This window comes from Suricata suricatta, chromosome 7 (assembly GCF_006229205.1).
Source record: "Suricata suricatta isolate VVHF042 chromosome 7, meerkat_22Aug2017_6uvM2_HiC, whole genome shotgun sequence".
Lineage (NCBI taxonomy): Eukaryota > Metazoa > Chordata > Mammalia > Carnivora > Herpestidae > Suricata > Suricata suricatta.
Window position 1 is genome coordinate 116,887,596 of NC_043706.1, and position 72,089 is coordinate 116,959,684.

Genomic DNA, 72,089 nt, shown 5'->3' on the forward strand with positions numbered 1-72,089 from the left:
CACAGTCCCGCCCAGCTGACCCCACAATTTTCTGCTGCTAAGGACGCTCCTGGAAGCAGCATCTTAACACTCAGTAGGACCTTGCTTCATCACTTCTTAGCTGGCTGGCCTTGAGGATGTTGCCTAAATTCTCTCTTCCTTTAAAACTGGCCAGTCTGTAAAACAGGTGCACTGATTCCCACCTGTGCCCCTGGTAGTTTGTGTAAGAATTAAATGAGATAAAACCTGTGAAAGCATGGGTGGCACTTGCTAAATGTCGCACTTAACCCACTGTATCTCTTTCGGCCTCACAGTCCCTCCCACAAGCCATGTACAGATTGCAGCTTCCTGGGTCTTTGGTGTTACTTCTCCACCCCGGCACACTCCTTTCTCACTGGTCCGTCTAAATCCATCCCATCCTGGGATGCCTGGGTGGCTCAGTTGGTTAAGCGTCTGACTCTTGATCAGAGCTCAGGTTGTGATCTCATGGTTCCTGGGACCAAGCCCATCACCAGGCTCTGAGCCGACAGCACGGAGTCTGCTTGGGGTTCTCTCTTTCCCTCTCTCCCTGTCCCTCCCCAGCTGGTGTTCTCTCTCTCTCTCCCTCTCAAATTAAATAAATAAACTTTAAAAATGAATACATGAATCTGCCTTTTCTTGCAGTTTCCCAGGCAGCTCCTCTTCACCAGGGCACGGCAGCACCAGCATCTCACCCTGTCTTTTCTGACTCCTCCCATTTCACATCTGTTCACTCTGTCCCCTAAAGGACACGAGTGAGAGAGAGAGAGAGAGAGAGAGAGAGCGCAGAGGCCTTTCCTGTCTTCTTTTGTCCCATGGAAGAATTGGTCTTAGATGTCAATTCCAGGAGTAGTTGCGCTTTTACTAAACATCAGGTTTAGTTTTGAGCTTGGGGACCCCAAATCTCACATCTGCTTATGTTTCTGTTTCTCTCTGCGTTGACTGCTCGATAGCTCAGAGCCCAGCTCGAGGCTGACAGCCAGCTGTACTTCATGACAAGTGTTCTATGTCCAAATCTCACCCAAATCACCATGATATTTATTTCCTGTGACCCTGCCTTTCCCACTATATAAACCCCATTATAATTATATTGTAGTTAGTATAAATCCTTTTGGGAACTGAGTACAGCATACATAGTTCATGTGTCGGTGGGAAGTGATATAGAGGGAAGGCAGGAGGCAGGGCTGTGCAGAAGACAAACCTGGGTTCAGAGCCACGCCAGGCCTCACCTCAGAGAGGCTTTGGATGGGTTATCTCCACTCTCTGGGTCTCCATTTCCTGCTTGCCTGAAGACAGAATGTGCCTCCCCCTCAGCGGGGTGGTGCTGTGTAAATGAAATCATGACTGTGAAGTGTCAAACGCTGACTGCCTGTTAGATACTAGTTCTGTCTGTATCTTCCAGTGTGAACAGATATTTCTAAATTAATTGATACCAGAAAGTAGATACTGTGTTTAGCAGGTGTTAATGGATTCCAGCACCTCCGGGAGTGTCTTCACTCAGAGGACTGAAGCACTCACCAGTTTGCTTAATGAGACCCATTAGGTATCTGGGGGAATTATGCTCTTTTCTGTCTCCCACTTTGTGAAACCGCCCACTAGACAAAAGGGGGAAGTGTGCTTCCTTAGCTTATGCTACTGTTTGAAGTGGAGTTTTATCTCTTAGCAATAAATGATTTCTGACACTCAATAGCACCTCCGAATGCTAGAGTTTTGTGGGGGGCGGGGAGGGGCAGGGAGGAGGCAGAGTGTTCAGATTTTTCTGACAAAGGCTCCCTCGTATCTGCCCTTGCCATCTGGAGGTCAGAGGTCTCTATGCTGGTTCTGCGAGGATCGGGAATCCTTTCTGGCCTCAAGTATGGGCTTCCTGTCTGAACTTGCCATTGTCTTCTTTCCCCCATTAGCCTTGTAGTGGTACCTGGGAGACCGCATCCTGTGGAAAGACAGAAGATCAGATGACGGCGTCTGGTCAGGCTCGTAAATATGTGAATGCCTTCTCAACCCGGACTCTGGTCATGTGAGACGTTTCCAGACAAGCATTATGGTTTTCAGAACACTTCGAAAGTTGACTTGGGATATATCATTCCTCCACATGAAACTTTTCATGAATGGGAGAAGAACCTATTTTTGTTGTGGTACAACAGTTGAGAGCAGCACCAAGTGCATTTAGGTGGATGAAATCTTATGAGATTTCACCCAACTAAAAAGATTTTTTAAAATAAATAAATAAATAAATTACAGTTTACCTAAATTATTAGGTAATGAATTATAGTCAGTTGTCAATATCTTAATGCAGATTTTTTAAAACATAAAATGATTTATCTGTATTTTAGAGGTTCCAACGACCAGTATTTTTTCCTGTGATGGGTTTTTTGAAATTTTTACACACAAGAAAGGTACTCCAATATTTCACTTTTCTCAATCACTAAACACAATGCATTACTATAAATGTTGACTTAATACCGTGGGATTATTAATCAAGATTGTAAGTGCTCATTTATGGTTAACAACATTGGAGGTACATTTATTGTACTAAACCATTTTATGAGGGTTTTTTTTGTTAGCTTGCTTTAAAAATTATTACTGTGTGAAATAGTTTTATAAAAAATTATATTTTTATTCAGTAATTTAATTTTGTAAATGCCAAATGAAAAATGTGTTTTGCTGCTATGGTCTTAGCCTGTAGACATGCTGCTAGTATCAGAGGGGCAGTAGAGCTTTGGACTGAAAGAAAAGAAACCTGGTGTTAGGTAATTTACTATGCACTAGTAATTCAGACTTCTAAAATTTTTTATATTATACATATATATATATACATATATATATATATGGACTTTTTTTTTCCTTTTGTAATACCCTGGAAAACTGGTTTGGGAGATTTTGCATTTGTTGATGTTGTTGTTGTCGGTTTTTTGTTTTTTTTTTTTTTTGATTACTGTTGGTTTATAAGAACTTGCATTGCACTTCTTTACTTTTTTGGGAGATCTGTGTTGTTGATGTTCTGTGTTTTGTTTTGAGTTCAGCCTAGCTGTTCTTTAATTCAGGGGTTGTGTGTTGGATCAGCGGCCCCCATGGTTTCTAAGTGTAAGGTCTCAGAACTGCCGCACACAGCCTGTGGCGGCAGCTGGGGTGGAGAGCCTGGGGGCCAGAAGCCATTTGCTGCCTTAAGAACATTTGGTGCAAGATGGCCGGCACTGAACTTTGATATGACAGTGTACTTACTGCCTTGTAGAGAAATAAAGCTGTGCCCGTATTTTACTTACTTTTGGCTTCTTAGTTGTGATTGTGGATGATAGTTACACTTTTAAGAAAATGAGGTGAACCCGGAGCCCTTTCTTGTGTTAATCATTAGTGCACCGTCTGAATCTCATGTGAAGAAGCCAAGAAAGAAGAACAAACAAACCAAGTTCAGTAGTTTACAAAATCATCACGTGCAGAGTGACAACTGGGAGGAGTCTTGCAGAATGTATAGTCAGGGTTCCAGCCACTTTTGGACTGGGATAATGTGGACTGACACCACGGATGTGGGTGGGGATAGGAGGACCACAGCACTGATGCATGCCCATGCGTATAGGCCCGAAGGACACAGTCACATGGAGAGGGACAGTCGTGGAAAGCAGGAGCCCCAGAGAAGAGCTTCGAAGACCTCACAGGGAGAGTGGCCAGGGCAAGGCCTGACTTTACTTCCATGCCTTCCTTCTCTGTCAAGGGTCCTCATTTACAGAACCAATCAGAAGCTAGAAAGCAAGGGAGCACTTGGATGTAAGGTCGGTCAGCCTCCGAGGACAGAGCCCAAGGACATTGACCTGCTGGGGCCAGGGTAGGGCAGTCCAGCCAAGTCACCCATTCGTTTCACCTCCCTGTGTTACGTATGAACCTCTGCTGGCCCCTCTGTGCTCACCCTTCTTCTCCCTGTGCTACCATAGCCCTTTCACGTGGATTTCTCACAGTTTCTGCTAGTCACTCTTGTCCAACTTAGACTTCGCATTCTCATGTGCACGATGTACTTGGTGTTCTACAGTCAAGGATTTATTACTCCAGTCACCAGTCTTTAGGACTATTTAGGGGAAAAAAGGAAGAAAGAATAAAAAGATTGTTTAGTATTCTCCAATTGTCTTTATTTTTAATGTTTATTCTGGTGGGGGGGAGTGCCTGGGTCGCTAAGTCGGTGGAGCATCCAACTTCATCTCGGGTCATGATCTAGCGGTCCATGAGTTCAAGCCCTGCATCAGGGTTTGTGACAGCTTGGAGCCTGGAGCCTGCTTCACATTCTGTGTCTCCCTCTCTCTCTGTCCCTCCCTCACATTTTCTCTCTCTCAGAAATGAATAAACATGAAAAAAACATTTTTAATTAAGATATTTTTAGAAACAAATGTTTATTTTTGAGAGAAAGTGTGTGCAAATGAAGGAGGGGCAGAGAGAGTGGGGGACATGCTGACAGCAGCAAGCCAGCTGCGGAGCTCGAACTCAAGAATGTGAGATCATGACCTGGGTCGAAGTCAGGTGATTATGCCTAACCATCTCACCTGACTTGGAGTCAGGTGCTTATGCTAACCAGCTGAGCCGCCCAGGCACCCACTTTAATTGTCTCTATGATGGGTAATAATGTGTCATCCCTAACACGGTATTTTTGTATTCATAAGCTCTCAGAGTATGCCCTAGGTGCTGACTCTCCCCCTAACTAGCAATTCAAACTTGGACAGGTCACTGACCTTTCTGAGACTCTGTTCTTCATCTGTGAGATGAGTTCATTCCGACAACAAAATCTTATTGAGTAACACACTGTACAAAGGTTAACTATTATGTATGCCAGATAGTATGTTAAATGTCCATCTGACTGGTGATGTGCATTGCTGATTAGAGTTAAATATAGAGGTCATATTATAACTATTAAAATAAATGGCAAGAGTGAATTCAGCATTATTCAGAACTGAAATAAATATTTACTTTTCCAACAAGTACGTGACCTAGTAACTAGAAACTAAAAACCTGAACTAATGAAAAATAGTGTAGATTTAGGTTTTATGTACAAATACTCACACTCATGAACACCCACTTCATAAGCATCTCTAAGACATTTATTTGTCCTGGTTTTTTGTTTTTAATCTTCCTCCTCTCTAAAAAAATTTTTTTAAATTATTTATTTATTTCAGAGTGACAAAGTGTGAGTGGGGAAGGGGCAGAGGGAGACATAGAATCTGAAGCAAGCTCCAGGCTCTGAGCTGTCAGCACAGAGTCCAATGTGGGGCTCGAACTCACAAACCATGAGATCATGATCTGATCCGAAGTTAGATGCTCAACTGACTGAGCCACCCAGGTGCCCCAGTCATCCTCTTTTCTAAAGCAGAGATTCAGGTAGTAAAATACATGGGAACAGCATTTCTTACTACTCAAAGGAAAGGTGGTTCTTTTGAGTTCCTGTGTGTAAAGCTTATGTCCACATGTGCACATCTGCAGAACAGGAGAGACGCCAAGAAAATTCTCCCAACTGATAATGGGATTAATCATTCAAGATGAGACTGAAGTGCAAGGAAAATGTTCTTTGTTTCTTTAGAAATAATAAAATACTAGAACTGGAAGAGACTTTAGACCTCATAAGGGGCTTCCCCTGTTTATCATACTTAGCGCCCAACCAACTGATCAAATTGAATTCAGACCCTGCCTTTTGCCAGCTCTATCACTTTATAAAAGTTTTACTTTATCATCCCAAGCGTCATATTACTCATGGTATGTTTTAATTATATAGGACATAAGATGCAGCTCAATGTTGTTGGGTATTATGAAGATGATTACATGACAGTAAACGCATTCTTGCATCTTTGTAAAATGTTGCAGGGCCTAATGATTGGGTAAGTCACTCTAATGACTTATGATCAATCAGAGAAAAAACCATGTCTATTACCTAGCAGTGGAGAAGAGAATACCACTGAGGTCCATGTCTCTGATTGTGTTAAATCTATGTTCATATTAAAACTAACTTTAAGTCTAAGTTATATCCTCTCAAAATATTCCTAACCATTCTGAGATGACACTAAAAATAATTTCACCTTCCTGTACAAATGTTTGTGGGAAATATGGGAGCATCTTTTTTCTCAAACTTATTGGTTTCTAATCTGAAAAAGAAAACCAATAGATGAAATATGTGCAGGTCTCTTACACTACACTAAAAATACTTACAAATTTGCTGCTTATTTTTCTTCTGTAACCTTTGCTATTATAAATTTTTTCTCCTTATTCTCCATTTTTTAGAGAGCTGAGTTAAGAGGAAGTCAGCTAAAATGCAAACCTCTTTTCAGGGGTACCTGGCTGCCTCAGTCAGTAGCGCATACAACTCTTCATCTCCGAACTCTTTGAGTTCAAGCCCCATGTTGGGTATATGGATTACTTAAAAATAAAATCTTTAAAAAATAAAATGGAAACCTCTTTTTAAAAATAAAGTTGCCTTGTATATAATTATAGGTAGTAACTTTGAGAACTGCAGCAAAATGAAACTGAACTATATATCTTAAGGAAACTGTTAATATTTTGGTAATAAATAAGCAAGAATTCTTTTTAATTAACATTTAATGTAAATACTGTTATGCTAATGTGGAAATTGGGGAGATTAGTATTTGCCATATGGACCGTATTTATCCAGTTGGCACCCATTGTGCATTTGAGGTCAGGGTTAGAGTTCAGAACATGGCTGAAAATCCCTGCCCAATGGGAGCTTACATTCTGGAGGGAGGTAGAGCAGAGTCAGTGGATAATTTCAACAGGGTCCTAAGAGGGGTGAGAGAGACAAGAGAGTGCTAGATCTAGACTTGGAGGAGCAGCACAGCTCCCCACAGAGTTGGCATTGAGCAGGACTGATAAAACCAAGCTAAAGCGGGGTAGAAATTGGAGGGAGCATCAAAGTGAAGGTAGTGTCTGAAATTTCTTGGAGGAAAAGTACCAACATATAATGACTTGTCTTACTTTAAATTCATGATGACAAACTGCAAAAGGACGCTCAGGCAACTCTACTATCTGAGCATATTTCCTGGTAAATTCTTTTTCCCTGCCCAGAACATCAGTGAGAAAAGAGAAGCATCCATCTGCCCACATCATAGTCGTCCACAGACCAGCACATGGGCCGAAGTCCTTGCCTTCCGCCTTAACACGGAGGAGCACTCCCGCTGCAGTCAGGGGCGAGTGCTGCCATTTGGCCTCTGCAAGCTCGTACTCTCACACTCTTGTACCCTGCAGGGCCCCATCCTGCAGATAGGATCTTCCTCCTGTATCATAATGTCTTCCTCTCTCCTGAATCATTCTTATCACATGAACATGGTCTACAGCTCCCAGCAGTAATATCACCATGATACAGCCCCATTTATCTGCTCTGCTTCTCAGCAGAACTACTTCAGGGACCTTCTATGGTCACGGGCACTGCTTCCTCATATTGTCGTCTCCGGCAGTCCACACGGTATAAACTTGTATTCTCTATTCCCCTATTCCACCATGCTTGCCCTTTGTCAGCGTCACCAATGGCCTCTATGGTTCCAAATCCGACGGCCACTTACAGGCCTCATTTTACTTCAGCTATTGGCAGCCTTCTATAGAATTGACACTCCCACTTTCCTTTCTTGGCTTCAGGGCACCATTCTCCCGGTTTCCCTCCTTCCTCATTGGTTTCCTCTAGTTAAAGACCAAAAAGTCAACTGAGTAAGTTTAAAAATCTAATTGGCTTTATTCAAACAAATAGAAGGGAGCTCCAAGGAGCTGTGCAAAATAGCTTCTCTAGGCAGAAATGGGTGCAGGGGGCAGCAGTGGGGGGCAGTGGCAGGACAAGGATATTATTAGGAAACATTGCTTCAAGCAGGCTCCTTCCCTTAGAGGGAGAGGCGGGAGGTCTCCTCGTGCAGATGATGTGGATGACCTCACTGGTGCAGATCAATAAATTCCATACTGAATGGTTTAAAATTCCACTTGTGGGAGAGATTGAAACTGCAATTGGGGGAACTATTAAGTCTTGTTGGAGCTTAGCATGAGTGACTCCATTTTAGCATATCATTTCTTTCCTTTCCTTTTCATGTCTATTTATTTTTGAGAGAGAGACAGAGAGACAGAGCATGAACAGGGGAGGTGCAGAGAGAGAGAGGGAGACACAGAATATGAAGCAGGCTCCAGGCCCTGAGCTGTCAGCACAGAGCCTGATGTGGGGCTCGAACTCACAAACTGGGAGATCATGACCTGACCTGAAGTCAGATGCTTAACCGACTGAGTCACCCAGGTGCCCCAAGCCTATTGTTTCTTTTTAACATAGGCTGATACTCTCCTCTTGGCCTCCAAGTGGTACTTTACTCTTTATTCTCCATCATTCTTCCCAAGGGACTTTATTACCACTGTTGCTCTAAGTATCACCATTATCTTTAGCCCTGACCCCCTTTCAGATTTCCAGATTTCTGTACTCTATTCCATATTAACATCCTTTCCACATAAACTTCTTAAATTTAGTATGAACAAAATAAAGCTCCTAATCACTCAATGCTTCTATTTTTCTTTTATAATCATTCTCATTTATATTAATTAGCCCTCATGTCTTCCATTTCTCAAGGCAAAATATTTTTTTTAATATTTATTTATTTTTGAGAGACAGAGAGCAAAAAAGTGCAAGCAGGGGAGGGGCAGAGAAAGAAAATCCCAAGCAGGCTCCACCTTGCAAGGCCCAACATGGGACTCAAACTCATGAGCTGTGAGATCATGACCTGAGCCAAAATCAAGCATTAGACGCTTAACCAACTGAGCCATCCAGGTACCCCTCAAGCTAAAAATTTAAATGTCATCCTTGATTTCTACCTATATCACCCCTCCTTACACCCAATTGCTCAGAGTAACCTGAGTTCTATACCTTGAAAATATGCCACCTTAAATATGCAACATTTTTTCATTGTCAGTAATGATATTAATAATGACAATGTGTGTGAAGTGCTCATGATAAAAGGGAGATGGAGGGAAGGGTTCTAGCAGAGGGAAGAATAGTGATGTCTGAGAGGTCAGAGTGAGGAAAAATGAAAGGGAAACCTGGGGGACCAGAAAAGATATGGGGCCAGAGAGAGAAGCCTGTAACCACTCTGAAGGAGTTTGAGTTGTGTCCTCAGAGATAAAGGGAATCATTGAATGTTGAATGCCTTTAGGCAGGGAAATAAAATGATTAATTTACACCTGACTTACATAAATAATTCTACTCAAATCCCTTTTTTACAGATAGTATAAAGTGAAACCTCAGTTTAGCAGAGTCAAATGATTGCACGGCCTGGATTTTATACTCAGTTAATTGGGTTTTATATAGTACATTTCCTACTGTGTCTTAATTTCAAAGGATCCCAGAAAATCAAATTGAGAAATACTTTTTGCTCTGAAGTTCACAGAGGCTATTTTCTTTTCTTCATTTTCATAAAGGCTATTTTCAAATGTTATAGTATATAATGAATACAGAAAAATTTGCATAAAACGCCTTTCTCCTTTAAGAGCAGTATACTTTCAACCAATAACCAATAATTTATCTAAAACTTTCCTTGTCACTTTTAAAAGAAAATCTTCATTGAATTTTTAAAATATGGTATAATTCTTGCCCATTAAGGAGCCCTGACAATATTTGTTCTGGAAGATGTCCTCAGCTTACTTGTATATTTATTGTATTTTACTCTGTAATCTAGAATATATTCATGTAGTCCAATGACTTTCAGACTTTTTAGGCATCAGAAACACACTGGGAACCTGTTTAAAATGGAGATTCTTGACCTTACTCTCAGGAATTCTGATTCACAAGTCAGGTGTTGACCTAGTAATATTTTCACAAGCTTCTAGGTGATTCTAATGCAGGTGGTCTGAGAGGACCACACTAAAAACCCTGTCTTGGGACAGACCTTTTAGTCCCCCAAACCCTGTGCTTTCTTTATTACAGTCCCCATAGATGTCAATTCCTGTGGAGCACATAATTCTTCATTACAATGTCCATTGGTCTATAGAATATTAGAAAAATATTAAGCCCATAACTATAAATGGAGTTTCTTAAATCCAGAGAATCATTGTGTTATAGATATTGACAATTAGGGCTAAACTTGGCTGTCAGATCCATCTTTTGTGTCATTTTCACAACAAATGGCAAAGCATAAGTTTACTTACAGTATATCTGAATCTCTTTAATAACATGGCTCTGTTGCATATGATCTATCAAAAGGGAATTTATAACTCAAAAAGTTTAGTTCATAAACAAAATACAAACACACCATTTCCATTCAGAAGTCCCTTGTTCTAAACCAGTCTCTAATCAACTTGCCAAACACTTGTTCAAGTCACTTTACACCTCTGTACTTTGGGATTTCTATTTATATAGAGGAAGTATTTAATCCTGTATATAGTTACAAAGCACACAGAAGTTCTCAGATCAAAGACAAAAAAAAATTCAAAGAAAGTTTCAGTAACTCAAAGACACCGGAATACATAGAATAGTGAGGTTTTCCTGCTGGAAAGCATCCTCTGAAATGAATTTGTAAATTAACCAATTATCCTCAGCCTGTGTTTGGGCGCAGATGTTCAGGACATAACTAGGTTTGGTTTTCAGTCAGTCACTTCTCTAAAGAATGTAAATGTATCCACCTATAATTTAGTGGTCCCAAATATGTAATTATGGGCAGACTCCTCACCTTCCCTTCTCTGGTTAGTTTCCAAGTTGGTGGAGCAGTGACCAAGTGTACAGCCTGCCACACACTGGGATGATGTGCACTGGCTAGGGTAGTAGCCACATGACTTCACTTCGATCATACCAAATCCATTTCCCTCCCCAGTTGCAAATCTGCCAAAATGATAAGACGTTAAAAACATGTATCCTGGTTAAATGTAGTACATGGAAGACATGAATTAATGCCACTCCATTGGGAAATCCCACCAAATGACCACGAAGGGGAAGTAAGGAGCACAAATATAAAAGTCAAAAAGAATAGAAAAGAACAGGTATTCTTGCTTTTTATTAAGAACCTAAATTACTCACTTATTCTACAAATATTTATTGTGCACTTCCCATGTAAGGTAGAATTAAAAATTCTACAAATCTGATAAATATAGTTGTCAAATTACTTGCAGAGAAGTATTGTCTTGGATGCTCCCCCAAAAGTACCAAGAGAATGGTCTGTTTCAGATTTGCTATTTTATTAGCCATATTTCTTTAAGACTAAATGTTCTTATTCGTGTTTTTTAATATTTCTGACATCAGGTGTGTCTTTAACAGAGTCTGATTTTTCTTTCTTTGAAAATTGTTAAGTCCATAGAGCCTTGTACTTGGTGACACCATAAAATAAAGGAAGAGCTTGGAACTTAAAAGCAGAAATATCTGAAAAGAGTCCCTAATATTTTAGGGGCACTGGGTTGCTTAAGTCAGTGGAGCATATGACTTTTGAATTTGTAGGTAGTGAATTCAAGCCCCATGTTGGGCATAGAGCTTACTTGAAAAAAAGGACTCCCTAACTTTTTAGTTATGAATTTTTATAATGAAATCCACAGGGTTCAGCCTCCTCAAATTTTGACCACTTTTCCCAGGCAGATCAGGGCCACATGGTTAACTGTGGCTCATGGCTTGATGCATGTCTAAACCACTCGAGGGTATGAATACCCTTTCACCTTCAGTCTCTAACCCAGTGCCCAACATGTGGAAGGTGCTTAATATTTGGAAAATCCATGAAAGAATATGAGTTAGTATCCCTGCATGGTCATTCATGATCTACCTGTGATAATGGTCAAACACTTCATCTCTCTGGGTCTGTGTTTGCTTAGCTATAAAGTGAGTTTGGATGGGGCACACAGGTGGCTCAGTTGGATGAGCATCCAACTCTTGATTTTGACTCCTGTCATGATCCCAGGATTGTGGAATCGAGCCCCGCATTAGGCTCAATGCTGAGTGTGGAGTCTGCTTAAGATTCTCTCTCTCTCTTTCTCTGTGTGTGTGTGTGTGTGTGTGTGTGTGTGTGTGTCTCCCCCTCTCCCCAAACTTACACACACTTGCTAAAATAAAATATTAAAAAAATAATATGAGTTTGGATAAGCTCAGCTATAGACTCGTTCCTGCTCTACCCATCTCCGAGTAAGTAAAGTCATTAAGCTGCTGCACATGGGAAACTACTGTGGTTTTGGAGGATTTATTTGACAAGGGTATTGTTCATGAAAGCAATGCATTTGATCATTGCTGGCTGGGTTATGTCTCCTCCTAAATGCATATGTTGAAGTCCTAACCCTCAGTACTTCAGAATGTGACTATATATGGAATAAGGACCTATAAATGGGGACAATTAATGTAAAATGAGGCCATATATATAACTGTGATGTCCTTGTATCCTTTTAAGAAGGGGAGATTAGGCCACAGACTCACAAAGCAATCATGTCAAGACACAGGAAGAAGATGGCCATCTACAAATCAAGGACAGAGGTCTTAAAAGCAATCAATCCTGTGCCAACAAGTGGATCTCAGGCTTCTAGCCTCCAGAGTTATGAGAAGATAAATTGTTGTTGGATAAGACACCCAGTCTGTTACTTTGATAACATAGCCTTAGCAAACTGTACAATAACATTTGCTAATCACCAATTGTATAAGAAGAGAAAAAAGGAGTTTCTACACTTTGGGGCTCCTCCCATCTCTGTTCCCAAGCCTCCCAACTGCTGCTTAAATGGGAATCCTTCTATTGCAAGGAACTCAGCAATACTCTGTTGTGTCACCTAAAAGCTGCTTGATATATGGGAGCTCTCTGTGTGTTTTATAGCTAATTGGAATAACTTTCTAGAGTCAACTAACCAGCTGTTTCATCATGCAAAAAATTTTAAATCTACTAATATTCTTATGAAAAATCCATATCGTAGAGCAGGGGGTGGCAAATTATGACCCCTGGCCAAATCTGGCCCACTGTTTTAATACATACAATTTTATTGGGACACAGCCGTGCCTTTTCATTTGCACATTGTCTGTGGCTGATTCCCAATGACTGTGGCAGAGCTGAACAGTTACAAGAGAGGCCACATGGCTTGAAAAGTCTAGAATATCTCTTATCAGGCCCTTTACAGGAAAAGTCTGTGATTCTAGTCCTTGAAGAAAAGAAATCGAAAATCACAATAGCAATTCTATAACTATTGGTGAAGATAATGGATTCTGCTTCAGTTAGACTAACTGAGTTTCTGATTTCTCCATTTCCTGGGCCCTTCTGTTGGCTACATGCCATGACTGTTTTTCTTTGGGAGTTGAGAACATCTAGCTTAAACTGTATACACCTGCTGATATTTGACAGATTTTGACCTACAAATATGGCAGCTTCCTGTGACTCAGCCTGACTTCAGCCTCCTGCATTCTCACTTTCCATTTCCCATTCCCTTCGTAGATTTCCAGCTCGCTCAGTGATTCTCAACCTTGGCTACATATTCAATTCACTTGGAGAGCATTTAAAATTTTTTTAATGTTTTATTTATTTTTGATACAGAGAGATAGAGCATGAGAGGGGGAGGGGCAGAGAGAGAAGGAGACACAGAACCGGAAGCAGGCTCCAGGCTCTGAGCTAGCTGTCTGCACAGAGCCTGACGCAGGGCTCGAACCCACGAACATGAGATCTGACCTGAGCCGAAGCCGGGGACCCAACCGACTGAGCCACCCAGGTGCCCCACTTGGAGAGCATTTAAAACATTAATGCCTAGGGGCACCTGGGTGGCTTAGTTGGTTAAGCGTCTGACTTCAGCTCAGGTCATGATCTCACAGTCCATGGGTTCGAGCCCCGTGTCGGGCTCAGAGCCTGGAGCCTGCTTCAGAGTGTGTGTGTGTGTGTGTGTGTGTGTGTGTGTGTGTGTGTGTGTGTGTGTGTGTCTTTCTCTTTGCACCGCCCCTGCTCACTCTCTGTCTCTCTCTCTCAAAATAAAATAAAGACATAAAAAATTAAAACAAAAACATGAATGCCTAGGCCACACATCAAACCAGTTGAAGCAGGCTCTCTGGGGGTATTTTGGATAGGCCCCAGGTGATTCTAATGAGCAGTCAGGCTTGAGCATCACTGAGCTACAAAGAGCTTTGACAACACCTTGGTGCTGCGTGTCATGGACTCCTTCTACCTTGATAGAAGAATATGGGCAATTGTCATAAATGATTGGGATAACCACTACTGCAAACCTAAGTCTGCATCAATCACCTGAAGGCTTGTGAAATCACAGATTGAGGGACTCAACTCCAGAGTTTCTGATTCTGTAGGCCTGGGGTAGGGCCCAAAAATTTGCATTTCTAACAGGGTCCTAGGTGATGTTGATATTTTCACTTTGAGAACCACCGTTCTATTAGTATCTTCCATGGGCACAGTGCCTCGCTGAAAGGAAGGCTTTCATGAATGTTTGTTGAATAGAAATGAGAGAATTGTTGCAGAAGGAAAATCTAGTGACTCCTCTGTGTTAGATGCTAAGGATATGGCAGTGACCAAGACAAGCACCCTCTGTCCTCATAAGACTTATGTTCTAGGTAAAAACACAAAACTTCAGGAGTGACAAAGAATATGAAAACAGTAATTTGAAGAGATACATCAGTCCTATGTTTATTGCATTATTTACAGTAGCCAAATTGTGGAAGCCAACTCAAGTGCTAAAGACGTGGTTATATGTAAAATGGAATATTATTCAGCGATATAAAGAATGAAATCTTGCCATTTGCAACAACATGGAAAGATCTAGAGAGTAAAATGCTAAACAAAATAAGTCAGAGAAAGACAAATACCATATATACTATTATTCACTCATATGTGGAATTTAAGAAACAAAACAGGGGCCTGGGTGGCTCAGTCGGTTAAGCCTCCGACTTCGGCTCAGGTCAAATCTCATGTTCATGGGTTTGAGCCCCGCATCAGGCTCTGTGCTGACAGCTAGCTCAGAGCCTGGAGCCTGCTTCCAGTTCTGTGTCTCCTTCTCTCTCTGCCCCTCCCCCTCTCATGCTCTTTCTCTCTCTGTATCAAAAATAAATAAAACACTTAAAAAAAAAGAAAAGTTTTAAGAAACAAAACAAATGAACAAAGGGGAAAAAAAGGAGACAAGTGAAAAAACAGACTATTAAATATAGAGAACAAATTGGTGGTTACGACAGGAGAGATGGGTGTAGGATGAGTGAAATAGATGAAAAAAAATACCTCAAAAAAACCCCACAACAAAACAGCTTCAGAGGTAAATATATATATTACAAAAGAAAAACATGGAATACTACTGCAACACATAGAACTCCCCTAGTCTAAAGATTCCTGACCCTCTGAGAAGCCCCGTTTAAATACCATGTTGCTAAACTTTATCATCACTAGGTCATCTGAATCTAAGAATAGAATATGCATTTGGGAAAAATACATAGATGATGGGGAAGGAGAGAGAGAGAAAGAGAGAGGAAGAGAGAGAGGGAGAGAAAGAAGAATGAAGAAAAGATGGAGAGAGAGAGAGAGAGAGAGAAGGAAGGGGAAGGGAGGGGGAAAGGAGAGACAGAGACATAGAGAAAGAATTAGAATGGAAGAAAGCAGGTTGATAGACAAAAAGAAGAGCAAAAAGTGTGTCTGAAGGCATAACTGTTCCTCCTTTGGTCATATTACCACCTGAATTAGTCAGCTTGGGCTTCCATAACAAAATACCACAAACTGAACAACTTCACAGAAATTCATTTTCTCACAGTCTGGAGATGAGAAGTCTGAGATTAGGGTGACACCATGGTCAGGCTTTGATGAACATTCTCTTCCTAGCCTGTAAATGGCCACCTTCTCACTGTGTCCTCACATGGCCTTTCTGTGATGGCAAGTAATTCGTCTTCCTCTGCCTCTTCTCAAAAGTCCACCAATTCTGTCAGATTAGGACCCCATCCTTATGACCTCTTAAATTTAACCTTCGTTATCTCCTAAAAACTCTGTCTCCAAATACAGTCACGCTGGGGGTTAGGAAATTTGAGGGGAGGCAATTCAGTTCATGGAAACTACTGACTATAATTTTAATCAACTAAAAATTACATTGCTGCTAATATATCTAAGATTCTAATACTTACCAGCAGGAAAGACATAGAGGAGTGATTGAAGATTATGTAGCTCATTCCTCTGCTCCTCTCACACACATCTGGCTTTTGGAATGCTGAGATACTGTAGAATGAGGGAAGGTCTCCATTTTCAGGTATTTGAGCTGTGAAGACTGCAAAGACCAAGGGTGCATTTAAATTCTGGCCCTGTGGAAAACTAGACAGCTGTCTGGAATAGCATGGCAGCTGTGACAGCCCGACTGCTCCTCATAGTCTTCCATTCAATGGCTCAGTTGCTATTCTCCTCCACCCTTTCTGGTTCTTCAGTGCCTCCCATGACATGGGTTCAAGCCCTGCTCACCTCGCCTACAATGGGTATAGCCTTATATTTTCTCCATAACCCAGTTAGGATGACATGATTGTTTTCATCCTGGGCTTAACTTTTTAATCCTTTTCTACAGACTATTATCAGAGACCAACATTTTTCAAGCCAAAATCCAAATAATCTTAAGGAAATCCATGAATAATGTACTACACCGGTGCACCTGGCTCTTGATTTCGGGGTTGTGAGTTTGAATCCCACATGGCAGGGGGCTGGGGTGGGTAGAGTTTACTTTTAAAAAAGGATGTGTTACACTAATAAGAGACTTAGGTGGAGTAGAATTTTTCCTTACAAGTCATAGAGCAAGACAGTTGCCTAAATTACTGCAAAATTCCCTCTTTCCACTCCTCTAATTTCTCCCCTTTTAGTGCTCTCTGGGTAAGTGGTAACATTGTGTAAACATCTAATCCCCAAACAGAGTGGTAGTGGTTTTAGCAATGAGAGGAAGAGTCACTGGGCTTTTACTTACTGGAGAAACTCCCAGTAGCCAGATTCAAGCAGCCATAGAATTTCCCCCACCCAATTTACAAAAGCTAGCAGCATACGTTGGAGTCTGCAGGGTTGCCAACACCATAAATCCCAAATGCATTTGCAAGACTGTTTTCCTTTGGTTCAATACTTGGATTAGGTGAGTGGAATAAGGTATGAAGTACCATGTTCCAGGGACCGAAAATTAGTTAGTGGCCTCTGTGGGCATTATGGTTTTGAAACAATAGAAGAGAATTTCCAGGGCCTCTTTTCCAGGCGCCCAAAGCTCAGACTGACTTCTCTTCCTCCTAATATCTAGCTGCATCACTCTTTTGGGGCTACCTTGTCTCTTCTTTACATCACTGTACATATTTCTCAGTTTTCTATGCTCAGGAGGCTTTACCCTTCATCTGGACATCTGGGCTCTTTGACAGAGTCACAAGGCAGTCTTCTATCCCTCTACATCCCATGATTCCATGATTCCCTGACATGTCTTTTATTTTTGTTTATATCACTATTGAGAGGAAAGTCTCAGGACAAAAACAAGAAAGAAAGAAGGCTCAAATCCTGACTCAGAATTAGAGCTGCAGTAAAGAACATTCCCTGGGCCAGCAGGCCGGACTTGCATTCTTGCCAACCCTTCCTCGCAGTAGGCAAGCAATGCCTCCATTCAGACCATGCAAGTCATTTTGAAACTGATTGCAGTTGGTGCTTTTATTGGCATCTCTCCTTTGAAGTTGACTTTCAGATCATCAGTGGTTTTGTCTGTAGACCCCGGTGCCAAGGTGAAGTGACAAACTTTGCTCACAAAGTGATATTCTTAACAGCGTTTTACTCTGGGCTACCAAACTGCCCTGTTAAAAGTGAACACAGAAGGGTTGGTTGTGGTTGGCTAGGCATAGGTGGACGAATATGATCGAGCAGGTGTTATAAAATATGAATTGCAGGATCTGGGCAGTGAGTGTATGGGTATTACTATAAAATTCTTTCAACTTTCCTGGATGTTTCAATATTCACCAAAAAAAAAGTTCGGGGGAAAGGAGTACTACAAAGTCAGCAGTAAGGTTAGTAGTAGATTATAAACATTTGAAACATTTGAAAGCATGCAAGTAAGACTAGAGCTTTATATGCTTTTTTAAAAAATTAAATGACTTATCGGTAGTTAATTATTCTGTCCTCCACATTTTTCAAATTAAAGACATAGATGTCATACAAGAAAGAAGGAATTAACATTTTGAATACCTTACATGTAACATGCTATCAAATTCCAGACTACTAATCATTTATTAAGCCATGGATAAAGGTATGGGTTTTGATGTCAGATGATAAGGGGAACATACACCAAGTTATTTCATCTTTCTGAGCCTCAGTTTTCTCAAGCATAATTTGGGCCATGGGTGGTAGTGGTGGTGATGAGGATATTCACATCTTAAAGTCATAAGATTCAAATGCTCTGTAAAGAATTAACTGCTCTGTAAAGGATAAAATACCTTGTAAATGTTACTTAAAAAAAAGAAACCAACTATGAGAATTAAAAAGAGTATGTTATCCCAATGTTTCAGCCCTCCCACCCCCCAAATTTGGCCAATGTTATGTGAATAGTATATACTGGATAGTATACATACACTGGAGCATTTTGAAAGATTGGAGGGCCAGGAGACTCTCAACCAAACTCACCATTTTTCTTCAGAAGCACCTGAACCTCAGCATACATTTAATGGGTTTTTTTTTCACTCTTAGAGGGAAAATATATGGAAATAAAATATTGTGACCTTTACCTATAGTTCTTAAGCAAATTACACAAAATCTGTATGTACCTACCACAGAGATATACTTGGCACATTATTGAAATCAATGAAATATATCATCCTTGCAAAATTCCTATGAGAAATCCTGGTCCCAGGTCACTGTTTAACATTGCTACCAAAAATCAGAGTGGGACAGGCCCTTCTAGCCTGCCTCAATGAGAAATGGAACTAGGATGATACAACAAAGCAACACAAAACTTGGTGTTGTAAAATAACAGCCAACAATTATTTGTGAACCTACACTTCTGCTGATCTAAGCTAGGTTTCCTCAAGCACCTGAAATCCAGGTCTGCTTCGGGATTTGGCCCCATGGGCTGCTGGGCTTGTTCACCTGTAGGCTCAGCTGAGTTCCAAAAGAGCCTGCAGGTGGGCACCATCTCTGGAGACCAGGGCTCAGAACAGGTGTGATGTCACCTCTTTCACATTCTATTGGTCAGAGCAATTTACAAGCTCAGCCTAGAGTCAGCAGAAGGGAAATAGGCTCCGCCTCTTGATGGAAAGAGCTACTAAGTCACATTGCAAAGGGAGAAAAATGATTGTAGCCTTGCCGGGGAATTGTCTATCAAAACAATCACCGCCTAGATCACTCTCACTCTGGAAGATGCTACTAAAAAGGTCAGCACATCTTTCCCTTGATGGCAGATGTGTAGCTGTGGACCAAATCCTCTGTTTCAGGAATTCCCATTAAAAGGTGAGAGGCCAGAAACAAAGAGATCTTGTGAGCTGTAAAAAAAAAAAAAAAAAAAAAAAAAACCAGATTCAATAAGATCTGAATATTTTATACTTTTATTTTGGACAGAGGATCAAATAGCAATAATCTGTTGGTTAGTCTCTGAGTCTCTTGATATCATGAGACTGATGTCTTGATGTCACGGTTTATCTTTTATCAAAATTACATCTAGCCCAGAAAACAGTTATACCTCCATTAGACACGAAAGCATCTTCCACAGTTCTGCACACGGTAACGGGCAGAATATGGAGGGCACTCCAACTGAATCTGGATAAATGGCTTTTCTCTAGGTGAAATTTTGAAAGACTTGGCATAGTTGGTTTCCAAAGACGTGCCTCATGAGCTGTATTGCCATAGAATCTTCCAGATTCCTTAGCTGGACCTCAGATTTCTCCCCTCTGACCTCACAAAGCATTTTGTTTTGGTCTCTCTTTTGACACCTTTAAATGTATTAGCATTACATTGCATACATAGCTCATCTTCCTCACAAGATTTTTCTTGTCACATCTTATTTTTGTAGTCATCTTTTTGTCTCCTTTCGCCATTATAAAGCACCTCATGGTTGGTGTCCATTCTGCTTAGTAGCTATGCTGTGTCATTGGTAAACACACACAAGAATCAGTGGACATTAAATCCATTATTGTAGAGGTTTATTTACTCCAAAATATTCTCCTATTATTATAACTAGATTTTATACATATTTCAAAACATGATTTTTTTTAGAGTTTATTTATTTTGAGAAAGAGAGTGCGAGCAGAGGAAAGGCAGAGAGAGGAAGAGAGACAATCCCAGTCTCTATCAGCACAGAGCCTGACATGGGGCTTGATCTCACAATCAGGAGATCATGACCTGACCCAAAATCAAGAGTCAGACGCTTAACTGACTGACCTACCCATGCGCCCCTCAAAACATACTTTTTAAAGAATTTTTTAAAATCACAGAAAAGTAGAAGGAATCCCTATGTCCCCCACTCAGCTCAAAGAAGACAATGATGAAGAAGCATAGCAGATGAAATCCAAACAATAAGCAGCAAATAACTCCAAAAGTTGAAGTTGTCATAGCAAAAATACTCATATCATCTGTAACATGTGGCGGCTTCTACATTAATCCAAGACCCTGGAAGGGGACTCAAGTGCTTCTAAGCTGGTAGTCATGAAGGGCAGAATTCAAAAGATGACACCCACCGCCAAGATTCCTATGCCCTGGGTATTCTGTCAATCATTAATGTAGGAGCTGCCATGAAAGAATTTTCCAGATGTAAGTAAAGTCCCAAGTCAATGGTCTTATTAAATATTCTATTGCAGGCTTCATCCAGGCAGATACACCCTTTTAAAAGCAGAGAGATTTCCCCAGAAAGTAGCAGAAGAAGGAGTCAGAGAGATTTAAAGTGTGACAGGAATTCAGATCATTGTCAGCTTTGAAAATGTAGGGGAGCCTCTCACAAGGATGAGAGAAAAGCCTCTAGAAGCAGAGAATTTTCCCCATCTGATGGCCAGCAAGGAAATGAGGACCTCAGTCCTAACCAACTGTAGGGATTGGAATTCTGCCTACAGCCTAGGTGAGCTTGTAAGCAGATTCTTCCCCAGACCCTCCAGGTAAGAACTCGGGCCAGCCGACGACTGGACTTCAGCCTGCGGGCCCTAAGCAGAGGACGCAGTCAAGCTCTCCTGGACTTCTGGCCGCCTCACTGTGAGCTCATAAATGGGAGCTGTTTGAAGTGTCTGTGATTGTGCGACTGTGTTATGCAGCAGTGTTAAGATTATGCAGTTTAAAGGTGTGATGTTTTAAAGAAGGGAGGAAATATGAGCAGTCTATTCTTGAGACCTGGCTAGAAGGAAAACTGTCAGGCAAAATCAAGTTTTGATTAAGGCATTAACTGAAATGGAGGCAGCGTTCAAGTTTAACGTGTGCTTGTCAAAATGAGAAGATGATAGGAATCAGAGAAAGATGCTGACGAATACCTTTATCCAGGTAGGGGCTATTTCTTTTCCTTTCCTTCCTTCCTTCCTTCCTTCCTTCCTTCCTTCCTTCCTTCCTTCCTTCCTTTTTTTCCTTCTTCCCTTTTTGTTTCTTCCCTTCCACCCTTCTTTCTTTCCTTTTTTTCCTTCCATCTCTTTCTTTCTTTCTATTTTCTTTCTCTTTCTTTCTTTCTTTCTCTCTTTCTTTCTTTCTTTCTTTCCTTCCTTCCTTCTTTCTTTCCCTTCCACCCTTCTTTCTTTCCTTTTTTTCCTTCCATCTCTTTCTTTCTTTCTATTTTCTGTCTTTCTTTCTTTCTTTCTCTTTCTTTCTTTCTTTCTTTCTTTCTTTCTTTCTTTCTTTCTTTCTTTCTTTCCTTCCTTCCTTCCTTCCTTCTTTCTTTCCCTTCCATCCTTCCTTCTTTCTTTCATTTTTCTTTCTTTCTTTCAGATTTCAGAAAATCAAGGGATATGTAAATATGTTTACATTTCATAAATACAATTTTCATAAAGCAAAAGATAACAACACAGTCAGAGGGAGGCAAAGCTTCCCAGGCCCCCAAAAGTCCCCCAAAGGGACATACAGCTACAACGTGGAAGCTACTGCCGTTTGGAGTGAGGATTGTGCCAGGCATGAAGAACTCCTCTCTCTTCCCTCCTGGCAGCCTCTCCAGCCTGACACTCTGGAAACCCTGCCTTCCCGCCTGTTTACTAGGAGCGAGGAGCTGGTGCAGCAGAGTCCCAGAGCATCCCGGGGTGTCTGCTGAGATAGGGAGGGATGTGAAGGCAGGTCCTCTAAGCACCTCTCAGCAGGTCCGAGGCCTGCGCACACAGGGGTGCCTCGATGGCAGTGGGGCGTGTCGGGGGCTCAGAGAAAAGTGGACACAAGTGGGATTCGAACAGTAAGTGTGGGCTCTGTACACGGTGCTGCCACTATGAGTCTGCTGGAATTAGGCCACTCCATCTTCTCCACATAAGGTACTGTGTGGAGGGGGGCGCCTAGGGCAGTGAGAAGTCGGGAACTCTCCCAGGCGTCCTGAGAGAAATGTTTTTGTTTTTGTTTTCCATTTGGACACACATTCAGTCGGAAGAGAACTGACTAAAAATACACAAAATCGGGCAGCTGAGTTGTGGAACCTGTGTCATGATTCTATCGTTCCCACGACAGTATAAATATTTCCCCCTAGTCAAGGAAACACTACAGCCACTCAGGTATTTCTCACTGTAAGATGATACTGAGTGATACCATCTCTCCCTGTTCTGTCCGCTTGTTTTCATGAACTTTCTGTCCATGCGAACATTTGCACAGCTTTAGGTATGTACTCTGCTTGGCACGTACATTTTTTTTTACTTCCTTATTTATTGACTTGATCTGCTGTGATTTCTATATTGGTAACTGTGTTTATCTGGTGGAAAAAGTCCAAAACAGAAGTCCTACTTACTGTTTTTCTCAAATATTACCCAGAGATTAGCCAGCGCAGCCGGCACTGTTGCCAGGAGGAGTAACAGACAAGCGGTGAGCGTTTCCGCCCCATACAGTCAGAAGTGGGATGTTCCTGTGGCTGGAGCCAGACCAGAAAGGATCCCTGAATGTGGATTTCTGAAATACGTATACAGTTTTCAGGAACTGTGCTCTTTTCCACAGACAGGGGCTTCAGGGTTTGAGACCGCTCCAGCCTCAGCAATGTTAGTTGGGAAGTTTTTGGATGCAAATGACAGGAACTGAATTTAACTATCAAAACCCACATTTTGTATCTCCAGCACACCCAGTGGGGGTCCTGAGAGTCCCCTCCCCCGGACAGCTGAAGGTAGGAATGCAACACGGAGTGGTCTCCTCAGCTTTCTGGTGGGTCATTCTCTCCAGCCAAGGGCAGCTGCAGACTCAGCTTTTTTTTTTTTTTTTTTTAAGTTTATTTATTTTGAGAGAGAGAGTGAGTTAGGGAAGGGCAGAGAGAGAGAGTGGGAGAGAGAGAATCCCAAGCAGGCTCTGCACTCTCAGAGCAGAGCCTGATGTGGGCCTGAACCCAGGAACCCCGAGATCAGGACCCAACCTGAAATCAAGAAAAATACCGGGAGGAAGAACTAAGAGTTTGGTTACGTGTCAATGGCCATATAATGTTTCTTTTCTGATTTATTATTGTTCACATTTCAGAAAACATTTATAAAGAAAATGTATTTGAACTCCTAGCAATGTTAGAGTAAAGATAGATTTATGGGGACCCTATCTGGCATCTGTTATCTTCATCTAAATTTTAGGAAATAGACTTTACCTGAAATTTTTAATTTTGATAAGTTTAAAAAATTTTTTAATTAAAAATTTATCTATATTTATTTTGAGAGACAGAGTGTGAGCAGGGGAGGAGCAGAGAGAAGGAGACAGAATCTGAAGCAGGTTCAAGGCTCTGAGCTGTCAGCACAGGGCCCGACACGGGGCTCAAACTCACAAACCATGAGTTCATGACTTGAGTTGAAGTCAGACGCTGAAGCCACTGAGCCACCCAGGCACCCCTACTTGAATTTGTTACTGAAAGTATTTTGTTTCCCAAAAAGCAGTGTTTATACTTAAAAGGGAATCATAGGTCTTTCTGATGAAAAAATTTTAGGGCTGCCTGGGTGACTTGATTTCAGCAAGGGCATGATCTCATGGTCCATGAGATCAAGCCCTGCATCAGGCTCCATGCTAGCTAAGCCTGGAGTCTGCTTTAAATTCTCTCTTTCTCTCTCTCTCTCCCCCACCTCTTTCCCCCATTTGTGCTGTCTCACTAAAATAAAAAACAAATTTAAAAATGTTTTTAAGTTGGAAAACAGTTAAAGGTAAGTATTATGACTTATTGTGATTCCAAGAATACACATTCTAAAACAAAATATTGCATGATATCACAAAGTAAATGTTTCTTCAACTTACTCAAAAATCTGTAATAAGGCCATTGTGATGCAACCTGACAGTTTGTGGAAGCTTCCTGTAGAACACCTCAGACACTATGGAAATCTGGCAGATGCTTGGATTTCATTCACACAGGTTTCCCAGGGTTATAAAAAGCCTCTTTCTAGTTTATAAAATGAATGGCCAGCCACAGATGACACTGTGAACATAAAGGAAAATGCAACGCATTTACAGAAAACCAAGAGTTTGGTTTTACATCAGAGGCCATATAATGTTTCTTTTATGATTTAGTATTGCTTTCCTGAATTTTTTTTTAATGTTTATTTTTGAGAGAGAGAGAGAGTGAGTGAGTGAGTGGGGCGGGACAGAGAGAGAGGGACACACAGGCTCTGAAGCGGGCTCTGTGCTGACAGCAGACAGCCCCACGCAGGGCCCGAACTCATGAAACATGAGATCATGACCTGAGCTGAAGTCAGACGCTTAATTGATTGAGCCACACACGTGCCCGGGTCCTTGATGTCTCAATACTCTTTCTGCCTTTCAAGACTAACTCTCTCCCTGTGGACCTGACTCTTGACATTTTCCCCAAATACGGATCTGGAATCCTTTCCTTGGCTATAATTTATGTTGGCAGGCTGCTTTGAGAAAAAGCCATGTAACCTGGTTTGGCCCAGACAACTGTTGTTAAAATATGCCAGTCACCATATGTCACCTTATCCCAAGTAATAGAAGAAATAATTTCTCAGGTTTAAAGAAATACCATCAAATCCCAACATGATGTATTTAAATCTGATAATACCATTTTAAATTTTACTTCAAAGAAGGAATAAGTTAAAAAAAATGTCAAAGAATATTCTGGAAAGGAATAAGAGTAGGAAGGAGAGCCAGCAACAAGCATGTGGCACTGAGGTTGAGATAGCTTCATAGTAATAAGAACTTAATCTATCACAAAGGAGGCCTCATGGAATGACCAGGAAGGAAAGCGACCGTGGTTAGTGGTTAGTGATTGGAGCAGAAAATCCATTTATCCCTGTGTCACACACTGTATAATAGAATTAAGAAAACCAAATATTTTATAGAGTAAGAATTGAATATCCAATATCTAAATTCTGGATTGTTTTATTAACCTCTGAAGTAAAATATTGACTCACAAAACCAAAAATCAACAGATTTAGCTAAAGTCTTTGAAAACATTTACATCTCTGAAAAGAAAAGTCTTCTTTAACTAAAATAGAAAGACGTACAAAGGCTGTGAAAAGATGTATACAGCAAATACGATAAATACAACACATTCTTTTTTTTAAAAGCAATCTTCACGTCCAATGTGGGGTTCAAACTCACAACCCTGAGACCAAGAGTCACATAATCCACCAACTGAGCCAGCCAGGTGCCTCAAATATAGCAAATATTATTATTTAAAGAATTACTTTAAAAATTCAGTGGATAAATGAATGATTTGAATAACAGGAAACTTAGTTAATGAACAAACAGGTTTAAAATTAGCAACCTTGCTAAAATTCAGGGCACTTGAGTGGCTCAGTCGGTTAAGAGTCTTGACTTTGACCCCGGTCATGATCTCACAGTTCGTGGGTTTGAGCCCTACTTTAGGCTCTGTGCTGACAGCTCAGAGCCTGGAGCCTGCTTCCGATTCTGTGTCTCCCTCTCTCTCTGCCCCTCCCCTGCTTTCACTCTGTCTCTCTCTGTCTCTTAAAAATAAATAAACATTAAAAAAATTTTTTTAATAAAAAATATATAAAAATAGCAATAAGGATTTTTTTGGGGCAATTCAGACATCCTTCACACTGTTAGAAGAGGTTTAGGGGACTGTATGTACTCATCTACCCTTGCTGATTGCAAATATTTTGGAAAACAAGTTAGCATTACATATAAAGAATAATTAAAATCATTGTTTTCCTTGATATAGTAATCCAGGTCTGATAACTTGGTCTTAAAAAAGCCAAAATAAATAAGAAGCTGTAGGATTTATGATAGGAAGAAAGGAAAGAAGGAGGTGAGTAGGAAGTTAAGAAATCAGAATGAAGAAAGGAAGAAAAAATAGGCATTAATTAAATTATGGCACAATGCAGCCATTTGAAACAAAGTGTACCCTAACAAAAGCAAGGAAATCACTTACTATGTAATTAATGTTCAGTGCAGAAAGCAGGATATGTCCTTTTGCACATAGTAAATTAGTTACCAAGCAAAAATGAGCATGTACATACACCATTAGGATTAGAGGAGAAATTTCAAGGGGCGACTAAGCGTCTGACCTTGGCTCAGGTCATGATCTCACAGTTCGTGAATTCTAGCCTCGCATAGGTCTGTGCTGATAGCTGGGAGCCTGAAGCTTGCTTCCAATTCTGGGCCTCCCTCTCTCTCTGCTCCTCCCCAACTCATGTGCTCTCTCTTTCTCTCTCTCTCAAAAATAAATAAACACTAAAAAAAATTTTAAAAAGAGATTTCAAAAGTGAACATAGTTGGGATTTTGTTTCCATCTTCCACATGTTCTTATGTTACTTCATATCCTTAACACTAGTAATAAGCATAGCTAATGCTCAGAGGAAACATGATGCTTTCAGTCATGAATGCTTCCAGATTGGCAGGTAGCCGCATTCTTCATTGTTCATAGAGAGGAGAGAGCAGCTCTGAATTGACCCTGGAGGTTTCTGGAATAGAAATAACAAAGAAAAGAATAGGAAAAAGTGAATTAGACTGCTTTATTTGCCTATTTTTTTAAGCCAGGGGTACCCAACAGCATCCACTTTCCGTATACTCACGGGGAAAGATTATTCAGGTAAATGATTGTATGTTCATGCAAGCTTCAAGAAAAGCCCTTGATAAAATCTCCTTAATTGGCACTTTGTTGTATTAATCATCGCCATCAAATAATCAACTATTTATTAGTCACTCCATTGTACCTTCTGCTACACTAGCCTTTATCTGACAGCAGTGCACTCCAGCCTAGTCACAAAGATACTTTTTCTAAGAAAATGGGAAAATCTGGCCTTTGGACTGGCTTTCTCCCCCCTTCACATCCATCTTACACTTGTCTGATTGCTTTGGTTCTTGGGTTTGGTCAGAGGGGAGGGAAGTGAAAGGATTGACTCCCGGCTTTGGTATTTACTACGAGTATCAGGGAACAGGCTTTCCTTTTTAATGATTAATAACAACATGGTGGAATTTTTCTATTGTTTGGTTGTCATGTGTAGGCTTTCCATTGCTGTCAGCCTGGCAGCCAAAAAACCTCTCTAACAACCCAAGAAACCACTGCTCTGCCCTGGGATCAATGGGCAGCAGTGTTTCTGAGCTGACAACGTCAGAAGGAAGAGATGTCAGATTTACAGCTATACCCGCTTTGGCCTCGTCAGCTGTGAAAGGCTACAAGAGCCTGTTTCCTTTCAACACTTAAGCCTCCAACTATAACATGAGAAAAAGATTTCTATTTCCTGCCTCCTACTCCTATAGTTGCAAAACTATCTTTTTGACAGGTTATTAAAATCTTTAAAGTTGAGGGTGGGGTTGGGTTTTTTTTTAAGCACTCACATTGGTGGTTTTAGAATATCTTGAAAGGCAAGGTGTGATTTAGCTTTCTGGGATGGCATTCGATTGCCATAGCTGGGCCTTGGACTCCCAGAATGCAATGCCACCGGCCCTTGGAAGGGAGCCCTGGAGAAAGCAGTGGTTTGTTGGTTAGCAAGGTGTTTAGCAAGGTGTTACTACAATAAGAGTTTTGTATAACTAACTATGGGCCTTAAAAACACTTTTAGTGCAGGTCTGGTTCATTTGCTATTCTGTAGTGTGCATTGAATAGTTATTCTCTATTGTACAGCTGATATGATTTGGTTCTTGGTAAAGAATTCACTCTCTTATAGAAACTGATAGGAACAAAATACTGGAACAGGGCAAGAATCCTGACCATCAGGACAGTTTTGTGGCCAGGATTGTTAAAAATCCATGTATATAATTGTCAAAAAGATGAAAAATTGTGTTTTATATATAAAATATTGGGTGTAGTTCCTTGCCTGCAGACTGAGGCTGTCTCTTGGGTAAAAGTAGGTTTTTCACTCTTTTATTTTTCTTATCCCACATGTAAACATTTCACAACACACCATGTGCCTCTAGGGGTGACTACAGGAAGCAGGCGGAACATGATGTCTTGGTAGCTTTCACTGGTGGCTTTTTTAGCAAGGGCTGATGAGTATCCATCTTCACTTAGAATCCTGACAATTGATATTTTGGCTTCCCAGGCTACAAACTCCTGGGGCTGTAGTCACCGCAGCCAACCTCTCTCCATGAGGGAGAACCAGAGAAGAGGCCATGAACTGCAGGCATCCCCCGGGATCTGCTCCTCTTTAGGGACTGTCTCTGATGGATTTATTTCCTTGTTGAGAAATGAAATATTATTCATTAATAATTTATGATAATTAAACTAATGTTCTTATTTCATTGAGCGAAGTCTCAAAAGTAAACAGGTTAGTTTGAGTTTGTGTTCCCTCAACATTTATGCGGGACTCACTTGCAGGCAGAGTTCTACTTTTGTGAATGTGGGAAATTACCAAAAATGTGGAAAAAATGACCCCTGCACACGAAGTGACTCATGTAAATTTAAGGGTGGGGACTTTCAAGAGATCTTTTTGTCCAGGTTCCCTATTTCTAGGTATGTCTGTAAGTCATGTTAATAAATAAGCAATAATAGGGGGGGCCTAAGTGGCTCAGTGAGTTAAGCATCTGAGTTTGGCTCAAGTCATGACCTCAGGGTTCTGGGTTCGAGCCCCACATGGGCTCTGTGCTGGCAGCTCTGAGCCTGGAGCCTGCTTCGGATCCTTTGTCTGTCTCTCTCTGCCCTTCCCCTACCAGCACTGTTTTTCTCTCTCTCTCAAAAATAAATGTGTTAAAAAATTTTACCAAAAAAAGCAATAATATATAGCTCAGTTTGCTCATGTCTGTGGATTGTGGATGCTAGTGTCCTAAAGTGAATGAAGAGTAACAGTGTGTGCGTGCGTGTGTGTGTGTGTGTGTGTGTACATGTGCACGTGCGCACGTGTGTCACTTGACCATGGGTCTATATAACTTGCATCACATTTAGCAAAGGGCCTTATCCTACCTTTCTCGCCACTGGCATTAGAATTACCTCTGTGCAGACCAACAGCACTTTATGGAATTAAAGGTATGTTTTTCAATGTTTGACACATGTGGAGAAATGTGTCAGGCGGTGGAAAAGATTTGGTCTTCTGGAGAGCTCCTTAGAGGGTCCAGCAAGCCGTCGGGGGCAGCATCTCTCTCTGGCCATCAGGCCTGAGAGGGTGGGGAGGACACTCCCAGCACACAAGCAGGGCCTCCCCTAATGAAAAGTGACAGTGTTCCCAGTGGTGGGAGGCCATCACAGGGGTGAGGCCAAGAGAGCGAGGGTGGTTGGGGAGGGGGGAGGGATTTGCATAATTACATTCACCTGAGGGACTCCATTTACCCAACAATGAGCCTCATTGTGGTAAAGCCAGCTGCTGGCCATACTGTTAGAACAATGTGAGCTGTGGCCTTGTTCTCCCGAACAAATGCTTGGACTCTGCAAATGACAATTAGCATTTTGAATGCTTATTATTAATAGGACATATGTTAGCATGATGTGTCACCCTGGTATAATGAGGCGTGTATTTATATGTAATACGTGTATTACTACCTACTGTGGCAGAAGGATTAGATACTATGAACAACATCACATTTCTATATGCCCTACCTCTCTGGGATACAGCTTCCTATCATGACGTGAGATGACCCTTTACGTACAAGTTTTCTGCTGATGTTGAAGAAAGAATGAGGTACTAGAGGCTTCGCTTGGGTAAATGCACTTACTGTGTTGAGTTCCAGTACAGGGTCTTTTGTTCTTGGACTCCGAAAGCTTACGATGGATTTGAGAGATGCAAATCAGAATTTACAGAGGAGGTGCTTTGGTGGAAGAGGCTGCAGCGCTCACACGTGGCCATGCTCCGTGGCTGGGGGCATGTTTACCTAAGACTCCAAATAGACAGAGTGGAGATGCCAAGACAGCGCAAATACAGCGCACCAGGCTCAGTTCCTGGCATTGCCCACATTTATATTCAACAGGGAGGTGCAGAGGATGGAGGCTGCAAGGGTCTGGAAGACAATTCCTTGTCTTATGCTCATTAACTGCTACATTTTGTCCCTTAAATTTAGAGCACAAGACACCTTTTTAAGGGGAGAAACCCCCCCCTTCTCAGCTTTAATTAAGGATGCATTTTAAATGTCATTGTGTTAGCATAGTTGCATCCCTAATTGTTCTCAGCATTTTACTGGAAAGTGGGGAAATACTATAGCTCCTTTCTGGGGAAGGAGTCATGCTCCTCTTTTGAAAGTCAAGCTGGGTCCAGCCTAATGCAAAATGGGGGTGTTTGCTTTAGCAATTTCCTGACTAAGATATAAAAGCTAGAAGCTACCAGGATTCCAAAGCCAGGAGTCAAATACTAGGCCCACGTGGCCTTGGCTCTGTCCCTGTCTTCCAGAGGAGGCATGCTAATGAAAGACAAACATGCTGGTTTTTATTTTCCTTCCACAACAATCAATGGGAATTACAAATGAAAGACACTTTGGTGTCAAGGAGAGGGCACACTCTAGGAAAGTGGTAACAACATGGCAGGGTGCACAACAGGTGCCCTGAGAGTGTGTGTGGCACAGGAAGCCTGGGGAGGCCCAGAGTCAGGCGATCAGCTGCTTTCCTGATAGAACCAAGCTCTGCCCCATCTTCCCCCCTTTACCCTCATCTTGCCACCAAGATGAATTTTCTAAAGCAAACCCATCTCCTTGAAACTCTGCTGCCAATGGCAGTGGCCCCGGGGGCCTTAGTGACTCATCAGAGCCATCTGGGCACCTAACCCTATGACAAACCTTGGGAATCTGAATTCTCTAGAGCAGACGGACACAGAAAGGAAATCTGTATTCATATTTCACTTTTCAAGTCCTCCAGCTTTTCAGATTCCTAGAAATAACTACAATCACATGAACGAACTCAAGCTTCCATGATCTATTATCTCCAAAGGAATTTAAATGCCTCTGAGGGTTCCTGGGTTGAAGGGCAGGAGATTCTGAGATTTTCCTTTTCTTACTGAGGAACTCAGAGCTCCTGTTTTAGACCTTTCCCTCCATCTGTTTGATGTCTCCACTTCCTTCTTTGTTCCGATTGACCCTCCTCCTCCTTTCTCCAGGTCATCACCGCCAACAGCCGATGCTTCATTAGCACTTAATAAACCTTAACTAACAACAAGACTAACAACAGGGCAAAATATGAAGTGAAGTACTGTGTAATATCAGACACCACTGCTCCTAAAATGACGTGGCCCTTCTCGCCATTAGAGAAGTGACTGGATGGTTATCACCGTCCTTATTCCCTGATCTTATCCATGCCCCGACCTTATCTGTATCCTGCCCCAGAGAGCCTTCTTCCCATCTTCTGTGGCCTTTTCTTCCTCGGTTTCAAGCCCCTTCCTGCCATCAATGAGACGTTTGTGTTCCCCTCAAATTCTTACGGAGAAGCCCTAACCCCTAATGTGGTGAATATGTATTTGGGGATTGGGTCTCCGGAGTTGACTAGGTTTAGACAAGGTCATGAGGATGGAGCCCTTGATGGGATTAGTGCCCTTACAAGTGCCGTGTGAGCAAGCACAGAGCAAGAAGGCACCTCTCTACACACAAGAAGCAGGCCCTTGCCAGGACCCGAATCCACTGGCAACCTTTTAGACTTGCTCTTAGACTTGCCAACCTCCAGAACTGTGAGAGAGAAATGTTTGTTGTTTAAGCCACCCACTCTGTACTATTTGTTACAGCAGCCCAAGCTAGTAAGACACTTTCCCTCCTGTCCACCTCTCCAAAGTCATCTTCTACTGAAGGTCTTTCTCTGGGCACAATCCAGAAGGTGCAAAAATGGAAGGCATCTTCCTCTGCACCCCCTTTCATCTTGCAGGGCAGCTTAGCCCTTTTGCATTAGTCTCTCCCTCCAGCTAAGCTCCTGGGCCTTGTACTTCAAAAATAATATTAGTGAATGTCCCCAAGAGAAAGAGTGGTATTCTCCAAGGATAAATTCTGTAACTTTCCTTACCTTGTCAGATTTTCTTGAACTGCAAAGATTCCTCTTATTGGGATCCTAAGAAGCCTTGCAGATGGTTCTAATGGAGCCAATTCCCTGGTTGTATCTAGCAACCACAGGCTTCCTCTCAGTGGAAGGTCCTTCTGGGAAGCCTGTCCATCTTGGAGATTCCTGCTTACCCCAGAAAAAAATCTTGCTGTTTGCTCCCTGAAGCTTTCTGTAACCCCACCCAAAGTATCTTTTATTTTTGTCACACTGCTCTACTTTGTACCTATCGGCACAGAAGCATTCATCTTGTGGTAATGGAATTTGGGGGTTGTCACCTCAGACTTCTCTGCTGGTCTAAGCGTATCTTGAGGGCAACTCTGGCTCACTATGGTCTCTGACATCCAATGTGCTTGTCGTGGAGTGGAATGGAGTGCTGTGAGTTCACTGAGTGAGGTAAGATGTGGAATGACAAATATTTGTTAGATTTGGCAATTAGGAGGTCATTGGTGATCATGGTCACTCCACAGGAAATACTCATTAGGGACAGGCTGCCTTTGGGGTTTTTCCAGTAAACAGGCAGACTGGGACCTGCACTCAAGTTCTTACTGATGAGGGTGGCACAGTGGAATCTTACCCACAGTCCATTGTCCTTGCCATGCCTTCTGGCATGTGTGCCTCAGCCTACTGGAAGGATATCATGTACCTACTGATCTACCCAGAGGGCCACATGTTTGCATTGTGTCAGCTAGAGGAAGCCCTTTGTGAATTCCCTCAGAGGCACTGAATGTGCTAGAAGAGTCCCTGCTGTGGTTCAGCCTCCACCTCCTGAGACTGGAGTCTTGCTTGGAACCCTACTGAGTCATTTCATTCCTCTCTCTCTGTAAAGGGGGAAAACCTATCACAGAGTTAAATGAAGTACTTCAGGAGGGCCATCATTGCCACGTATTTGGAAAATGTTCAAAAAGCCCAAGATGTTTCCACAGGCCCCTCAAACCCAACGTGTGCAAAACTGAAGCCATCACTCTCCTGGGCAGACTTGCCTCCCTGTGTTTCCTTCCATCGGTACATCTGACTGCCCAAGCTAAAAGCCCCCTGCACTGCCATGCCTCAGTCTACCCACAGTCCTACTGGGTTCGCCTCAGAGAGCTAATTCCCATCCTCTCCCCTCTATTCTCTGGCCACTGCCCTGCCTCAGACAATCACCCTTCTTGACTAGATTATGTCAATTGCTTTTTAAAAAAAATTTTTTTAAGTTAGTTTATTTATTGAGAGAGAGAGAGAGATCCAGAGAGAGAATCTCAAGCAGGCTTCATGCTGTCAGCACAAAACCTGTCTCATAAACCATGAGATCATTACCTGAGTTGAGATGAAGTCAGATGCTTAATCAATTACACCACCCAGGTCCCCCATGTCAATTGCTTCCTGTCATTTCCTATTGTAGTTGGTCTTCCCTCACAGATTCATACTCCAGATGCTCTCCAGACATCTTTCTAAAGACAGGATCCAGTCTCCTGTTTAAAACCCTTACAGAATGTGTTGTTTTAGTCACTTTCTGGATCATCTACTTGTTTATTATATTTTTGTGGGAATTTACATTTAATATTTATGAAAATATTATTATATTTTTAAAAAACCCTTACATATTCCCCCTTTACTCTCAGACCATTGGTTGAGTCCAGACTAGCTTGGTATACAAGTCCATTCACTTTGGGGCAAATCTACCATTCTGTCCATCTGATCCATACTGTGCATTAGGCTGTTTCCGGAGGGTACCATGCTCCTTCAAGCTTCCTTGGCTTTGCACATGCTGTTCCCTCAGTCTGGGCCTTCCCCCCTTATCTGTCACTTTTATGCAGATTATTCTGAAACCCCCTCCAACTTCTCTCTGTTCCTTTTCTGTATGACTGTGCACTCCTTTATTGCAGCACATCATGTTGACATACAATCATTTATTTAATCTCCCTTATAGGTCCTTAACTTTCACATCAAAGGTGATATGTTGTTCATTTTTCTCTATCCAGCATTTAATGAGGGGTCTGGCATTTATTTTGTGCAAAGTAAATGTTTGTTGAATTGAAAGTCTTTCCAGAAAGACACCAACAGCTCTACAATGGAATAATGTCAACTACTAAAAAAAAATGAGTTAGATCCACACATGAGTATAACCTCAGAGTGATACGTATCTATTTTTCATAAAACGTAGAGACAACAACTCTTTACATTTGTTTTTGTCTATCTGAACATAGCGAAGTGGTTGGGAGAAATCTTAAATTCAATCTTCAGTTAACCTAGTGAGTGAGATTGGAGGAAGGAGAGAAGGGTGATTTTCTTTATAACTCTATTGTTGGACTTGTCAAAAAGAGCTTCTATTGCTTTTGTAAAATCAATTAAGAAAAATGAAGTAAATGGTGGGTGAATGAGTAAATAGCTTTCAGGAAAGTTCTCAGAAAGAAGGAATATTGTTACCGTGGTGCAAACCCTAAGAAAGTCTGAAGAAGAAAGTCAGAATCACCAGAACATATAATTAGGCTACTATTATTCACTTTGTAAAGGATTTTTCTCTTCTCTAAAAGATTCTCCACAGGCTTCTTTTTAAAAAGGCAACTCCATTCAAGCTCTTCTGTATTTGTTAACAGATGATTAACTACGTATTTGATGGGGGGCGGGGCCAAGAGAGTTTCGGGAGTTCGTGCCGGTTGAAGAGCTATCAGAAACAAAGATAAGCTCCATTAATATGACAATGTAATTATCAGGGAAATTATTACATTGAAAAAATTCAAAGTTCACACAGTGTTTTCTGGAGAAAGGGCACCCAGTATTTCAGGGGGAAGGTGAGGGTGCCTACCTTCCTGGGGTTTGGGGAAGATGTGCCAGGCTATTGATGGGAGAACATTGTACCCATCTGGCAGGTACTGTACATAAGTCACAGATCTTACTGAGAAAGCAAATCCTTTTCAGGTGTCAGCAGTTAGAAAAGAGAGGTGGGTGGTAGTGAGCAGATAAGAAATCTTGTTTTGTTTTGTTTTGTTTTGTTTTGTTTTAAAGAAAAGAATAAAAGTTAAGTAAAGTAGACTTGGCAGTCACTGTGAAAACAGAAGAAATACTAAGAACATTACATCATGGCAATGATGCAGGCCTACTTTACATTTTAGTCATTAAAACAGAGGATGATGAGAGCTACTAATTCATTTTTAGTATTTGATGAAAGAAAAAAATCAATCAGGCTTGCATTATTGACGTACTATGTGCTTGTCCTAGGGGACGACTTAAAAAAGAAACTTTCTACCCAAAGAAAAGAAATCATTCCATAGGCCTCTTGGGCTCCCACCCACAACTTTTATGTGATAAAATCAAGTGGAAAAAAAAGCACTGCCTTGAGGGAGAGAGGAAGAAGGCACAGTGTGGCAGTGTCTTGGATTTATGTAAAACAAGGCTGACAGACTTTTTCTGTAAAGGGTCAGATAGTAAATATTTCACTTGTTTTTCTGGGTCAAGCGATAAAATCTAGAATATGATGCAGGCTCTCTAATAACAAAAGTGAAAGAATATTTTCCCACAACTTTTTAAATTAGCCAAATTCAATACTTTGTTTATATAAACACCAAAATTTGAATTTCATGTCATTTTCATGAGCAATGAAATTTCTTTTATAAAATTTCTCAGCCATGTGGAAATGTAAAAAGCATTCTCAGCTCATGGGTCATACAGAAACAGATGGTGTCTGAGACTTGGCCCATGGGCTTTAGTTTGCTGTCTCTAGACATGGATAGAACATTTCCGGCTCAAGACAGATATCCTTACTCAGTCAGGGCCTACCAGCTCAAGGTGAGGTTGGCCATCGCTTGAGAATTCATCTCAACACAGCAGCGCTACCAGTAACAACCATAAGATGTGACAAGGGACAGCCTGGCCTGCCATGCTGTGGCATCTCTGTAAAGACTACTCAAAGAACAGTTAACTCAGATGACAGCTGGATTGTACCTGCCTTTTCAGATCTGGTGCAACTGGCTGAGCCCTCCATCCCCAGCCTTAGGAGAGTCAGACTCCAAGGCTTCAGTTATTTCCCAAGGAGCTTGCATGCTTGTGTCCAGGAGCAATGGTCTCTGCCGCATTAGGTCAATTTATGGATTGAATTGTCCTTGTTTTTATGATTGCTTCAACTGGAATGGGGAATTCAGTTGCCTTAATATTTTTTAATCAACTCACAGAGTTGCAATTAAAAATTTAGGGAGGTAATGTCAACTTCTATGTGGTAATAGCATCTGCTCAACATCGTTAAGGTCATCACCATAGCCAACATTTCCAGACAATTGGTTTGTTTTGTCAGATGCTTTTCATATATTATCTTATTTAATCTTTCAGTAGTCATTGGAAATAGATTTTAAAAAAACAATTATTACCACATTTTATAAAAAAAGGAAATTAAGGAAAAAGAGTTTGAGAAATTTTCCAATCACAGAGCTAGTTGGTGGTAGAATTGGATTTGGAGCATTGTTAGCGAACCAGGAGCTGGTGCTCCTCAAGGCTACCCCATCTTCATCTGTGGTGCTTTAATTGAACACCAGATCTCTTTGTTCTTGAAAGTCCCTCCCCCACCTCCTTTCCCATTCTCATTGTGAGAACCACCTCCCAGAGTGTCCTGGCTTCTTGCCATTTTCCTGGCCCTCTCCTCACCTGTGTCTTTATCACTTCTTCCAGATTGTTTCCATGAACTCTTAGAACCTTGATACAATTATCCACAGTAATTTAGCTCTTACCAGCTCATATACCCAAACTAAGTTCTAGAGTTAGTCTTCTTTGAGAAATAATGTCATGTTATAGGAAGAAAACCTTGATTGGCCAATTGAATGTAGAATGATAGAGCAAAATCTATATGGAGACAATGGAAGAAACAAACAATTTCCCTTTCTTTCTTGGGGGGGACGCAACAAATAAACAAGAAAGGATGAAATCAGTGATTGCTGAGCAGCATGGAAGAAAAGATATAGGACTTTTTTTTCAAGACTTTGCTTTATGGGGCACTTGGGTAGCTCAGTCGGTTAAGTGTCCAACTTCAGCTCAGGACATGATCTCATGGTTCATGAGTTGGAGCCCCATATTGGGATTCTCCATCTCTCTGACCCTCCCTGCCCAGCTTGCTCTCTTTTTCTGTCAAAATAAACAAACTTAGAAAAAGAGTTTGCTTTTTATGTAAGTGTTCAGTAAGGTCTTTTGTGCATAAAAATTTTGGGAGAACATACAGAATGTCTGAAATCAAGAAATGAAGAATTCAATGAAGACAGAAAGTAAGAAACTAATGTAAGTTCCCTAAGAATCTAAAAAATTCTATAGACTTTCCATATTGGATTTTTGACACTGGACTTCCCACAAGATGTGTTGATTTTACCTAAATCTTTAGGAGCAGGGTGAATCTACACAGTAAAGTGTGAGCCCACAGGGAGGAGAAGAATTCTATGGGGGTAGGTAGTAAAGAATGCAGAAAAAGAAATGAAAAAAAAAAGGGTAAGTTGAAGGTCAAATAAAAACCATATTATAGAGGGTAGGGGGGTTAAGAAGGGGATCTGAATAAGGGCAGAATGTTGGGACTGGAAAGGATGGGATGAATCTCAGAGAGGTGATGGCACTGCTTGGGGTTCAGGCACTGGAAAAAGCAACCTTTCTAGTTATTTTAACCAGAAAGGATCATAAAAGAGGGTATTGTGTTCTTTCTAACATTTCTGGAAAGGCAGAAGGAGCAGACTCCAGGCTTGGGATGGACAACGTTGCAAAATGGCCCACCAGGGAATTGTACCCCCATCTTGGTAAGAAAAGGGGGTAATTAGGAGTCCATGTTCAGCACTGTCAATTTCAGGAAGAGCCTACCCTAGCTGTAATAAGAGTTGCCATTACAAGTAGTTGTTCTAGAGCTACGCTGTGCCCACGCCATCTGCAATAGCAGAACATTCATGCCTTGCAGCCTTTATTGCTGCAGGTGCCTGGTGTTAGAGCGAATTGTGCTTACCAACAGAAACTAGCACAGAAAGATATCTTCCATCTCATTTCTGCCCTCCAGATTTCATAAGAGCACATCTTGGTGGAAACAAATTACATTAAGAAGCTAGTGACATGCCATACCATATTGGAGCCAAAGGCAAAAGGAAAATACATAAGGTAATACTGCATTACATTTTAATTCCTAAAAATATTGCATTAGTGTTATTTGTCTGGATTCTTGAGTTTTTTGATGTCCCCTAAATTTTGTGCCTGAGGTGCCTTACCTCCCTCCCCCTAGTCCAAGCCCTGTTGGGAACTCTAGCTGCAAGGGAGTCTTAGAAATACATATTGTAGCTTACCATCATGGCAGTAATGAAGGCACACTGGAGGAGGTTAGGATGGAGGCAGAGAGGTATCTCTGACAGCTCATTTCATGTCAGCTTGGGTGGGCTATGGTTCCCATGTTTGGTCAAACACCAGTTTAGATGTTGCTGTGGAGGTAGTTTTTAGATGTGATTGACATTTAAATTATTGACTAAAGCAGATTAGCTTCCATTGTGTGGATGATGACCTTATCCAATCAGTAGAAGGCTTTAAAAGAAAAGACTGAGGTCCCCAGTGAAAGGGGTCAAAAGTTACAAACTTCCAGTTATAAGATAAGTAAGTCCTGGGAATGTAACGCACAAAACACAATCATTATAGTAACATTGCTATGTGATATCTTTGTAAGTGGCTGTGAGAGTAAATTCTGAAAGTTCTCAACACAAAGAAGACATTTTTCCTTTCCTTACCTTTCCTTTCCTTTCCTTTCCTTTCTTTTTCTTTCTTCCTTTCTTCCTTTCTTTCTTTCTTTCTTTCTTTCTTTCTTTCTTTCTTTCTTTCTTTCTTTCTTTTTTTCTTTCTTTCTTTCTTTCTTTCTCTCTTTCTTTCTTTCTTATCTATATGAGGTGATAGGTGTTAACTAAACTTACGGTGGTGTTCATTTCACAATATATGTAAGTCAATTAATTATGCTGTACACTTTAAGCTTATACAGTCCTACATGCCAATTATATGTCAATAAAATGTCCAATAAAATGGACCTCTCTAGGTATTTCAACTAGAAAGGTACATAATGTAGGGAATTAGGTTCTCTCAAAAATCTTGGGAGTGCAAGAGAAGCAGGCTCACATATATACACAAACATCCTATTGACCTTATTAGTTCTGTTTCTCTGGAGAACCTTGGCTCATACACTTATCCAAGGGGATGGAGATAGAGAGGCAGTCTGCCAGATTCTCATGACTGAGTAGAAGAAACAGTACTGGGTTATAGTTTCAAGGCAGAGGGAGGAAAAAAGAAAAGTAGGGGCCTAGGCTTATTCTCAGGCTCCTAGAGTGGGTACCCAGCTAGTGCCTCTCATTTTAACAAGGAAGACCAATACAGTGCTAGATGATATGTCCATGAGAAAACAGAGCACATGCTCATTATCCTTAGAAGGCAGTTAACATCTTCCAAGTGCAGTCATGTTGCAGTGCATGAGATCCACCCTCTATGTGTCACAGGTTGCCTGGAATAGGCAATTTGGTTACTCCCTCATTCATTTAGATTCTCATCTCATTAAGTAAATAGTTGTTAGAAGCCTAAGAGTCACATACTGTCCAATGGCTTCGGAGATCCAATGGTGAATGAAAGATGAATTCATTTCCTCCATGTTTTCGTTCTAATTTAGGAAGATATAAAACACACACACACACACACACACACACACACACACACTCACAGAGGAAATAATTCCAGATAGTAATATGTGCAGTGAGGACCATGAGATCAGGCAATGTGATAGTGACAGGAAGTGGAGGCTACCCTGGACATGGTTTCTCAACTCAAATCTACCTAGAACCTGTGAGAATATGGGAACCAACCAGGCCATAGGGTGAGGGGTCAGCTGATTGCTCTGTGTGTGAACAAGCTGGAATCAAAGTAATGAACTCCAGGCTTATGTAAACTATGAAAGGGAACCCAAGCACAATAGGAACGTCTGTAATGCACCCCGTGGTTCTTCATACTGAAGGGGTGGATCAGAACAGAGTGGGTCTCGATGGGGTAATGCAGATGGCGGACTGGACAGGAAGGCCCAGGCTCAGGGCTGAGTCTGAGAGGAGCGTGGGGACCCCTGTGAGATGGAGGCTCTCTGAGGTGCAGGCGACGCCTGGGGCTGTTAAATCCCTAGACCGACACAGTGCGTGGCACCTGTGGGTTTCTCTTGAAATGTCAGTTGACAAATTAAGAAATCCCTTGCCTGAAGATGGAAGGAGCAGCCACAACAGAACCTGGGAGCCTTTGCATTCTGTGTGATTTCTTCACTCTTGGGGAAGCTTTTGCTTCCTTCTCTGAAACAAGATCCTACAGCTTCCCAGGTGGGGACGGGGAGCTGGCCCAATGGCTCCAATTCTGTTGCTTTGATATCAGTACTTGCTGTCTCCTGGGGGACTGGAATTTGCTTTTTTTTTTTTTTTAATTTTTATTTAATTTTATTTTTTTATTATTTTTTTAATGTTTTATTTATTTTTGATACAGAGAGAGACAGAGCATGAGAAGGGGAGGGGCAGAGAGAGAAGGAGACACTGAACCAGAAGCAGGCTCCAGGCTCTGAGCTAGCTGTCAGCACAGAGCCTGACACAGGGCTCGAACCCACGAACATGAGATCTGACCTGAGCTGAAGCCGGAGGCTTAACCAACTGAGCCACCCAGGCGCCCCTGGGATTTGCTTTTAACCCTTCTACCATATTGTGGCTCCAAATCCTTATTTTAGGTTTGTCCCCTTAGCAGCTGAGACAGCCTGGAATTCTAGAAGACTTCATTAAATACTAAGGAAGTAAAAAAAGACTAGTATGCCAAAGAGCTCAACAAGGGTAAGGGTAAGGGTAAGGGTAAGGCTTACGCTGCATGGTTTTCTGATATCTTTAGACCTGTGGGCTCTGGTACTACATACCATGTAGAGAGATTGTTCAAGTCTAAACCCAAAAGATGGGTATAATTTCATGACGGCATGTCTGAGCTCTATGCCCATCACCATGAACAGGGAACAAATTTTACTTCCCTTCCACAATGAAGCTGGGTCTGCCATTAAGATCTCATGACCAGATCTAGCAAATAAAAATACAAGATGCTTAGTTAAATTTAAATTTCATATACATAACACTTTTTTAGTATAAGTATATCCCAAATATTGCATGTCCCAAATGTCGCATGAGGTAGATTGATAACTAAAACCAGTCTGTTGTTTATCTAAAATTCAGATTTGACTGGGAGGCTCCAATTTTTACCTGGCCAACTGTACTGAAGATCAAGAAAGAGATTTTAACTTGTCACCCGCACCTGGCCTTTTCTCCTAATCCTCATTCTGGATTCCAGTGCTGGGACTCCACACCCACCTCAGGGCTGTGCTGTAGCTGTGGCACTATCCCCGTTGTAAGTCGTGACTTCTTCCTTTATTTGAGACCCTACCTGCTTCCATTTCTGTACCACAGGCATTCTTGCCTGATTGGACAGAATCATAATATCTGAACACACAAGAAGCATATTATCCACACAACAGAAAGTAGGCATCTGTCAGTTTTATGTAGTCAGCACACAACAACTTTGTGTTTTCCTTTGGGAATACTAAACTCAGTCCACTAGTGACCATGCCCCAAACTCCTGAGGACAGTAAAGCTTCTTGGACAGTTGGTAGATATTCAGACTAGAACATTTCCATTGCTCTTACATATCAGGGGATTAAATAGTCAGCCAACCATATGACATGCCTAGGAGCTACTTTCAGCTCCGTTTTAACCTGTTGAACTCCAGATAGCAACTTCTGTATTTTTATTTTATGTTATGCTTCCTTTGAGGCAATATGTATAGAGCAGTGAGGTTAAAAAGAAATAACTAACAACTTTCAAGAAAACAATCTAAAATAAGTAACTGTGTAGTGGGCATAAAAATATACAGATTTCCTTTGCTTCTACTGGTAATGCTGAAGCCCACGTATTTGGGATGTGTCTGCACATGATGTGCATTTAGCCACTTTTTCTTTTGCAGTGAACCTTTTATCTCAGATGTGACTTTCTCCTGCCCCCACTGCATGATCAGTGTGAGACTTCTTGCCTCCTCACGTGGAAGCAGAGTGGGAATACTGTCTAACTCTTAATTCAAATATAAAGTGTAACAGCCACATGTGCCATAATAAAATCTGTCCAAATATTAGCCGGAATTCCTAGTCCTGGTTCTTTTACTGACCCTGGCTGTCTAGGCAATGTTTAAAAGTGCCCGCAATCATCTCCCTTTTTTTCGCGTACGTGGCCCTGAGACTGTGAGTTCTTCAACAGGTGGGAAGCTTGGTGGGTGTGGGACCTTGTTTGCTGCTGTCGTGGGGGCTCAGGCTGCAACAACAAAACACCACAGATGGGGAGAGCAGTGGCTTAAACAACAGATACTTCTTTTCTCACAGTTCTGGAGGCTGGATATTCAGCAGATTTGGCTTCTTCTGAGGCCTCTCTCCTCGGCCTGTGGACAGCTGCCTTCTTGCCCTGACCCCCTTGAATTTTCTTCCGTGCACAAACCCTTGGTGCCTCTCTGGAAGTTCAAATTTCTTCTTGTTAAAAAGACACTAGTCAGACTGGACGAACACTCACCTGAATAGCCTCATTTTAATTTAATTAACTCTTCGAAGGCCCTATCTCCAAATACAGTCACATTGCAATGTATTAGGGATTAGGAATTCAACATACGAATTTGGAGGAGACACAGTTCAGCCCATAAAGAATCACTGCATGTCCAATAACTAATTCCGGGCCTGGCACCTGGTACACAATAAATGTTGAATGCAAGAACAAGAACATGTCACTGGAGAGACGTGCCACTCAGAGTTTCTTGTAGTGGCTAATCCAGAGTGTCTGATTTTTACGCTTCTTTTCTGCCTACACGTTTTATTGGCCATTGATCGTGTGATGGCAGGTAATCTGATGGGATATTAGATGTGTGACACCCTGCTTCCACCGAGATTAGGCCGCATGTCAGAGCATCCTTCCCCCGCCCAGGCGCAGAGCCTGTCGCTTCCACATTGTCTCCACCGGCTCCCCATCGGGCTCCTGCCACCGGAAATGCAGTGGCAGTAATGAGGCTCCCCAGCTGTCAACTCTAGCCCTGCTCTCAACAGATGCTCGACCTCACCCTGTGGAGGCACGCATCTCCCTGTTTCCGTTATTTCCTTCAAACTGGGAAGAGAAGTCACAACCCACGAAAAGATCTCCTGCTACTTTCCTGGGGGAGAATGGGCATCTCAACAACATACCCATTGTCTGAGCTGAGCTTTGCACGACCAGTCTTTCAGGGTAAGGGAAAAAAAAAAGCCCCAAAACTTTGATCCCTAGGGAGGTGAAGCGGAAGTTGATCTTCACCATTAAATTTTTTTATAGATAGCAAAGTCCAAGCTTCCACCTGCATCCAAAGCCCAGAGGCAGCTGGCAGAACAAAGCACCAGAGAAAAATAGCTGACCAGAATCTCTTAAATTGCCCATGTACAGGTGCAGCTTGTTTTTCATCTCAGTGGCAGTCACCAGTGATTGACAATGTTTTACTCGGAGGACTTAACCCTTTTTTCTCCTACATGAGCCAGAGACGAGTACCATGGCTTAGAAAATAACTCCTACCCCCCCTTGTGTTCTAAAGAAATCCAATGGAGACAGATGGCAATGGTACTTCAAATCAGTGTCTCCTTCAGTGAAAGAAGGAGCTGAACAATTTTCGACAAAAGTTTTGGAAAATTATGGCTAGTGCGCTCCAGCTTTTGCCAGGGCTGGGGGCCTCCGCCTGTACTGACCGACACCCACAGAGAGACGGGTGCTCTTACAGAACGGGAGTGATGTCATATGCTGGATTCTCTAGGTGGGGCGTATGTCTCGTACCTAACCCAGACAACCAATTCCCGTTTGCCCTCAACTGTTTTCTTCACCACCAAACAAGCCTTCTTAGAGAGCAAGCAGCAGAGAGGAGATGTGGACGTGCAGCCTAGTGTTCAAACTTCCCAAGATGGCAAACCGGACAGCCTCGCCTCGCCGGTTCTGCCCTGGTTGGTTTCCCCCATGACAACTCCCGCTGCATCTCACACGGGGTTAGTTTTCATCGTTGTGCACAAGGCCGTTAGCCATCTGGGGAGTCCCCTTGGAGGAGCTGCATTTGTGTAGAGTCCAGACAGGTCATCTGCATAGTGGCAGTCTTCGGTGCATTCGTGGGGGGATGAACTGAGGGAGCACAGAGGGACGAGGGTGCTTTTTAACAAACGTATGAACAAACATCGTGGGGGCGGCGGGAATAGCGCTCAGAGCCTCCACAAGAGTTGGACATTTGGAACAAGGCCAAGTGCAAAGGGGGAATTACCTCCTAAATCGTGAGCCTTCCTCGTGAGAAGAGAAGTGTGTCCTGCCGATTACAAGTTCTCCTGAGCCCCCACCCGGGTGAACCCCTCAGCAGAGTCCTGAGCCAAGTGAAGGAGAATGTTAATGAAGTGCTAGAATTATGGGTCAGAGGGCTTCACGTTCTGGTGGGCGTATTATAAATCAGCCCCTCTCAGCACCAGAAACCTCACAGATGAACATTTTTAAATAATTTAAATGCCCGGAATGCACCATGACAGGAGCACAGAGCATGACCTCCTTAACCCTCACAGCCATGAAGCACTAGTTTGACTTCTGAATGGAAAAAATGACATGCAGACAACTCTGACACTTCAAGAGTCTTAGCAAATTTCCAACTGTCACACATGCCCAAGAAGCTTCCTAGTCTGGGTCTTTGGCCTCGACATAGGCTTGGAAATGAGTCCATGCTAGGCTCAGGGCATCTGTCCAGATGTTCAGGTCTCCACACTCAAACCAGTTAATCTGGAAGTAAAATAATCAAAGGAACTCTGTGGCCTGGAAACCAATATCCCTCATTCATATATCCAGACCTTTGTACGAGTCTTGGTAGAGCCTTGTGGCCAAAAGCTATTCAATTGTAAAATTTTGAATTTCCAATAATTGTTTTGATCTTAAACATGGATAGCAGCTGTTGGTGATTGCGCATGAAATAAAATACCAAGATTATGCAGAAATTATAGCCTCAGCACCATGGTGATAATCTAATGAGGCAAAAGCTTGGACGTATGTCAACTTAATCGGAACAATAGGGGCTGTCAACCAGACAGAGATACTGTAGGAAGTAATGCTTCAGAAATAACACAGTCTTGAGTTTGGTGGTAAAACTCTTCTCCACGGGAGTTTATAGCAGGCGGACGGAATATGTTTTTCCTTCAGTCCGATTCACAAGCTCCTCTGTGGGAGTGGTGAGAACAAATCCTAAATTCTGCTTCAATATTTACTCCTCTTATTTGGACTTCTGTCACCAAAGAGTTGATGCAGGAAACTCACAGGCACAGAGCGACCGTGAGGCGGCTGAGCACCAGTGAATTTCTTGTCATTTGGGTCTGTCTCTCCATGAGGGAGATACTTTTTAATTACCACACTCATTCTAACAGATTTTTGCACCAGGGGTTATACAGAATGCTCTAGACTTTGGATATTCTTGGCCTTGGGAAAATAATTTCTTTTTTTTTAAGTTTGTAAAGGTAATTACCATTATTTACAGTTCTGAGGGCAAAGCCCCACCCTGGGCTTTGGGCCAGGGCATCTCAGGCTGGAGTGTAGTGAGGTGAGCCAACTCCAAGACAAAAGCACAATTATGCTCACATAAAAACCAACACTGGTGGTAGTGGGATGGAGGAAACACCCACGCAAGGGGGAGGGGTGTGTAGGGAGGGGCTTCCTTTGAAGTTTTGCATAAATCTTACAAAGGCCCCCCCCACCCCCAGCGTGCTGGGAATGAAGAGTCTGAGTCTTTACCCTGGGTCTCTTATTAAGCCGTGCCATAAGGAAATGGACTTCCTTCTTATTTGATTTGCCAATTTTTAAAACTGAACCTTAAATAAAAGAATTTTAGAAGAATTAAGAAAACGGGAAGTGTTGTGTAAGGTGTTCTGGAGCTTTCTTCATTTCTTGGCAGAAAGGAACTCAGCTAAAACACCAAAAGAGGATCTCTTTTTTTTTTTTCAGCCCACTTCACGTTGTAGGTAGTTCACCCACCCTCCTTTCTGATTCACATCCATTTTCCACTTAGGAGAGTTTTAAAGCTGTGGGGTTAGAAAAAGCGTTGCCGCTGTATGTCTGGTTCTCCTAGTCAGAAAACACTTAGCTCGCACCTAACTACTTGCACACGTTCCCTTCTTGTTAACTCTGCCATCTGTATCTTTTTCTTCCTTCAGGATGAAGGCCAGGTGATTCTTTGTGCTAATGTTATGAATCCGTGGCAAGACAGTTGTCAGAGACTTGTTGACAGGCTCTGAGATCCATGGGTGCTGCAGGGTAACTAACCATGAGCAGCGACAGGGACCCAGAGCAGGCACCCTCAACCTGGCCGAGAGCGGCTCAGGGCAGCCAATGGTCCACAGCACAGTAGGTCATGAGAAGAACCAGAGGAGGCTGGATTTCCCCTCCAGTCCAGGAGGAAATGCTCTTTGGGAAACAGTGTTAGCCATGGGAAGTCCTCTGGCTGTGATCTTGGCGAAGCCGTGGCTGAACGTGTTTCGGGGAATCAGCCTGCCCCTCACTGCTGCACACCTGACAGAACCCAAGCAATCAGTTCCGTGCGCCCCGCTCTTCACTGCCCCGCAGCAAAGACAGAAGGGGAATTACAGGAGGGCTGGACTTGAAACACTGCTGACTCCCCACCTGAGTTTTCAGGTGCCCCAGGGAGTCCTTTCAACCACCTGGACTTGAGGCTGGTTCAAGGTACAGATGCAATGTGTTTGTCTTGCTTTTGTTTGCACCTGAATACAAGTGCCAGCTGGAAGCTAGAAGGTGTGGAGTATTGCAAACAATTTTGACTGTAAATAAAGAGAATGTAAGAGTTTAAAAAGACATTGTTGTGAGCTAAGTCCAAGAGAGAGAGAGAGAGAGAGAGAGAGAGAGAGGGAGGGGGAGAGAGCGAGAGAGGGAGAGAGAGGGGGGGGAGAGAGCGAGAGAGGGAGAGAGAGAGAGAGAGAAAGAAGTGGGAGGTAGAATGATGGGAGTAGAGAAGAGGAAAGGGGAGAAGAAATGACTTTGGTAGAGGAAATAGAAAAATCCACATGAATTCATAATGGTGTGATACTGCTGCATATTTCCCATGATATGGCAATATTCCTACATACAATTCGTCCTCAGATTATTGATGTATAGAAAATAAGCCTTTGGACCTGTGATCCAAAGCTCAGTCCTAGCCCAGTACTGACTGTATCTACTATGTGCTAAGCCCCGAGGTAAAGCTCTGGATTCAATGATGAAAAGATAGTTCACAGGACACCCAGACAGCAAGTTCACATGTACAGTGAGATGGCTGGATGACAGAGATGTCCCAGGGGCCATGAGAACAAAAATGGGTCATCTGTGTCTCCCTAGGATAGTGAAAGGAGACTGAAGAGGGGACGCATCGAGAAGGAATATTGCACACAAACCTCTCCTTTCTCCAAAAGACACAATTCCCACAAGGATGAAAAATACATTGGTGGTAGTCTTCTATCAGTCATTCCTTTAGGACTACGATAATGTCTCTGGGAAATACAACATTTAACTTAAATGCTAAAGGTTGGTGTGAATATTTCCAGGGCAATCTGCAACACTGAGATTTCTTTCTTTCTTTCTCTTCTTTCCTTCCCTTCCCTTCCCTTCCCTCCCCTCCCCTCCCCTTCCCTTCCCTTCTTTCTTTTAATGTTTAATATTTAATTTTGAGGCAGAGACAGTGCAGTGTATGAGCGGGAGAGGGACAGAGAGAGAGGGAGACACAGAATCCGAGGCCGGCTCCAGGCTCTGAGCGGTCAGCACAGAGGCTGATGTGGGGCTCGAACTCAACTGTGAGATCATGACCTGAGCCAAAGTCGGATGCTCAACTGACTGAGCCACACAGGCGCTCCCTGTGATTCCTTTCTGATCAACCTACTTCATTGAAGATTGTTCTGCGAAAGGCATGAGAAATTTGGAAATTATTGTTTAACTTTCTTATCTAATCCTGATACCCTAGTTTTATAAGCTGTGTGATCTACGATACACAGCTTTACCTTTCTGACCTTCAGGATTTTTGTTTTGTTTAAATGGGAATAATAATGATATTTACCTTTTAAGTTTATTTTTTAATATATATTTTTAGTTCCTTAAGTTTATTTTTTAATTAAATGGGATAATGCATACAAGGAGACCCGTACCTACGCTGTGCCCAACACATGTTAATTATCATTAAAATTAGTCTGTAATCATGAAAAATTTTAATAAAGCTTTCTTTTTCCTGCTAATTATGACTGTGCATAGGACAAAGTGAATAGGAATGACAATTATTTTGGGAATTTAGTGGCGGTAGACTACTAAAATAGTTAAAATTTTCAGTGAAATAATCTAGTAGAACTGAAGAGCAATTTAATAGGATAAATGTCAAAGTCACATGTCCCTGGTTGTGTAGACAGAGAGAGTGTCACAGCGAGGTTACCCACAATGGCTCACATTCTCAAGAAGCTGACCAGACTCTTGTTTACACTCAGGAGCAGTTACACTAATCCTAAGGAGAATTAGAAGATCAAAAGTGAAAAGCACATCAAGGGTAAAAGTTAAAGGAGTTCAACAGCATCTTTAACATCAGTCACATAGAAATCTGAGTGCACAGTGTCAGGACCATAAGCAGACCTGCCTTAGCTGGACCCATGCCAAAGGACGTGGCGCCCAGCCCCCCGCCCCAGTCAGCCAGGTCTGCGTGTGATCTGTGCACGTATGCCTTGGGGTCTCCACGCTGCTCCTGAGACTTTTTAGGTAAACACTGCTGGCCTGGATACTGGGCTTGCTTGTTGAACAAAGGATTTTTTTAGGTGATAAAAGCATGGGTGATGAAAATGACGGGATTCACTTGTAGGCATGAAAACAGAGGACATGAAGCTGTGAGTCCTTACGAGGAGTTGCTCAGACTCAGCAACAATCATAGTGTGGACTTTTGTTTATGAGTCTAGATACTTCTCTCAGAAAACTATTGAAATTTTAAGAAAAGACTGATCGAGATATCAGATTCACAAGGAACAGGTTCAGATATACAAATTCTAGAAGGCCTTTGAAGGCTTTTTCCCCCCTCAGATGAATGGGAATGCAAAATATTATGCAAACCAGTTTTAATCTTCCAGATACTTTGGCTCTGTAAGAAAAAGTTAAAGACACAAAAGGGAGGGCTCCCATCCACATTTTCGGACTGGGTTTTTATGTAAATGCAGTGCTGCTCAGAATGCCCACGGTGGCTGAAGTAGAAGGCACCTCCGGATGTGTCCTCCTTCTTAGATTCCCTGGCTTTGGGGGCAGACTCTGAGGTGATCAGTCATGGTTTCAATGTTTAATGTTGAATTCAGCAAATGCTACAGGCTGACATTGGGCAGGGAAGAAAACAAAAGGGAAGCAGAAGAAAATGAAAGGGGAGAGTGTGAGAAAAGGGAGAGAAGGAGAAATGATGAAACACTGCTGTGACCGTAGAAAGGTATTATAGAAAAACTAACGACATTTTCTTAGATTCCTTCCATAAATTCCCTCTCCCTGCTGGGTATTTAGAATTTGTAAAAAGATCATATTCCCCTTGGGAACATCCTGTGATATGGACCGTAAGCACAGATTTATAAGAATTATCTCAGCCACACAAGAAATAGGAGATAACACATTGATCAATAGATTACATATTAGTGTTAAATAATACATTGATCGGCTGTCAGTGTCAATGTCGGCTGTTAAGTGTTTTGGGGGACGTTATTTTCCGGACACCATGAGAACACAGTGAGGAGGTCACTAACCCATCGTTGGGCATTGGGAAAGGGATTTTAGTGCGTACAATGTTTGAGATGAAACCCGAATGGCAATATTCAGCAAAGGCAAGGTGTGGAAGAGTGTTTTCAAGTTGAGAGCACGACCCAAAGGCTTGAAGCAGCAACAGTGCTTGGTGGGAAGTACTGGGGTCTTGCTGTAATGTGAACAGAGGATGTCCCTGTGAGTCACAAGACGGGATGCGGCAGCAGGGGACACACCGCTGAGGTCTTTGCTGTGCTCAGCTGCGTGGTCTTTCGAATACCAACCAGGTTTCTTACTTTTGCTGTCATTTTGGTGTCAGATGCGCTACCGTTGCGCCACGAGGTCCCCATTTTGCTGTCATTTTGAAGGGGACTGAATTTCATTTGAGTTTCCTGTGATCAGAGCAAAGGGCTTGATTTCTAGCAATTATTCTAGGTAAACAGGAAAAGCTGAATGGGTTTAGTGACAGTGGATGGGGACACCAGCGGAGTTTTGAGCAGGGTGTGACATGTCAGGCTTGCATTTTATAAAATATTCTGTGGTATGGGGCACCTGGGTGCCCGACTTCGGCTCAGGTTATGATCTCATGATTCGTGAGTTTGAGCCCCGCATCAGGCTCTTTGTTGTCAATGCAGAGCCTGCTTCAGATCCTGTGACTCACTCTACTCCTCCTCCAGCCTCTCTCTGTCTCTCAAAAAGAAATAAACATTAAAAAATTTAAAAAAATATTCTGTGGCACCTCCAAGTTGCTCTTGGGAGCTGACCTAGTAGTTCTAGATCAAATGGGGAGTTACTGTCTTTTAATATAAAGTGTATTTGGAAACTTGAACAATAAACATTTGGCTTATATATACGATGCATGAAATGATTGTTTTACTTGGTTCATGAAAACGTTTTGGAAAATGAACCCTGGTATCTTCTGTACACCTTCCTCCTCTTTCGCCTGTAACACATAACTAAAAAATGTTTTACATACTTTTTGGGCTGTTATAACTTCATTTTTTAAAAAGTTTATTTTGAGAAAGAGAGAGAGAGAGAGAGAGCAGAGTGAGCGAGCGTGGGAGGAGCACACAGAGAGAGGCAGAGAGGATCCTAAGCAGACTCCACACCATCAGCTGTCCGGGCAGAGCCCACTGCAGGGCTTGAACTCATGAACCGTGAAAACATAACCTGAGCCGAAACCAAGAGTCAGATGCTTAACCGATTGAGCCACGCAGGCACCCCTATAACTTTTTTAAATTCTTGCATTTAAAATATATAAATACAGAATGGCAGCAAAAACAAACATCTTACAACTGACTTCATAAGGAGATCATCAGTCGAATTCAAAAGACACATCTAAATGAGTCATTTATAGTTGCCTCTTGTATAGAAAATGTTTCCTGGATTTCCACATAATTCATTCCCACATATTTCAGATGTCAGCGAGGAGTTTTCCTGGTTGGAAAGAACACAACAGTGGGAGAAGTTGTTTGGCAAGTCGTTTACCCTCTTTGTGATTGGTTTGAAAAATGGAATAATCCTGCCTTTTCTGTGTAATGAAGGTTGTTATCAGGTTCAAATTCGGTAATGTTTGTGGAGGTCCTCTGAAAATCTCTGCAGGGTGACCACAGCAATAAACACGCCACATTTCCAAGGTGAGACACAGACAAGAGTTGAGGGTCCTGGTTCAACTGTCAGCCAGCTCCAGTCCACTGCTTGACAACCAGGCATTCAATCATGTGCTGCTGAAAAAGCGAATGTGTGTGCGCACGCGCACATACGTGCACACTTTTGAAAAAACACTGGAAGTGTTAAAACTATTGATCCTAAGTTATAAAAATATATTTTAGGAAGGTATTTAATAACCCTAGCTTTAAAAAAGTATTAAAAATTTTATTTTAGAGAGTGAGTGAGCATGAGCTGGGGAGAGGGGACCAGTGAGAGGGGCAGAAGGAATCTCAAGCAGCGTGGAGCCTGATGCAGGAACTTGACCCCACAACCCTGGGGTCACAACTTGAGGCGAAATCAACAGTCATCAGATGCTCAACAGATTGAGCCACCCAGGCATCCCATCCAGCTTTTGATATATATATTAAAAATTAGTTTTTCTCTATATTGTCAAAATAGTAAACACACACACACACACACACCCCTCTGTTCCCATGCATGCATAAAAATGTCACTTCTCCTGACTCTCTTACCAATTTCCAACGCTCATCATTCAAATTCATCACTAATAACCTAATTTTAAGGGAAATTTCTCTGAATGTAGACCATGATCTACATGAGATGTTTACTTTCAGTTGTGGATGAGGTTGAGAAGATTGAGGGCATTTTCAGAATGAGGATTTAGTCATGCAGCTCTAAGTGAGGTAAGAATGTTACCGAGTAAACAGTAGTAGGAGTAGGGGAATTAGCAAAAGGCAGCATCCTGCCCTTGGTTTATCGGATTCTGGACAAGTTACCTAAAAGGGGGTGTGTAAAAGAAGGGTCTTTGCTTTATTTTTCGGACACACACCTACTGTCCATCCCATTTCCACAATTTTACATAGTACAGCTCTGAAGGGAGCTTTTCAGGGGCTGGGGGTGGGGCAGGAGGGCACAAAAGCTTTCCTCCATTCCCTCGTGTTTACCTCCCCTCAGAGTATTCTGTCTGGGGTAATGCTGTTTCTTTTTGTTTTTGATTTCTAAACTTAAGCCCAAGCAACAAACTTCTCAGGTCCTCTGAGACAGGATCCATTTTCAGTACTAAAGGCCAAGAAAAAGACAAGAGCTAGAGAAAACTACAAAGAGCAGAAAGGGTTTACAGTTAGCCTCTGGTGACTGGGCTGGAACCACTCTCTCTGCCTGGCTTCTCACCTGTTTCCCTTGAGCAGCTTCCATTTTACCTTCTGCCACATGGGACCTATCCCCTCTGAGACTTGCAGATTCAAGGAAGACCCCCTTGGGTCCTCTTGTTTGTGATCTGAGGAACTGTGACCTTCTAAAGGACGTGGGCAAGGAGGGTTATGGACATGGAATCAATGGAGATTTTATTTTTTAGACGTGGTATCGCTCTATTCCTCCAGGAAGGAGGAGACTTATTTACTAAGATCCACCCTTAACATCGACCACTGTAACACTTTATCAAATGGCACATCAAGTAAAGAGGGATCATTCTTTCACACTGATAGGAACTGACAAACAACTCATTGCTTTTTAAAAGATTTTATATATAACTTTTACTGCTTTTTTTTTATAGTAAACTCTACACCCAATGGGGGGCTTGAATTCATGACCCCGAGATCAAGAGTCACATGCTCCACTGATTGAGCCAGCCAGGCAACTCCAGAACTCACAGTTTTATAGGAAAATCTATTTTGGCAAAAAAACTCCACAAAACCATTATGGCATTCTTTTCTTTCTCTGGATTGAAGGGGGTTGGAACAGGGAGGACTTCTGAATTTATTTCTGCGCTAAGTTTACCAAATGGCAGGACTCTGGCTTTCAGAAAAGGAGGACACCCAGACGGAAGAGGTGGTCTTGTGAGTCTTCTTTTCAGGAAGAGAACGTGTCCCAGAGACTACCAAGAGGGAAGTGACCTTCAAACCTCCCAGGAGAGAAACCCATCATAACCAGCAGCGGCCACCCACGCACAGGAAGGGTTGACTAGACTGTATGAGTCTCCTACCCACGGCCATCCATCTTCAGGAAAAGACCACAAAATGCAGAGAACAGACTAAAAACTCATTATCTCAGCCCCGGATCTGTTCTATATTCTATATGTTCTTCTATTTTGAAATGCAAAAGTGACGGCAAGTCTGTCCTTGGCTAAAGGGCATTCTAAATACAATAGTACTATATTCATATTTGAAAGAAAAATCTACCTTCCCTTTATGTGGCTGCAGGATCTCCGACAACTATGGTATAACAGTCTGTCGCAAGTGTATTGGATGTTTCAGTTTGCCAGACCTGTCATGATAAATTAATTACAGGATGTTGCAGAAATGGCAAGGCTCCAGCAGCATCTTGCACGGTTTAATATAGCCCCATTTCCCCATTTCAATGTATTTGTGGTTAGATAAATCCTCAGAAATTTACAGCTGCTATAGACTAGTTTATTATGTACTCTGCCTGCACACATGATAAGTATAATAAGAATTTGATGTTCATAAAGTACATAGATTTTACTGACATTTCTTTACCACCATGGAAATATTTAGTTGCTAAAAGTGGCATCTGCGGATACTTCTGAAAATGAACTTCAGTAGAATGGGCAGGGATGGTTAAAAACATTTACTATGCTTAAGCAAACCTTCCATTTACTTTAAATTGAAGAACTGTAGCTCAGAAAAAATTACATGGAGCATTTATATAAAACGGCCCTGTGAGCAAAGTTAATAGAAAAAAAAAACTGACTACTGACAGTTGAAAACACTTAAAAAACCGAACTGAAGCTACGGTGCTTTTCTCCAGGGAACCTTCCTTTGGTCTCACGACTGCTTTTCTCAAACTTCAGTTAATTTTTGCTCGGGCAACAGTTATTTCACTCACCTTGCTCTTTCCTCCTTTTGGACTTTATCTTTTCCTTATCTTCAATTGAGCAAATCATTTCCATTCCAAGCAATTTTAAATGACTGGCAATACAGAGTTTACTTCTACAAACAAACCATTCCTACATTTCCTTCTACCATACTCTCTCACAATTCTTGACAAGGATCAAGTGACGAATTAAGAAAAAATGAACTAGGATAAGTTGAATTAGACTGTTAATTCAGTACTTTTAGAAATGACACTGCAGTATATATATATATATATATATATATACATATATATATATATGGGCCGTTTTGGCATAGCAGACAGAGGTGGGACATATACTGTGGTTATATACGTGCTTATGACCTTCCTCCCCCTTTTTAGGTTGAGAATAGAAATTAAAATGGTAGATTCTTAGCAGTCTTGGCCTCCATTATTGAGATAACAAAAGTAATTCATCCATAATCAGAATGAGTTTGAGGTGTGAGAAGCACAACTTTAGAAAAGAGTGTGCTGAGAACATATGCTTGATGTAGATTTGAAGGAGATCATTAGAAAAAAAGCATTCTTTGTGTTTACAAAACAAATGTTTTTATGCTATCCAGTTCCCGCCTTAACTTAAAGTATTTCCTATTCACTTGAATAATTAGAGCAGAAGGCTATGATGAATGAAGCACCTCATTACCGAGTTCGCTTTCTGGGTCTCTACAGAGAGTGGCTGTCTGCTTCTGCCTGGCTGGTCCATTGTTAACCCTAAATGATGCTGACATCAATTCTCCTGCAGATAATTGGGTCCATCCATAGACTGGGTTCGCCAATCAACAGAGCCTTGTGATTGACGTGACTCTTGATGTTTTTATTATCTTTTATATGACTGGAATGGCGCCTTTCTGTTTCTTGAATAATATCTTACTGTACATGTATTTGTTTGATTCCACAGAATCTGTTTCTTAGGAAAATGTAAGAATTGTAGTTTGGAGTAAAGATTTATCAAAATAATTATGGGATAAGCAAAATTCTCAACTCAAGATTTTTTGTTAACTCAGACATATTTCATATTTCATTTTTTGGGGTGTCTGTTGCATTAAAGACATATAAGATGGTTGTAGTCTGAGTGTGGTTGTGGGTACATCCAAATTGCTTCTTTCTTTTAGCTTGTGCTGGAGTCTCCAACAATACGTATTTACTGGCATTTACTGTATATAGCACCTGAGACCCGGCCCTTTAGAGACCTCCCAGTGGAGTCTGGCAACTTCCATTTACAACTAGCACTGATATTACTGGTCAGGTGCACTTGGACAGAGTACTTAGTCTTCAAAATCTTGGTTTCCTTATTTGCAGGGCAGGTGAGATTCTATCTACTTCATAGGTTTGATGTGAAGAGAAATGAGATCATATATATAGGGTGAAGATTTGGGGAATATTTTCTGTTCCTAAGTTTGGTGAAGCAGAACTCAACAAATATATAGCTTTAAAAAGGTGGACTGTTGAAAAAAAGATTCTCATAATTTACTTAACAGATATGGCTCTTAGATGGAAATCATTTAAATACACATAAAAGTGTAAGGTGTTGGGGTGCCTGGAAGGCTCAGTCGGTAGAGCATGTGACTCTTGATCTTGGAGTTATGAGTTGGAGCCCCATGTTGGATGTGGAGATTGCTTAAAGATAAAATCTTAAAAAAAAAACAAGTCTAAGGTCTTGAATCTAAAGGTCCTAGAATTCTTTCTAACTCTCAAAAATATTTGTGAGTTACATATACAATTAAAGTGATATGTCATATAAAGCTGTGAAATAGTAAGTTATTCCCTAGACAAACTCTTGCTGAGCTTCCTAAAGAGAAAATATCTTTCTGTAATAAAATTTTTCTGTAACTTAAAAATAAAATTAAGGTCAAGTATTTGCTCTTCTGGAAGGAGGCCTTACTTAAGGTCTGAAAAGTACCAAGGATTAGCCATTTAAAAACACTGATTTCATTTAAAATGTGCACTTCAAACATCAATTTGCATCATGGTGTAAAATGTTTCATGTCTTGAGCCTTTAAAAACTTGATTTTGTTCTACTTTTGCAAATCTTTATTCATTGTATAGTTCTGATATTGAAGAAACTTTAATGTTCAAGATAGAATAGAATCAATTGGGAAATAAACTCTAAGAACGGTTTAAAAATATTATTTATTTATTTAATATTTTAAATATTTAAAAATAGTATTTAGATCTAGAGATAGTGTCAAATGTTACTTGTTTGGAGAAAAGAGACTTCATAAAATGGGACAAAATTCAATGATTTTAGAATGAAGATAGAAAAAAAGCTAGTTTGTTACTGAGAAAATGTGCAGTATCAGAATCTTCAAATAGATTCTTGTGTCCGATTCCTCTACCCGACTACAATTTGGAGATCTATTTGAAGGTACTTTTATGATCGCCCCCACCCCATCTCATGTCTGAGAGCATGCTAAAGATATTTTATTAATCTATTTGTGGACATAACTGGAGTCTTATTTGTCAACAGGACAAAAGAGAGAAGGACTGGGCTTTGAATAAAACCAACTTTTCCTGGTTTTGCCGCAGTTGTTATTTTTGTCGTCAGGAGTTGAGTTATAAAACAACCCTTTATTTTTCATATGAACATGGAGATCTCAGCAGATGTTTAGCTCCCTTGACATATTTCATTTGTCTTGATTTAAAATCTTTCTGCGGCTTGTTGAAATACTTTGTGATTAAAACTAAAATCAGAGAATCAGTACGCATTTCAAAACTATGCGCTGAAACTGCAGAGAGATGCACATTTTTTAATTGTCAAGTGCATTCACAAGACAGAAAAGACCAGCTTTTCCAAGGGTGACTCAAAGTGCCTGGGCCGGGCTGAACGTGGAGGCACAGACGTGTGTGCCCAGGACACTAGGGGCTCCGGGCCACCAGTACAGACTTCTGTGCTGATCACAGAGGGCTTTAGCCATTTTTGGTGCCACTCCCCACCTTCAAGAGGGCTCCCCCCCTTTTAAGTTCTACACAGTAGGCGAGTGTTTACTAATTTTCATGCCTCAACACCATGTGCAGGGACATGAGCCACACACATTTTTACTAGAAGATATTTTACACTGGGTACACATCTGGGCAAAATTTACACCTCAACGCTCAACACTGTTTTTCTCACTTCTTATTTTAATGGAATCAAGGGTCTGATTTGGTAAATAAGTTTTCTGGTATTATATTAGTTCTGACCTTTGTGGGATTACATATTTATTGACAGACTTATAGTCACATAGTTGAGAAAGGAGAAGAGTCAAGAAACAAAAACAAGGAAATAAACTTTTCTATTATAAGATCCCACTTTAAAGTACACAGTCACATGGTAATGACACCATTGTTCTGGAACTCAAGACATAAATAATGCAATGTAATAATTTAAGAACAAATGTTAAGACTAAAACAAATATTAAACAATGTTAAGTCTACAAATTACTTATAAGCTTAAATATGAAATGCTTTTTTAAAAAAGTAATTTAAAAAATTGCTGCCAGTCTAGCCAAAAGCCATCTTTAGTTTGTATGTATCAAGTTACACATCTGATTCATTCAAAACAAACAACTCTGTTCCCTTTTAATGTCTCTCTTACTGGGACCATTTTGAATACACAATATTCTGTAGCTGCCTCTTTCTTAAATAAAGTTAAATTTCCGAAGTATATACTTCATATTCCAAACATAACATCACACAATATTCTGAACACCACACATATAATCACAATACAGATATAAGAATATTAAATGACTGCTTAATGGGCATCCTAACAGTGTAAACACTTTCCCTTCAAGTTGGCTGAGTATCAATTAAGTTTTTTTCTTTATTGTTTTTCCAATAGTTGTAATGTAATTCTAATGGAATAACTAATACATACCAGGACCAACACTTTGATCAACAACAATCACAATGGTTTAAAATAATGAAGATCAAAAGGCCACATTTATTTTTCTGCTCAGACCTCGCTTCTGATTTTTCTAGATTCTTTCATAGGGACAAGAAGCAGGGGGCCTCCCTTTCTTCTTTAGTATCTAGAAGTTCTTCACTCTGAAGAGAAATTCTGTTTGGTTTAATTTGTCATTTCATTTCTGTGTATTTGGTTGTCTCTTCATTCTTCTCCAACTGTTTACTAGGAGAAAAGAACACAAAACGTACTAAATGAACTTAAACAATGTCTTTTGGCTACCACCAAATCTCGGTGTACCGTGGCAACAACATGGGTAATAAACACACTGCTTAAAACACACACACACACACACACACACACACACACACACACACCCTCACACACTCTCCTTGTGTGCTTCTTGCACACCCTGTAACACTTCTGGCATGGTTAGCGGTTTTGTAAGGCCTGCCCCAGCACTGACAAGCGAAAGAGAAACACACTTCTCAAATACAGACGCAAAGCACTCCAAATCCGGGGTAACTTCCAGAAATTAAGAGCAGGCAGTCAGAATTTGGAAAGTTCTTCATTCGCTGGGGAAAAATGTCCTCGATGATGCTCTGAGGTTAGTAAATGGAAAGGATATAGACCATCTTATTAAATAGCATTCTTTCATTTAGTCAATGACTGCGTCAATTTTCACAAGTAGGTTAACTATTCCATTTTCTTGAATAAAACCAAAAAATGGTGTGGTCATTTTTAACAAACGTAGTGATGGTTAATTATAAATCTAGATGCCACTCTGAAATAAATCAAATTATGCCACTAATAAAAATCAAGAACCAATACAGGGAGGAAACAAGGAGCTTCTTAGAGACCATGTAGGAAGTACACAAAAACTAGGGAGAGAGAAGCTAGTTGTGTTGAACCTGACACTCTTCACTACGGTTATTCTCATGCCAGTGGTGAGTACCTGGAAGTAGATAAAAATGTTATTTTCCTTCTGAACAGAAAGGGCCTCATGCTTGATTGCTCTTAGAAGGCAAATGCCACCTGAGGATGACGGCAATCTGGCTAAGGTGGCGGTCAGCTCTACTGAGCAGTCCTGGGAGAAGTAGAGGCTCAGGCCTCGTGGCATGAAAGGACAGGCTAACCGTTTCCTGAGGTCCTTTCCCTGGTAGCACAGGAGGTTTTTTAAGGATAGGCTCAATCTTAAATAAATAGTGAAACTATCTTTTTTGATCTCTTTTTTTGATGAGAGACATTTACGCATAAGGGAAAAAAAATCCTTTGTCAGTCTGTGTTTCCGGACTTTAAATCTGTTGAACGGAGCTAGCACAGATAAGGCGGTGTTATGTGCACAAGTCCAGGAATGTTTCAAGCGAGGCTCACGAAAACAACTGAAGTAGAGTGTGAGAGGGTACGGAGGTGTGGTGCCAAGGTACAGTCTCACTCGGGGCCAGCAAGGGGGGGTCATTCATTTCCGCCCCTGTGTGTGTACACGGAAAGCACACAAAGTGTGTCCCAAATTTGGGTCCAATAAAAATGGGAAAGAAAGCAGTAAAGGCTCAAATGGATGCTGGGCACCAAGGGCCTGAGAAGCCCGGTAAACATCTGCAAGGGGCCGTGAGGAAGGTAAAAGGAGCTTAGAAGAACAACAAGGCAAAGCAGAGTCAGAGGAGGAGTTTAGAAAAGTGGCAACAAAAACAAAGAAGAAAAACAGAAAAGGGAAGGAGAGAAGAGCAGCTGGAAGTGAGTGGGCTGGATCCTGCACGTGCAGAGGATGTAGGACAAGTGACAGTCATCAGGTGGAGATGACACTATGAGAAGTAAACACAGAAGCCAGAGGACCCTCTGGAGAGGGAGCCCTCCAGAGAAATGTAACTAGAACACGCTGAAGCAGGCCGTGTAGATAACATCTTTGAGGGAAGTGAATCAGACTAAAAAGAGGAAGGAGCCGTGGACACAGAACAGCAGACCCTGCCCATGAGAGGGAGGAAGGGAGCAGCAGCACAGGCGTGCAGTGCACACCTTGACCACGGGGAGTGGGAGAGGCGTGCGAGGAAAAGCTGTGGCTGTGGACGGAGCCGTGCTGAGAAGGAAGAGGCAGCAGCCAACCAAAGACCCCACAGTGAGCCCAAACGCGGTCCTTCTCTGAGCGGCTCCTCACGATGTAGCCCCTAAGCCAACACAGGAACAGAATAACAAACTGAGGGCCTTCTCTGATCAACGCAAATCATATGAAGGAAGACAGCCCTGCATAGCAAGATTCTGACAATGGATATGAAACTGGACTAGTGTTTGTATGTATGTCACGTGTGAAAAATAAGATGCATAAAAATACTGGGCCCTACTGTGCAAGAAGTTCAATCCATATTCCTCGAAGGCTTACTACTTCACCAGACGGCAGGCTAAGTACTGGGGAGGAAAGAGGCGAGCACAGGAGAGCCCGTCTGTAAGCGCTTGCCATCTAACCAGAGTTAACCGTGTCACAGACAGCCCTGAATTTGGAGCCAAAAGATCAAGTTCTTGTTCAGGCAACTTGACAGCTATGACTCTGAAGCCCTGGTTTCTTTAAATTTAGAATGGGCTATATTAGAAAACTCCTAAAATCACTTTCATTTGAAAAGAAATGACTCAGTAGAAGATACCAATATATGTTGAGTAGAAAAATTAGAAAATATGCAAGGAAAAACAAGAGAAAAAAATCACAATACCACTACTCAGAAATAACTACTGACTCTTTCAAACGTATTTTGTTTAATATTTAGTTATATAGTTGACTGTTGAATAACACAGGTTTGAAATGCATGAGTCCACTTAGACCCAAGACTTCTTTGATGAATATGTTGGAAAAGTTTTTGGAGATTTGTGACAATTTGAAAAAGCCTGAAAACCTTGTAGCCTAGAAATACTGAAAAAAACTAAGGAAAAGGTGTGTCACAAATGTATAAAACATATGTAGATAGTAATCTCTTTTATCATTTACTAATATAAGATACACAGAAATATATATGCCTCAGCAGCTCGTTTCTCCAGTAAGTTGTGTATTTCAGTAAAAAGAGATCTCTCATGGTTCTTGTATGTTTTTCACTGTGTTGGTGCAATACTGTAAATCTTGAATAATACCATGGGACCCAGACAATGTGTCACAGTGATGCTGGAAGTGCTCCCAAGAAGCAGAGGAAAGTCATGACATTACAGGAAAAGCCTGAATTGTCTGATATGTAGCACAGACTGAGGTCTGAAGCTGTGGTTGTCCACCATTTTTCAAGGTAAATGAGTGCAGCATAAGGACCACTGTGAAAAAGAAAAGGGAGGGGCGCCCGGGGGGCTCTGTTGGTTAAGCATCTGACTCTTGATTTCCACTCAGGTCACGTTCTCAGTTTGTGAGATTCTCACAGTTTGTGAGATTGCGCCCCCTGTTGGGCTCTGACAGCACAGAGCCCGCTTGGGATTCTCTCTTCCGTTTCACGCATGTATGTGTGCACGCTCGCTCTCTCTCAAAACAAGTAAAATTTTTTAAAAAAATCTTAAAAAAAAAAGGAAAAGGAAATTCATGAAGCTGCTGTTACAGGTGCACCAGCTGGCATGAAAACCTTGTGCATTTTGCAAATTATCTTTTTTAAAAAATGTTTATTTTTGAGACAGAGAGAGAGACTGCAATCAGGGGAGGAGCAGAGAGAGACAGAGACAGAATCTGAAGCAGGCTCCAGGGTCTGAGCTGTCAATACAGAGCCTGAAGTGGGGCTCAGACTCATGAACCACGAGATCATGACCTGAGCTGAAGTTGGACACTTAACCGACTGAGCCACCCAGGCCTGCCTGCAAAGTATCTGTTTATCTTGTACTGAAAATGTAGCTTTGATGTAGGAAAGACTTACTTATCAACTCTATAATGATTCAAGAAAATCAAAGTCTTCATACGATAGCTTAAAGCAAAAGGAAGGTGAAGGATCTAAAGTTGGAGAATTTAATGCCAGCAAAGGATGGTTTGATAATTTTAGAAAAAGATTTGGCTTTACAAAAAGTCAAGATAACAGCAGAAGCAGTTCTGCCCACCATGAGTCAGCTGATGAATTCCCAGACTCTATTAATAAAATCACTGAGGAGCAAGGATATCTGTATGAATAGATTTTTAATGCAGACGGAAGTGCTTCATTCTGGAAATGAATGCCACAAAGGACATTTATGAGTAAGGAAGAGAAGCAAGCACCGGGATGTAAGTAAGGCAGGAAGAGGTATGTTAATTCTATTGTTTTATGCAAATACAGTGGGGTTTATGATTAGGACTGCCCTTATTTATAGAGCTGCTAACCCCAAGGCCTTTTAGGAAACAGGTAAATACTAACTGCCAGTCTTCTGGTTGTATAAGAAGGCCTGAAAAGACGAGAACCTTTTTCTTGGATTGGTGCCATTGATGTTTTGTCCCTGAAATCAGAAAGTAGCTTGCCAGTAAGGGACCGCCTTTTAAAGTTCTTTTGATACTGACCAATGGCCCTGGCTACCCAGAACCCCATGAGTTCAACACTGAAGGTACTAGGCAGTCTACCTGCCTCTAAAGACAACATCCCTAGTTGAGCCTCTAGGTCAAGGGGGGGTCATAAGAACCTTTAGGCCTCATTACACACATGACTCTATTGAAAGGATTGCCAGTTGCTTTGAAGAGAACCCCAGCAAAGAGAATATCCTGAATCTCTGGAAGATGACACCACCAAAGATGCCGTCATTGTTACAGAAAGAGCTGTGAGAGCCATCGGGCCCTAAACAGCAGATTCCTACCGGGGAAAACTGTATCCAGATGTTGTCCATGACTTTATGGGGTTTATGCAGAGTCAATCAAGGGAATCACAAAAGAGACTGTAGTCAAGACAAGAGCTGGGAGGGCGAGATATGGATCTTAGAGAGATTCAAGAGTTAACAGACACACCAGAGGAATGAACAGATAGAGGTGAGTGCTTCCAATCCAGTGCCAGATGATGAGGAAGAAGGAGGAGAAGAAGCAGTGCCAGAAAACACACTGGCACGAGACAGCAGACAGCCCAACAGAAGGGTTCCGAGTATTCAAGATGGTTTTGACTTCTCGTACGGCTGGGAACCCTAACCCTAACCCTAACCCTAACCCTAACCCTAACCCTAACCCTAATCGTAACCCTTCTATGATGGGCAATGGGCAATGAAACTAAAGCAAATGGTGGAAAAAGGACTGGTACCATATAGAAACAGTTTTAGAGACACAAAAGAGCAAAAACATCAGATTAAAATATATTTCTGTAAAGTTACACTGAAAGTGCCTGCCCCTCCGGCCTCCTCTTCTACCTGTGCCTGCCCTGAGACAGCAAGGCCATCTGCCCCCACTTCTCCTCTTCCTCAGCCTGTTCTATGTGAAGACGACAAGGACGAAGGTCTTTATGATGGTCCACTTCCACTTACTGGGTGGTAGATAATCATGCTGTACAGCCGACAAACCTCTGGGTTATGGGTGTGTATGTCTGTGTGTGAAAACCTAACTAACTGTGTCATTGCCATCGTCAGCAGCAGCAGCACTAAGTATTCACCGTGTGGAACATTATGTGCAACACTTGTAAGGAAGTGGACAGACTATCTTTACGTGGGGAGTGATATGTAATATAATAAAATTAATGTGTTAGTTTTCTTCCTCTTTAAAACTCTGCTTTCAAAGAATTACATTACGGTACAGTATGCCTCTCTCTCCCCTAATCAGAGAAACTGCTTACCAGCCTTTCATCACACATGAGTTGTTTTAAAAAAAATGTAACAGTGTTTCCAACTGGTATAATGAATAGAAAAATACTGCATGTCATAACAATTCCTTCGTTATCATATAGGCAGGCGACAGTGAAGCAATTACAATGATTACACTAGGCTACCATAAAGCAAAACTGCTGCATCTCTGTTATCGTTATACCTTTAGGTTAATATGAATTTTATTATGAATTATTTTAATTCATATATGAATATATGAATTATTTTAATATGAATTTAGTTATACCTTTAGGTTAATTTGAATTTTCACATTATCTTTTCATTTTTGGTGTCAGCATTAGTAATAACTATAACACTGACAGTGTTTTATGTCATATAAGACAGTAACGATGTAGATACGGACAGATGATTCATCTTGTAAACAGACAATGTAAACTTACCATATTGGTAAGTAATATAAATGTATTTTCTCTTCTGTATGATGTTCTTAGTAAAGTTCTTGTTACTCCAGCTTCCTTTATTGTAAGAGAACACTATATAATACATGTAACATATGAAATATGTGTTAATGGACTGCTTATGTTATCAGTATTCTGGTCAGCAGTAGGCTGACGTTGCTTGGGGGAACCGAAGTTATACACGGCTTTTTGACTGCATAAACCAGGGGCGGGTGCTCCTAACCCCTGCGTTGGTCAAGAGCCAACTGAGTTTGCTGTATACAAACTACTTCTTAATCATCTTTCTTTTACTTAAAAATTTATCATAAACATATTTCTATGCCTATGAAAACACTTCTATCATGTGACAAATAATATCACATGGTATTCCCTTATATAAATATTTTATAATTTAATCAACTCTATATTCATAGAAATTCCATTTTTTCTTCCTATTTTTAAAACACTGCTTGGAGGAAGAGCCTTTTATCTGCCCATGCGTACTTGGATATTTTCCTATAATAGATTCCTAGAGCTAAAACTGTCAGATGAAAGGACATGAACAGTTTGAAAAGTTAAAAAGAAAACCGTATTACCAAGCTATCCCCAACAAAGAATGGATCGATCTTATACAATTACCAGCAGTGTATAAGGAAACTCAGCCCCCCAATTGGTTTTAGAAAATTGTTGCCATCTTGTGAGGGGAAAAATACTGTATCACTTATTAATTTTGTTATCTGATCACTGGAAGGTAGACACTTTTCAGATTCATTTTCTTTTTTCTTTTTTTTAAATGTTTTTTATTTATTTTTGATACAGAGAGAGACAGAGCAAGAGAGGGGGAGGGGCAGAGAGAGATGGAGACACAGAACCAGAAACAGGCTCCAGGCTCTGAGCTAGCTGTCAGCACAGAGCCTGACACGGGGCTCGAACCCACGAACGTGAGATCTGACCTGAGCTGAAGTCGGAGGCTTAATCGACTGAGCCACCCAGGGGCCCCTCGTTTTCTTTAAAAATGTCCTCTGAATGCCCTTTGCCAATTTTTCTTTTCTTTGTTGACTTTTAAGAGTTTTTAAAAATACATTAAAGGTATGAATTCTTTATCTGTTAAAGATCTATTTGTTTATCTATTAAAACTTTATCTTGTGAAGTTCTTCCTCATCCTGGGTTATTATACGTTTTTAGATTTTGCCGTAGATCATTTTGAAGTTCTTATTAAAATTTGTTTTAAAATGTTTTCTGATTCTGTTATGAAGGATAAAAGGTCATTTCTTTACCCACGATTATATAACTATTCATCTATATGCTTTTGGAATATGGAGATTTAAGTTTTTTATAATTAAAACCTAAAATACTTATGAAAATTTTGAATCTGGTTCCCCATAAATGACAGTTTCACAAAAGTGGACACATTCCACTTTTTGCAGACAAACTTCGCCACCGCCTAACCGAGAAAACAGAGGCCGCTTCTTCAGAAAGGTCTTCCCGCCCTTCCCACGCTCCATCCCCCACAAGAAAACACATTTGTCTCACTGGCCTGTCTCAGTAGAAAAGTGACCCCTCCTTGTTTCAAATTCCAATCTGTGCATCTCCTCTGGTCGCCAGGGATTATTCATCTATCCTCCATCTTGACTGGCTCCTCTGCTGGGGCTCTTTCCTTTCAGTTGGTAACTCTTCTCCTCATTCCCCTCTCTACAAAGATCTCTAAACCCAGTGTTTTCCACTGGTTATTGCCCAGCCTTTTCTTTCCTTGGAAGTACAGCTTCCTAGAAAAGCAGTCTATTCTGAATATCTTTTCCCTCCGCACTGGGACCATCTGATTCATGCTTCAAGGACTCTCATCAAAATTATCCTGTTGGAGGTCATAAATGGCCTCCTGACCACAGATGCCAAAAGGACACTTTTCAGTCCTCATTTTATTTCTCCTCCCTTTGGCATCTGTCATTGTTTATTTATTTATTTTTAACTGCAGTATAATTAACATACAATATTATATGAGTTTCAGGTGTACAACACATGGATTCAATAACACTATGCACTATTCAGTGATCATGATGAGTGCAGTCACCCCCCGTTACCAAAAACGGTATTACAATATTATGGACTGTATGCCCTAAGCTGTACTTTTCATCTCCATGATTTACTTGGCATTTGTCATGGTTGACCAGGTCTTCCTTCAATCTTTCCGTGCTGACTCTATGGTACATCTTTCTCCTGGTTTTCCTCTTACCTCTATTAGGGTGACTTTTTGAGTGGTTTGCTCCTTCTTCTTCCCCTGCATATCCATTTTGTGTCCTCGGTCCTCGCGGCTCTGCTCTTTGCCCACTTCAGAACTACAGGAGGGAAAGATGAGCAACAGGAGTCTGTAAGTAGTCTGCCGCAAAGAGCCCGCATGAGGCTCTGACTTAGGGCAGGAGCAGTGGGAACAGAAAGGGGAGATCAATGGATGGATGTGAGAGAAAAACATTAGGGCATCGCTCAAAATAATGTAGAGACATGACTCTTTAGCTGGGTGGGTTCCTTCTGTATTATGATGAAGGGACAGAATAAAATAAAATTTACTTCTCTCAGAAAAATAGTAGATGCCCAGGAAAATCCAGAAAAAATTTTGTTTTATCAAATCAGGTGGGAAAAAATGTGTGAATGTTAAAATAACAGGAGATTCCCTACTGACAAAGAAAGGGGTGAAGGAAATTTGTGCATAAGTAAGGTGTGATATGATCCAGGAATTCCACTACTGGGTATTTACCTGAAGAGAGTGAAAACACTAATCTGAAGAGATATTTACCTCTATGTTGACTGTAGTATTATTTACAACAGCCAAGATATTGAAGCCACCCAAGTGTCCAATGACAGACGAATGGATACAGAAGATGTGGTATATCTATACAATGAAACATTGTTCAACCATAAAAAGGAACAAGATCTTTTCATTTGTGAAACATGGATGGACCTAAAGGGTATTACACTAATTCGGTCAGACAGACAAAGACAGATACCATATGATTTTACTTACATGTGGACTATAAAAAAACAAAACAAGTGAATAAACAAACAAAAAACTGAATCAGACCTATAAATATAGAAAACTGAGTAGATGGGAGTGGGGGGATGGGCAAAACGGGTGAAGGAGAGTGGGAGATCCAGGTTTCCAGTTATGAACAGTCATGGGAAAAACGGGTACAGCACAGGGAATGTAGTCAATGGACTATAATAGTGTTGCCTGGCAAGAGATGGTAGCTTAATCACTATGTTGTACACCTGAAACTAATGAAGCACTGTGTATCAACTACACTAAAAAAAAGCTGTGATATTCTGACATGTGGGATGTGGAATGCAGCTTTTCAAATGGCTCAACAGTAAGAGTAAAGTATAAAACAAATGCTTTGTGAATGAGTGCATAGTAGCATAAATAGTGTTAGAAGAAAAGAAAATATAAAAACAATGAAAAGAGGGAAATTTAAAATGTGGAAGACAGTGCCTCCTTTCTAGTATGTCTGGGACTGGTGGAAGAGTTTGATACAGATGTTAAGAATTTGAAAATCAAGTAAGTACATAGAATTGAATAGATATTACTATGAACTAAAACATGTTCTCTCGAAATCACAGGCTGAAGGGGCACCTCGGTGGCTCAGTTGGTTAAGTGTCCAACTTTGGCTGAGGTCATGATGTCACAGTTCATGAATCTGAGCCCCACGTGGGGCTCTGTGCTGACAGCTCAGAGGCTGAAGCCTGCTTCAGATTTTGTGTCTCTCTTTCTCTCTGCCCTTTCCCCACTCACACTCTGTCTGTCTCAAATATAAAAATAAATATTAAAAACTTAAAAAAATGAAAACAAAATTCACAGGCTGAAGTCCTGATTCCCAAGATAGAAGCAAGGATCCATAAGGTTAATTATGGTTAAATGAGGTCATAAGGGTGAGGCTCTAATCTACAGAATTGGTAGTCCTCATTAGAAGAGAATGAGACACCACAGAGCTCTTTCTCTCCGTGCACATACACACACAGAGGGAAGGCCATGTCAAACACAGCAAGAAGGTGGCCACCTGCAAGCTGGGAAGAGAGGCGTTACCAAAAATCAACCCTGCTGCAACCTTGATTTTGAACTTTCAGCCTCCAGGACTGTGAAAAAAAAATTCTGTTGCTTAAGCAACCCAGCCTCTGGTGCTGTTATGACAGCTGGAGAAGACGGTGTGGAGATATAAAGGTGAGTAAAATGAGATCAGATGGCTGAGGAGGAAAAGATCAGAAATTACAAAGATGAAAGAATAAGGTATATTTAGAAGGGAGGAGAGTGATGAGAGAAAGGAAAAGCTGAACTCTAAAAAATAAGCTATGATAAATTTTACAATTTCTCTTCAGATACCCTATCCTTGGGCATTAAAGTAGAAAGTCAGGTGTCTGCGGAGGCTGGGGTGGGTAAGGCGGTGAGTGGGAGAAGCAAGCCAGGCGCAACAGTAAACTGGTGACCTGGAGAGTGGATGAACCTCACAGGAGAGGCAATCCGCTGCCTCAGCTCCAGTTCCTGGATGCCATGCAAGACTGTGCGACTGTGGCTCAGCATTTCAGATAAATTTCAAGAGAAGTCCAAAGTCTGCATTTATTTATGTGAATTTTCTTTTTTCTTTTTTTTTTGCAACTGAAAATTACACACACATGCACATACACAGTGGATCCAGCCAAGGATACCAGAACTGTACCTTGCTGGCAGGCCCGAGTTTTGTTTTTTTTAATTTACTTTTGAGAGACAGCACAAGCAGGGGAGGGTCAGAGAGAGAGGGAGACACAGAATCTGAAGCAGGCTCCAGGCTCTGAGCTAGCTGTCAGCACAGAGCCCGACATGGGGCTCAAACCCACGAACCGTGAGATCATGACCTGAGCTGAAGCTGGATGCTCAACCGACTGAGCCACCCAGGTGCCCCTGGGCCCGAGGTTTTGATCTCTGCTCTGGCCACAGAGTATCTGCTGGCCTCAGTACCCCAGGCACCCTCACACTTTAGCTCTTTGTCCTGACTTCTAGGTCCTTCTCTTTTTGTTCACCCTGTCTCAATATGGTCCTTAGGACTTACACGCTTTCTTACATCTTTGACTTTTACTGACCACCGCTGGAAAATCAGACTGTGGGATCCTCTCCACCTTTTCTCTCTCATAATCTATACACAGTCTAACAGAAAGTTACCTTGAAAGTGCATACCACATCTGGACTTTTGCCTGCAGCCAAGATGGGGTGACAGGGACTAGATATACTGCTTGCCTAAAACCACCATGACCAAAAAGAAACTCCACAATAAACTGGATAAGATAGGTGAAACAACATTTTTCTAGACAGCAAGTCACTGGTAACAAAGGACACTGATACCCAAGCAATGGAGAATAAAATGAGGTGAGCCGTATGATCACCCAGCTCACTGCCTTGGGAGTTCTCTGGCCACAGCACAGGGGGATGAGGCCCGCATGAGTCTTGGTGGACTTCCTGACAGCTGAGGGTCAGAGGAGACGGAGATGGGCAGAGTTCAGAGAGTGCTAGAGAGGAGAAAGCTTCACAGCGAAGCTTCAAGTGTTCAGAAGTACTGGTTAACGCGTGTATCTGAGGAAATTTCCTGAGGCCAGAACAGCGCCTGTGTCTACCGCCAAGCTGGAAGACCTCCCAACTCAAGAGGGCCCTGCACAGAATATCCAGAGGGATTTGTGTCCATAGTGAGGAATAATGAATGGCTCTGGTCCCCCCGCAACAAATCTTAAAAGCAAAACCTGAGAAGATCAAACTGTTCTGAAGTAGCTTAACTACATTCTAGAACAGAGCTTAAGAATATTTATAGATTTATAAATTTATAAATATCTAGTAACCAAAAGGTAAAGATTTCAATGTGTGGCATCCAATAAAATTTTACTGGAGGATGGGCAAAGAAACAGAAAAATACAACCCATGATGATGATAAAAAAAAAAAACCGGAAACTGACTCAGAACTGACCCAGATGTTAGAATTATCATTAAAACACTGTTAGTAAAAACATTAAAAGTTATTGTAACTATATTCCACTTGCTCGAAAGGTTATTAAGGTTATCTATAAGACCAACAGCGAATTTCTAGAGAAATTCTAGAGAAATTTCTAGAGAAAACTAAAAGGCCAGAGGTGAGAAATATACTGGAAGGGACTAAGGTCAGATGAGACATGGCAGAGAAAAGATCAGATAACTTGAAGATGCAATAACAGAAATTATTAATAGAAATTAAGTAGAAGTCACAGCAATAGAAAGGATGAAATACACTGAAAAAGAAAAAGAATTAAAAAAAAAAAGAATCCGGGAGCGTGGATCACCATGTGGCCCACTGTACGTGTAACCGGAATCCTCAAAGAGGAGAGAAACGGATGGACGCAGAAAACAACAAAAACAAAACTCAGATGAAAAAATGGCCCAAACGTTCCAAATCTGATGAAAACATAAACCTAAAGATCCAACCAATCCCCAGCACAAGAAACATAAAGAAAATGATAAGGCACATTATCATCCAATCGCTCAAAACCAGTGATAAAGAGAAATCTCGCAGGGGAAAACGTGCTATGCACGAGGAACACAGAGAAGCCGGAATCTATTTCTTGCTGGAAAAAACTGCTAGGCGAGAAGGCAACGGAGCAGTGTTTTTAAAGTACCAGAAAAAAAGGTGCAGATTTTCAACACAGAATTGCATGCCAAATGAAAATTGCTTTCAAAAACAAAGATGAACTAGGCCTTTTCAGACATGGGAAAAGTAAAGGCATTCATTTTTAGCTAACCAACAATATGAGAGATGTTGAAGGCAGTCCTCTGGGTGTAAAGGAAAATGGCAACAGGTGAAAATACGGATTTACACAAAGGAATGAAAAAATACTGAAAAATAAAAACAAAATGGGCAAATATTAAGGTTTTCTTATTCAACCTTTTCAAAAAAATGACAGTTCACAAAAATAATAACATAGTGAGGGGGTTATAACTAATATAAATAAAGTATGTGACTATAGAAGCATGAAGGTCAGGAAGGAAGAAATGGAAATACACCACCTTAAAGCTCTAAACCCTAAAAAAAAAATCACCAGAAGAACAAAACACAGCATATGGATAATAAGCTAACCAAGGCAGATAAAATAGAACATAATTAAAAAGAAAGCAGAAAAAGTTGAAAAGCGAGAAAATTGAGACAGATAGAAAACAAAAAGCAGTACAATAGGCTAAAACTCCTCCATATTAATAATCATATTAAATATAAATGTTTGCCTAATTATCCTAATTAATAGGTAGAAATGGTCATATTGGATAAAAAGAGCATGAATTCAGCTATATGCTGCCTATAAAAAGTA

The 72,089-nt window shown here is 41.4% G+C and overlaps 2 protein-coding genes and 2 long non-coding RNA genes across 10 annotated transcripts in view; 2 read left to right on the top strand and 2 right to left on the bottom strand.

Moving 5' to 3' along the window:
* The window catches only part of MYB (MYB proto-oncogene, transcription factor), a 33,705-nt gene extending 30,449 nt beyond the window's left edge, over window positions 1-3,256 (top strand). The window contains exon 16 of the mRNA XM_029943233.1: window positions 1,899-3,256. Coding sequence (XP_029799093.1) covers window positions 1,899-2,015 — 117 coding nt within the window. The 3' untranslated portion in view covers window positions 2,016-3,256. The remainder of the gene's footprint in view (window positions 1-1,898) is intronic.
* A 14,290-nt stretch (window positions 3,257-17,546) lies between these two features.
* LOC115296896 lies at window positions 17,547-19,040 on the bottom strand. The gene is made up of 2 exons (XR_003911124.1): window positions 18,935-19,040; window positions 17,547-17,704 (listed from the first exon to the last, which is right to left on the bottom strand). It is a non-coding gene; the product is annotated as an uncharacterized LOC115296896 (long non-coding RNA).
* Window positions 19,041-19,135: 95 nt separating this feature from the next.
* LOC115296365 lies at window positions 19,136-42,520 on the top strand. Of its 3 annotated transcripts, XR_003910866.1 has the most exons (5): window positions 21,146-21,359; window positions 23,105-23,151; window positions 38,363-38,460; window positions 41,565-41,736; window positions 42,349-42,520. It is a non-coding gene; the product is annotated as an uncharacterized LOC115296365 (long non-coding RNA). The 3 variants fall into 3 exon arrangements; XR_003910867.1 differs by lacking the exons at window positions 21,146-21,359; window positions 23,105-23,151 and adding an exon at window positions 19,136-19,349; XR_003910865.1 differs by lacking the exon at window positions 23,105-23,151.
* A 15,297-nt stretch (window positions 42,521-57,817) lies between these two features.
* Window positions 57,818-72,089, bottom strand: part of AHI1 (Abelson helper integration site 1) — a 194,186-nt gene continuing 179,914 nt past the window's right edge. For all 5 annotated transcript variants that reach the window (XM_029943881.1, XM_029943885.1, XM_029943884.1 and 2 more), the window contains 2 exons: window positions 66,982-67,084; window positions 57,818-58,830 (listed from right to left, as the gene is read on the bottom strand). In XM_029943881.1, coding sequence (XP_029799741.1) covers window positions 58,828-58,830; window positions 66,982-67,084 — 106 coding nt within the window. In that variant the 3' untranslated portion in view covers window positions 57,818-58,827. The remainder of the gene's footprint in view (window positions 58,831-66,981; window positions 67,085-72,089) is intronic.